Below are 72,089 nucleotides of genomic sequence, written 5' to 3'. Positions count from 1 at the left end.
CCTGGTGATTTCAGTGAGAGATGGCAACAGGGCAGCAAGCTGTGGTGTTGCCTAAGTGCCGCTCCTGGACTGCTGCTTATGTTATTACACTGATAGGAAAATTCTGAACCTGTCTCTCATTTAACACTGCAGAGGGGGGAATCAGATCATGCAACATCCAGCCATGACACACCAGAATTTCCAATATCTGCTGCCTCCATGTGGGACAAAAAACTAAAAGTACTACCATTTCATTGAAATACAATGGTCCATTCTTTCATTCACTAATAACTCAATATATATTGGGCTTAAAATTTACACTATTCCATTTGAAATAGCTCTTTACTCCGCAGTAGAAATAAGAGGTTAAGAAAGAAAATGTGTACATGGGCAAATTTAAGGGTAAAAAATGAGATAGGATGGCTCCTTCACATTAACTTTTAATCTTGCTCAAGTTTCAAGGCACTGAAGATTAAGTAATCAATCCTTGGACTTCACTTCCCCATTCAACCACATGCCTCTCTTTCTCTTCATTTCTGTCTCTGGTTTCCTTTTCTCTCTCAGAATGAGATCTCATTTTCTGTAGATAAATACACAAATATATATATGTATATATATACACACACACACACACAAATATGTATATACCTACATAAGCAAACTTCAAGGAAGACATAATGAAGATGAAAACATTAAAGGGGTATCTTTGGGTGGTATGTTGTGTAACAATGATTTTCCCTGCTCCCCACTGGACATCTACTGTGACATAAAGCGTGGAATGAACCTCAGGCACAGTGCATCAAGATAAAAGTGCCTGAAAACCCAATTGTCTATACAGACAGGTGCAGGATTCACCAAACTCACAAAAATGATTCAAGCCTGCTCAAAACAACTAGAAGCTTACTATGTACTAAGAATGAAATGTTCTGGGTTAAAATAACTGAAATAAACAAGGAAAACAATTTACCTTCAAGTTCCCATTAATTTTTCGTCCACTCCTCTCAGTTCCCTCCCAACTCCATGCAAACCCAGCAGTCACTTCTGAGACTATTAGAGGTGATTCCACACTGGGAGGAGAAAGTCCACACCATTTCACGCTACTCAGGGGAGAGGTGGAACATGAAAGTGGTCGACAGTGCAGGCACTGTGATGGAGAATGCAGACGCTGAGCTTCACTGGGACTGGCTTCCCTCACAAACAGCTCGTCATTCACTATACAAAGACTGGAGGAAAAGTGCACATGTGGACAATTTATGGATGGACCACCTGCACCCTAATCCTGACTGCTCCCACTAACACTCAGCAACCAGATCCCTTCCATACCCTCCTGTGTCTGTAGCCAGGCTCCTTGGCTGGTTCCTCTGCCCCTCACACAGAGCTCACCTTCAGAGAGATTTTCTACCAGCTTCACTCAATGAACAGGCTGATCCCCAACCCAGGGACAACTTCACATTTACCATGAAGAGTAACCCAGTACACAGCAGTACAGGGGTGTACAGTCTGATCCCCATTTTCAGAAGAAGACACTGAGTCACAGACAGATCATGTGACTTGACCAAGGTCACACAGAGAGTGAGCATTGGCTCAAGGAGAGAACCCATGTGCTGATTCCAGAGCCCATGCTACTCCTAACCACTAGGCTAGACTGGTCCTTGGATCTCCCTGCTGGCTTTCCACACTACTGAGTCAGCCTAAGATCTGCATCACCACATGCCCAGGGCCCTGAGCCCAGGCTGGATGGGCCATCCTGCCCACAACATGACTCTCACCTGGAAGAGCTGATGGGAGTAGTGATGAAGGTCCTGGTGAAGGCATGCACACAGCCCTGAGAACTTCCTTCCACTTCAACAACAAACAACAAACAATAAGCAAGAGTACCCCTTAGAGCCCCACGTGTTTACAGGCTCCCACATCATTCCGAGTCGGCGTCTGACTTGACACTCATGCTGAGGGGACAGCTGTTCACTTGGGGAGCCTGGGTGTCAAGAATGGGGAGGGCAACTGTAGGAGATGTCTGCTCCCAGTGACATGTCCCCATGACAACCACTTCACAAGTTCATGGGATGCATTTTTCTCCGTTGCCAAAGAGATGGATATTATGAGGAAACTGTGAGGTTAAGTAGTAGCCCAGGTTCTCAGTGTAAGGATCTGGTATGGCAGCCACCAAACTCCACAGCCTGTGTCCCTAATGCCCAGGGTGGACAGGGCAGACATGGACGCAGTTAAGACCTGGGTTGTCTGTGGGAAGACTGAGGGCTGGCGGGGGTGGGGGGAGGTGAGGGCGGGGAGGGGAAGGGGAGAATCTGGAAGGAAGAGTTCTGGTGGGAGGGAGCCTGACCAGGTGAGAGAGCAATGCGGCATCTAGGGGGAGCGGGCTGCACATACTCACCTTCCTTGAACACCCCACTGACAGAGAAACAGAGCATGGTTTCCTAATAGGCAAGAGACCAAGTACTCAGTCACCCATCAACCTCTTCCCCGCCAGTGGCTTCCTGCCTCCCACTACCAAGGGAGGAGCAGGTACTCACCGTCTGGAAACACATGTCCACCATGAAGGAGCTGAAGTCATGCTGAGTTTTGGGCAATACACAGAGGGCATGCACAATGTCATGTTTTGTGTGTTTCAGCATTTGGACACGCAGGTCTGTGGGGGAGGGGAAGAAAGGGAAGGTCAGGGCAGCCACACCATGGATGCTATGATTGGCCCCCTCACAGCACTTCCCACCTAGCTTTCCCACCACACACTCACTTGGTTCCTTGAGCTCCTCTGTATTCCTGTTGTCCTTGAAGTACAGGTGCATGCTGCTTCTAGGAGACACAGAGGAAGCTTGGGTGGTAGTCTAGCCATCATAGGTGTCAGCAGGAGCTGGCCTGCATCTGCTGGGGAACCACACAGTCTGGGGGAGGAGTCTAGGCTGTGATACTCACAATCCTGAGTCCTTGGGGTGGAATGGAATCGTCAGGAAGAAGCAGGCCTCCTCGTGATAAAAATCCAGGAGTCCCTGGCGATCTCCATAGTCATGAATCAAGTAATACCTGAGGGAAGCAGTGAGTACAATCTGTCTCTCTGGTCTGGAGTTTGGGTGGTCACCCTTTCCTAGACCTCCCCTTGTTCAGATTCCCAGGGGTACTTACTCCTGCAGGAATTGCAAGATTTGACTGTTCACCTGATCAAATCCAAAGAAACTTCCCTGGAATCAAAACAGTCTTCAGGACAAGGGCTGACACACCCTCATGTACCACCTAGGACCCTGCTGGATCCAATGTGCTCACCTTGCACGTTGATAAGAACTTGGGAACTTCAATAGCACACTTAGAACCTGAGAGTGTCTCCTGGCCATCCTGAAGGAGGGAAGAAGAAGTCAGCAGTGCAGTCCAGGTTGTGGTGTTGGATGATCAGGGAAAAGGATGGGCCCAGGGTGGGGTGGGGGTCTGAGGTCAGAGGAGAAAGGGTCCTGGAAATGCCAGTGGCAGGACTACATTTTCAATTATCTTCATGGTTTCCCCAAAGCCTGTGGCGTACAAGGCTGAAGAAGATCCAGAGCTTTTTCAGACTTTCACAGAGAATGGTACACCTCCCTCCCACAGGACATTTAAGGGCCAGGTTCAAAAATAGAATGTGGACAGTTCCTAACATGTTTCAGAGTAGTTTGAGGGCACTGTCGATGCTATTTAGTGGAGTCTGTGATCAAGGAATGCACTTACCAAGCTTAGTAAACTAGGGAACAATTCCAGGATGGCGTTGCCAAAATCAAGACAAAAGAGAAAAGTCAGTGAAACTGTGGAGATGACCCTCCTCATTGGAGCAAGTCACTCACAGCAATCACAGCCCTGTGTGCCCCCCACAGAACCCAGTATCTTAGCATTCCAGGGCCCTGGTCACCACTCCATGGACTGACCTAGAGGGAGACTGTTCCCTCCACTCCTTCCTACCACTCCCTCCTCCATCTCCTTTCTCCTGGATAGCTCCCAGCCAGACTGTCCTGACTCCCTTCTCCAGTGCCACAAGGACCAGCACTTCAAATTCAGTCTGCCAGGCCTGCCTTCTCTCCCTTCCTTCCTTCCTCACGGGCCCACTGAAGGCTATGCAGAGAACAGGGAATGGGGGAAGAGCCCAGTGCTTTGCTATATCACAGGCTGTCTGACACTCTGTCAAGTCAGAACAAACCTCAGGGATGACCAGGTGTTATGTTAGGGAGGTGAGCAAGGTGGGGCTCAGGAGGTAGGGAGAGGGAGTGGAGGGAGGAGGGGAGAGATGAGAGAGAAATAGGGATGCAGAGACAAGGCAGAGAGTGACCTTATGTTGGTTGACTTATCAGGGAAGTTAGTGCACACGGCATTTCTGTCTGCACATATCCCTTCTGGTTCCAGCTGCTGACCCTTGTCCATCTGCCCTTCAGCCTTCACCTGGAATTATGAGTAAAACCCACATCTACCAGATATCCCTTCATTCTTATCCTCCCTTTCCCTACAAATCCACTTCCCCTCATCTGTTACCACCCCATGAACCCTCCTACCTTCCTTTCAAGGGAGGATCTGGGTGCCCCACCTCACCTCAGTGTTGGAGATGTTCAAGTTCTGGGCGTTGGAAGCATTCCTCATAATTGTGGACAGGCCATCCAGCAGGTAGGGTTTCTTGTTGCTCAGGTCCAAGGACAAAAACTATGATGAGGAAAGGGAGTGAGGACCCCAAAGGGAATACCTGAGACATAACTGCCTCTTCTACCTAATCTCTCCCTCCCTCACCATCGGTCCCAACATTGGGCCTAGGTCCTCACCATGGGCCTGATCCCTAGAAGGATGTGCAGGGAAACAACCATGCCATTTCTACAGTTCTGTGTCATTCCAATATCACAGGTCATCAAGTCTCCAGGAAGCCAGGACAAGGGATACAGAGGCTGAGAGGGTCCCAGATGGTATACCTCCAGCACCAACGCCTCCCCATGATATCATCTCTGAGTGCTCTACCCAGACAGACCCTCTACCCTCACCTGCCCTACAATTACTGCTGTAGCCATACAGGGCCAAAGCGGAGTCTCTGGTTGTCAAGAGATTGCTGGCAGGCATCCTATGGTTTGTTCATGGTCAGCTGCAGAGTTAGGGATGGGGTTCAGTGGCTCTGAGTCTGAGGGTAAGCGGAGGGGAGCAGTGGGTCTGGCTGTGAGTGCACAGTTTATGCTTAGTCTGCATTACCTTTATCTGCTCCACCTTTTCAGACGTCAGCACCTTCTGCACAAACTGGGGTGACTCACAGGGTTCAACCAAGATAAATATCTGTAGAGAACACAGGAGGGGCTGGTTAAACTCTAGGAAATCTGTGCATGGGATCAAGCAAGACCATGTCCCTCCCCTGCCCTCTTGTCCCTAGTCAGGCCTGATCACGCCCTTGACACACACCTTTTCATTAACCTCATTGAAAATCTTGCCATTGATATTCTTCAATGCACAGGCAATGTTGGCATTCTCTACAAAGAACTGGGCCTGCATTTTCTCATAGTGAAACTGTAGGGAGAGTGACAGAAGAAACAGAATATGAGACCAGTCCCATTTCCTTTCTGGGCCTGCCACTTACCCCATTTCATCTCATCATCTCCATGTCCTGTATTACTTTGAATGCAATGAAGGGGACACTGCTTTGCTTCTTAATCAAATTCAGCAGCCTCTTCTCATCATATTTTATACCAAAGGGAATCTAGGAACCAGAGAACAAATGGGAAAGAGAATGAATACAAAGAAATCTACGGTTAACGTAAGACCCAACTGTGTCTTGATTTAGGACCTTTTTTTCAGGCTTTAAATCATTTTTAAAGTTAGGACAATATCTGTTATCTTAACTTTTTTTTTTTTTTTTACTAGACATGGATTATCTATATAACTTTCTTTTCATTCAAACACTCTTCCTGACTAAGTCGACTTAATATGTTTCACATGTACTTCCTTTTATTAATTTCCAAGAGATCCATATGAGGTTGACTTGGCCTGTCACTCTGACACGGACCCGAGAGACTCAACCTCTTGCCACACTCAGCTTGAGCCAAACACGTGATCTGGTGTGAAGTGTTCCATCTCCTTGGCAGTAGGTTTCCTCTTTTGCTTTTAGTCAACCTCTCCCATGCTCCTCCTTGCAGGCAATCTATTTCCTTTCTATTGCTTCTCTGAACTCACCCTTAGATGATCTAGGAAGATAGTTCCTAGTAAGAACAAGACAGATTACCAACACCACTGCCCCAGAAAAATTCCCAGCATCTCTACACAAATCCAACCTGACTCTCTCTATCATCTTCTACATATTAGGCCCATTTAGCCAAGATACTCACTGTGATCTTGAACCAGCTCCCCAAGGTCTCATCCTGTCTGTTTGTCCCCATTCTTTTTTCTGGAGGCTTTTGTTTTGTCTCCATGTAAATATGCATTTGGTCTTGTTTCTGAAAACTACTTCTCCAATGATGGGATGGAAGTTCACAGCGAGCACTGTGGGGAAGTGGAGAGAAGAAAGTGGTCCATATAGGCTTGGAAAGTCTTCTCTACATTTTCCCACATGATATCAGAGCTAAAATGATTATTGCTCAAGCATTAACCTCATCAAGTATTCCTCAATCTTCCAGGTTGGATAGAAAAATGACTGGTTTAACTACGAGATTTTGTTGTTCACTGGTTGGTACATGTCAGCCATGGTGACTGGTCACTTACGATCTTGCTTGGTTGTCCGTACAAGCATCACTTTCTTCTGAATCTCTATCTTGCTGCTGCTGGGAAATGACCTGTTCAGACCAATAGGTGTATCTCCTTCGGTAAACACCCCAGCTTGGTGCTCTTCTTTGTAAATGGTTCACTTTATTGGTGTGCTCTAAAATTGACAACAGCATATCAGTGGTCCCAGTACCAGAAGTCCTCAGTAAATATCATGGCCAAAGAAAAATTATCACTGACTTTGTGATAAACAGAAATGCATCTCATGCTAAAAAAAAAAAAAAAAAAAAAAAAAAAAAAAAGGTAGAAGACTTCACTCTGGCTTCACTTTTCAGGAAATGAGAGGTAGGGAGCAGTCACAGCCAAGAGGAAAACAGGCACTGAGGTCTGGATCTAGAGTACAGTCTGTGATGTCAGACTTTGATCTACTTGGTTCAGGCTAAGTGACCTGGGACAAGTGGCATTTCATCCCCAAGTCTCAGTTCTCTGCTCTGCTCTGGGGGGACATTAAAACATACCCTTAAATCTACCATAGTGTGATAGTTCAAAGGTCAAAGGTGATCTGCATCCCTGAAGGAAAAATTAGAGAAATGAATGATAAGTCTGATGAAAAGATCCAGAATGGAGTCTGGAGAGATATAATATGGAGAATATCAAAAGAGAAGTGTAGAGAATTACAGGTGATGCAAGGAGTATACATAATACACAGTTAATGTGAGTGCCAGAGAGGAGGAGAGGAAGACAGTGGAGAAATGGTAGCTGATGAGAACTTGGTCGAAAAGTTTCCAAAAGTAGCAAGATATCAACAGAAGATAACAATATTAATCGGATTAAAAGTATTTTTTAAGGAAAATTTTTTAAAAGAAACTGCATTCATTTCATCATCATGCAACAGTAACTCAGAAAATTTGTAGTCAAAAGATTCATACTAAAAGAAAATTTATGTTATTTTTCAGGCAGAAGAAATAACTTCCCAGGTGGAGTCACATAGATACGGGAAAGAAAGCCTAATGCCGTCTGTGAATGTGTGAGCAACTTGAAATGAGTACTGACTATATAACACAATGATTCTAATTTCTTCTGGGAATTTAAATATAGGGAGAATGAAAACGTGTGACAATATGTTTGGAGGCAGTATACAGAATCAAAGTGTCTCAAGGTCCCATAATTCTCCCAGCAGTTTTAAAGAACTAATTAGCTAATATTAGACTATGAAATAGCAAAAATATCCATTGTAATCTGATGGATAACTACTACAAGAATGGCAAAAGAATGTTTAACAATCTAGCCACATGTGGTAATAATTTCATAGTTATAAAATATTAATCATTTCAAAGGAATTTAGAAGAGGAAAATACATATGTATATATACATTAATATGACATATGTAAACCAAATTACATCTTTTTTTACATTAAAAGATTCAGACTAAATATTACTTAAAAAAAAAAAAAAAAAACCAAAGCAACAAACAGACAAAAGGCTCTTATCAGATGGGAGAAGAAACCTTCCATCAAATACTCTTGAAGAGAGACACATGCAAAATTTAATCATCTAGAAAATTTGAAAATTAAAAATGGCAAAATGTATACCTTTTCCACATGAACCTACAGAAAGCTGGTGTAACCATATTATACCAAAAGAAAATGTAGACTTTAAGAAAAAAAAATTACAAGAGAAAGAGATTTTCTTATGCTAACAGAGGCAATGCTGTAAGAAGATATTAACACAAAATTCTAAATGCATGCCTTAATTCAAAACCAAAATATTGAAAACTAGTACTGACAGAAATAGAGAATGGACAAAACAAAAGTCACAGTGGGAAACTGTAACACAGCTCACCTAGTGACAAATGAAGTGGCAAATTAAAAAAAAAACTAAGCTAGATGGTGAAGATTTTTAAATATGACAAATATACTAACAAATTAATTTAATTAATATAGAACCACCCATATACATAGGAACTCAGATGGAATGTTGCAGAATCAATCATATACTGGAAAAGAAAGCAAGCATCAAGAAGTGTCTATGGACTAATACAATTTACCCTTGCTAGTTAATAGAAGATTCTATTAGAAGATTTCCACCTCTATTATTAATCCAAAGAATGGTAGTTTCTACGAACCCCACCCCTCACCTAGGTTGCCATCCCCCTTCTCCAAGCCCTAAGCTACATGACTCAGTTTTTTTCCTTAAATAGGGGAAAAAATCCATACGATGGGATATTTTCTGTGTGAGATGAAGATGGATGTCCGAGCCCACGTGGCCCATTTCCTCAGAGTACAAATTAATCAGCCTTGGCGCTCTCCCTGTTTTCTCTTTAGGAGGGTCAGCTGGTTGGGGTCCTGTGGGTTGGAATGGGGTAAGGAACCCAGAACTCTTCCTGCTCTGTGACAATCTGAAGAGAAGGTCTCACACAGACTAACTCACCCATGGGATGGCCTGAAAGCAGAGATCTGTCACCACTGTCCTCACAGGCTGCTCTAGAAGGGACTGTGTGGGTCTGGAGCTGGAGGTTTGGAGAATATCAAGGAACGCTGGCAAGCAAGGAGGCAGCAGGCCCCAAACTCTCAGGGTCACGAAAGATGGAGTCCTTACAGGAAGTCCCTTCCCCAAGGGCATAAAGGAGGAGAGCCCTGGGAGTCAGAGGAGACTAAACTTCCTGTAATTACTGCCCTCTGAGTTTGCTACCAGCCTAACATCCAGGGAACTCTTTCCAACAGTACCTCCCCTGCAGAGGAGGCCAACTAGAATCTGGAGGCTTAGGGGATCTTGATACTTACAGCTACAAACACAGAGAACTCTCTATGCCAGATTCTGCATTAGCTACATTACATTGTGTTCCTTCATTCTGCAGACCCAGAGAACTGGGAGGGCCGGCAGTAGGAAACTCTCTGTCCTTGCTAAATTGCATCTGTTCTTTCATGTATTCCTCACAAGGGGACTCTGATACCAGGATCATCGGCTTTCCCAGATTGCTGAGGCTTACTGAGGTGCTGCACTTGTCTAGGGTCATTCAGATGTTACTGGGAGAAACAGGCTGAAACTGAACTCCACGGAATGAAAGATAATTTGTTGAAGCATAGCTTTACTAAATATTTAGTGCAATATAGGGGGTTTTCTGAAGTTTATGCAAAGTACCCAACCATTCTAAAAATAATCAAGTGGCTAAAATTAAATCTAACACATTCCAGAGGATCATATGAAAACAACAATAACAACAAACAAAAAACCTTTAAAGTATAAAGAAAATACCAAACAGAGTTTGATGGGTCAATGTAATGACAGTGGGGGGGGGGGGAGCTAAAACATCCTTTCCTTTAAAAATATATAATCAATGTTGGCAGATATCCCCTAGTGCAGTCATCCCCAACTCCTGGGCCACGGAAAAATACCAGTCCCAGGCCTGCTAAGAACAGGATCTCACAGTAGGAGGTGAGCATAGGACTGTCAAGCAAGCAAGAAAAGGTTCATCTGGACCTCCCCGACACTAGATTTACTGTCTGAACCATCTCCCCCTCTCTTAGAGCCAGAACTATAGCTCTGAAAGCTTCAAGTCAGATGGATTTCTAAAGAGAGAAGGAGGGAGAAGCCTGGGCTCCAATTCATGAACCAGAACTTTCTGGAATTTGTAATATCTTCTGGAATTTTCCAATATTTTCTATTGGAAAATATGGATCTCTATGCCCTTAAAGAGGAAGTCCAGGACTGAGAGAGGTGATGAAAACCCGAACAAGAGGGTGTGAACATCTGAGGTGAAGGAAAATGTAAGGCAGAAATGCATATGAGTACACAGATACAATGTCAAGTCAAAAGATGAAAATTTTGACTTTTTATGAAGCATTATCATATGAATATTTTTATAACATGTAAATATATGAACTTTTCTGTCAGTTAGTTACTAGTTATTTTCAAGTGTTCCTCTCAACAAATTAGCCTAGTTATACAATTTGAAACATTAAAAATATATTCTTAGAAACTCACATGATTCTGTACTTTACATCTACATAATCATTTCACCATGACTCACAGATACCCTAGACATCCAATGTAAAAGGATTGATGCATGTTTTCCTGAAGTGTTTCTCTTCTGGTAAGGTGTGTTTTGTGTATGTGTGTTTTCAGAAGGTGGGGTGGGGTGGGGTGGGGGTGTGATATTTTGTCGTTCATATTGTCGTAATCTTCTAAGTTACTTTTCATTCCAACCCCAAAGAAAGGCAATGCCAAAGAATGCTCAAACTACTGCACAATTGCCCTCATCTCACATGCTAGTAAAGGATGCTTAAAATTCTCCAAGTCAGGCTTCAGCAATACGTGAACCGTGAACTTCCAGATGTTCTGGAACTTCAAGCTGGTTTTAGAAAAGGCAGAGGAACCAGAGATCAAATTGCCAACATTCACTGGATCATCGAAAAAGCAAGAGAGTTCCAGAAAAACGTATACTTCAGCTTTATTGACTATGCCAAAGCCTTTGACTGTGTGGATCACAATAAACTGTGGAAAATTCTGAAAGAGATGGGAATACCAGACCACCTGACCTGCCTCTTGAAAAACCTGTATGCAGGTCAGGAAGAAACAGTTAGAACTGAATATGGAACAACAGACTGGTTCCAAATAGGAAAAGGAGTATGACAAGGTTGTATATCGTCACCCTGCTTATTTAACTTCTATGCAGAGTACATCATGAGAAACACTGGACTGGAGGAAGCACAGGCTGGAATCAAGATTAACAGGAAAAATATCAGTAAACTCAGATATGCAGATGATACCACCCTTATGGCAGAAAGTGAAGAAGAACTAAAGAGCCTCTTGAGGAGAGTGAAAAAGTTGGCTTAAAGCTCAACATTCAGATAACTAAGATCATGGCATCTGGTCCCATCACTTCAAGGGAAATAGATGGGGAAACAGTGGCTGACTTTATTTTTCTGGGCTCCAAAATCACTGCAGATGGCGATTGCAGCCATGAAATTAAAAGACACTTACTCCTTGAAAGGAAAGTTATGACCAACCTAGACAGCATCTTAAAAAGCAGAGATATTACTTTGCCAACAAAGGTCCATCTAGTCAAAGGCTATGGTTTTTCCAGTGGTCATATATGGATGTGAGAGTTGGACTATAAAGAAAGCTGAGCACCAAAGAATTGATTCTTTTGAACTGTGGTGTTGGAGAAGACTCTTGAGAGTCCCTTGGACTGCAAGGAGATCCAACCAGTCCCTCCTAAAGGAGATCAGTCCTGGGTGTTCATTGGAAAGACTGATGCTGAAGCTGAAACTCCAATACTTTGGCCACCTGATGTGAAGAGTCGACTCATTTGAAAAGACTCTGATGCTGGGAAAGATTGAGGGCAGGAGGAGAAGGGGACGACAGAGGATGAGATGGTTGGATGGCATCACTGACTCAATGGATATGGGTTTGTGTGGACTCCGGGAGTTGGTGATGGACAGGGAGGCCTGGCATGCTGTGGTTCATGGGGTCGCAAGGAGTCGGACACAACTGAGCGACTGAACTGAACTGAACTGAAGGTGCAAAAAATAAATTAAAATAAAATTTTCATTTATATAAATATTTATATGCAAATTCATTTTTTTGTTTATTATGACATCTTCAGATTTTCATTTCCTCAGTTAAGGGTTTGGTATCTTTCCAGATCTAGATTGAAAAGCACTTGTTTTTTAGCTGAGTTGAATTAGTTGTAGTCATCTTTTGTCCTTTTCTCTGCTGATTAACAGAAATCCTATTTGTTCTTGCATGTAAGCACAAAATCTGTAATATAATTTGAAATGTAGTCTTCCATCTTTTTAATGTTTAAATTATTTTCTCCTGTGCCACCAAAGAAATTGCTGTAATTTTCATGGATTTTCTAAATTTAAATGTAGTACAGCTATGACTGAAAAAATAAGTAATACATAGAGTTGCAGCAAATACAGGTCCACTGGGAATTCTAGATTCAAACTTTGAAGGCCTCAGAGTAAAATGGAAAAGAACTTTAGATCACATAATATTTGAACACGTGTTTGCTTTTAGGAGAAACCATGTAAAGTGCTTCTGGCACTTAATCTATAAATGATCATTTCCTTCCCTCTCTGGAAGTTAATTTCCTCTGCTTCAACCTAAGCCCCACATAAATCCCTCAGGACACTTCAGTGTCTGGGGCCCTGTATCCAGGGAGTGGATTTCATCTCCATCATCTTCAAGACCAAGACATGGGAGAGAGGGTTATTTGAGTACCCTATCAGCATATCATTGGCACCAGGACAACCAAAACTAGATATGTGACACAAGAAAAGCTTTGAACTCTGTTACAAACTTTATTAGAGCTATTGAAGAGAAGTTAGGAAAAAAGGCTGAAACTCTTCCAAATGAAAATGTCACATATAAAGAAAATCGAATTATTGGCAAATTACTTACAATATATTTTATGCCAGATATTTTATATTATATAATATAAATAAATCTCATTAGTAAAAGTGGGTCACTCATAGTTATGAAAAAAAATTGGATGAGAACCATGAACCACAAATATATAAAGATTAAACAAAACAAGATTACAAAAACAAGTCTATATACAAGTACATATGAGTGCACATATATAAGCATATGTATATATACATAAACATACATCTATAAATATATATGAAAAATACTATATATATATACACTGTGAGCAAAAATTGGAAGAGAAGATATGTAAAAAATATTTGTATAATATTGTACACAGAGAAATATATTTGGGGAACATAAGCTAAATTATCAATAATAAACTTCTTGTGATGAAAAACATTAAAAATATATAAAAATATTTTCTCTGACATATACACATTTCTGCATTTCATTAGTTTTGAAAAGAAATATGTTCATTTTAAATCAGAAAAATAAAAATATATATATATTGTTGTTGTTGTTTAATTGTTCAGTTGTATTCAACGCTTTGTGACCCCATGGACTGCAGCATGCCAGGTTTCTCTGTCCTTCACCATCTCCTGGAGTTTGCTCAAACTCATGTCCATTGAGTCAGTGATGCCATCCAACCATCTCGTTCTTTGTCATCCCCTTTTCCTCCTGCATTCAGTCTTTCCCAGCATCAGGGTCTTTTCCAATGAGTCCACTTTTCCCATCAGGTGGCCAAAGTATTGCAGCTTCAGCTTCAGCATCAGTCCTTCCAATGAACATGTAAGGTTGATTTCCTTTAGCATTGACTGGTTTGATCTCCTTCCTGCGCAAGGGACTCTCAAGAGTCTTCTTCAACACCACAGTTCAAAAGCATCGATTCTTCGTGCTCAGTCTTCTTTACAGTCCAATTTTCACATCCATTCGTGTCTACTGAGAAAACCATAGCTTTGACTAGATGGACCTTTATTGGCAAATAATATCTCTGCTTTTTCATATGCTCTCTAGGTTTGTCATAGCTTTTCCTGCAAGGAACAAGTGTCTTTTACTTCCATGGCTGTAGTCAATGTCTGCAGTGATTTTCCAGCCCAAGAAAATAAAGTTTGTCACTGATGGAGACCCTCCACTTTTTCCTTCTCTGTGGTGTTCACTGCTTGGCTAATTGGGTGGTTAAACACATGATCTTGCCTTCATTTCAAGAGAGTTTATTTAGGAGGAACAGAGCAATGCATGTTCTGAAACTACTTTCAACTCAAGACCTTGGTTAAAGTTCTGGGAATAGGAGTTGCTTCCCAACTGCTGAATACGAGGTTTGTTTAGAGATAGATTCCCTTCTCCTATACATATGTGATTTCCCTGAAGCTGCTCAATTGGGATGGTCATACGGTAGATTCATAAATGACTTCTGAGTCCAACCTATTACCAAAGTCTCTTGGCTAAAAGGTGTCCCCATTCTGATGCTGAGTCACTTTTCTAGGGAAAGGACTGGGGATTTGTATTTATACATATTGTTGTGCAATTGCCAAGTCGTGTACAACTCTGCGACCTCATGGACTGCTGCTGCTGCTAAGTAACTTTGTCGTGTCTGACTCTGTGCGACCCCATAGACAGAAGCCCACCAGGCTCCTCTGTCCCTGGGATTCTCCAGGCAAGAATACTGAAGTGGGTTGCCATGTCCTTCTCCAGCATGCCAAAATTCCCTGTTCTTCACTATCTCCTGGAGTTTGCTCAAACTCCCATCCATTGAGTCAGTGGTGCCATTCAACCATCTCATGCTCTATCACCCCTTACTCCTCCTGTCCTCAGTCATTCCCAGCATCAGGGTCTTTTCCAATGAGTCTGCTTTTCCCATCAGGTGGCCAAAGTATTGAAGCTCCAGCTTCAGCATCAGTCCTTCCAATGAATATGCAGGGTTGATTTCCTTTAGGATGGACTAGTTGGATCTCCTTTCTGTTCAAGGGACTCAAGATTCTCTCCAGCACCACAATTCAAAAGCATCAATTCTTCAGTGCTCAGCTTTCTTTCTTTATTTTTTTCAGCTTTATTTATGATCCAACTCTAACACCCATACATGACTACTGGAAGAACCATAGCTTTGGCTACTCAGGCCTTTGTCTGCAAAATAATGTCTCTGCTTTTTAATACACTGTCTAGGTTTCTCATAGCCTTTCTTCCAAGGAGCATCTTTTAATTTCATGGCTGCAGTCACTGTCTGCAATAATTTTGGAGCCAAAGGGGAAAAAAATCACCACTGTTTCTTCATTTCCTCATCTATGTGCCTTGAAGTGATGGAACTGGATGCCATGATCTTAGGTTTTTGAATGATGAGTTTAAACCAGCATTTTCACTCTCTTCTTTCACCTTCATCAAGAGGTTCTTTAGTTCCTCTTGACTTTCTGCCATTAATGATGCCATCTTCATATCTGAGGTTGTTGATATTTCTCCCATCAGTCTTAATTCCAGTTTGTGATTCATCCAGCCTGGCATTTCACATATGTACTCTGTGTATAAATTAAACAAGCAGTGTGATGATTACAGCCTTGATGTGCTTCTTCCCCAATTTTGAACCAGTAAGTTGTTCCATGTTCAGTTATAACTGTTGCTCTTTATGTGAATACAGATTTCTCAGGAGACAAGTAAGGTGGTCTGGTTTTCTTGTTTCTTTAAGAATTTTCCATATTTTGTTGTGATCCATAAAGTCAAAGACTTTAGTGTAATCAATAAAGTAGAAGTAGGGTGTTTCCTGGTGGCACTAGTGGTAAAGAACCCACCTACCAATGCAGGAGACATAAGAGATGTGGATTTGATTCCTAGGGTGGGAAGATCCCCTGGAGGAAGAAATGTCAACTCACTCCAGTATTCTTGCCTGGAGAATCCCTATGGACAGAGGAGCCTGGCTGGGTACAGTTCACAGGGTTACAAAGAGTCAGACACAACTGAAGGGACTTAGTACAGGTGCTTTTCTGGAATTCCCTTGTTTTTTCTGTGACCCAACAGATGTTGGTAATTTGATCTCTGGTTCCTCTGTCTTTCCTATATCCACTTGTACATCTGAAAGTTCTCAGTTCAGATACTACTGAACCCTAGCTTGATAGATTTGGGGCATGACTTTGCTAGCATGTAAAATGATCTCAATTGTACAGTAGTTTGAACATTCTTTGGCATTGCTCTTCTTTGGGATTGAAATGAGAACTTTTCCAGTCCTGTGGCCACTACTGAGTTTTCCAAACTTGCTGACATATTGATTGCAACACTTTAACAGCATCATCTTTTAGGATTTTAAATAACTCAGCTGGAATCCCATCACTTTCACTAGCTTTTCATAATAATGTTTCCTAAGGCACACTTCACTTCACACTCCAGGATGTCTGGCTCTAGGTCAGTAACCACACCACCATGGCTATCTGATTCATTAAGATCTTTTTTGTATAGTTCTTCTGTGTATTCTTACCACCTCTCCTTAATCGTTTCTGCTTTTGTTAAGTCCTTGCTATTTCCATCTTTTATTGTGCCCATCGTTGCATAAAATGTTCGCTTGGTATCTTCATTTTCCTTAAGACATCTCTAGTCTTTCCCATTCTATTGTTTTCCTGTACTTCTTTGCATTATTCACTTAAGGAGACTTATACAAGACAATTTATTTGTAGAAAAAATGAAACATGCCTTTAGAAAAAAATCATTAAATACCCTTAAAACCCTATTATTCATGGAGAAGGATTCTTAACAGTTGAGAATATATTTGTTTTTGAGACATTTTACTATATACATATAACTGTTCATCTTAGAGCATGGTAATCAGGTAATAGCCTACTTATCATACTATAAAACCATTTTCTCAAAACAGAAAAAGAGACACAAAAGTATGGGACAGACTTCTGGACTCTGTGGGAGAAGGTGAGGGTGGGATGTTCTGAGAGAATAATATTGAAACAAGTATACTATCAAGGGTGAAACGGATTACCAGCCCAGGTTGGATGCATGAGACAGGTGCTGGGGCTGGTGCACTGGGACGACCCAGAGGGATGGGATGGAGAGGGAGGCGGGAGGGGGGATCGGGATGGGGAACTCATGTAAATCCATGGCTGATTCATGTCAATGTATGGCAAAAACCACTACAATATTGTAAAGTAATTAGCCTCCAACTAATAAAAATTAAAAAAAATAAAATAAAATAAAGCCACTTTCTTGAAACAATATCAATCTGGGCTTCCCAGGTGGTACTAGTGGTGAAAGAACCCATCTGACAATGCAGGAGACATAAGAGACAGGGGTTTGATCCCTGGGTTAGGAAAATGCCTTTGAGGAGGTCATGACAACTCACTTCAGTACTCCCTCCTGGAGACTCCCATGGACAGAAGAGCCTGGCGGGCTACAGTTCATAGCATTACAAAGAGTCAGACATGATATGCACCCATGTAATCATAAAAATGGGATTAGAAACACTAATGGCAAATTTAGGTGTGATAATTCTAAGCATTGTTAATTATTATTGCTGACTCCCTCAGTTCCCCACACTGTTGTAAGTGCTAAACCTGTACTTGTTCATTAATCCCTCACTGCAGTCTATGAAGAGGAGCTACTGTTACCTGACTTTAAACAACAGGGAAATCAAGCACATTAAGGGCATGACTGCAGCCATGAAATTAAAAGACGCTCCTTGGAGGAAAAGCGATGACCAACCTAGACAGTGTATTAAAAAGCAGAGACATTACTTTGCTGACAAAGGCCCATCTTGTCAAAGCCATGGTTTTTCCAGTAGTCATGTTCGGATGTGAGAGTTGGACCATAAAGAAAGCTGAGCACCGAAGAACTGATGCTTTCGAATTGTGCTGGAGAGAATCTTGAGAGTCCCTTGAACAGAAAAGATCCAACCAGTCCATCCTAATGGAAATCAACCCTGAATATTCTTTGGAAAGACTGATACTGAAACTGGAGCTCCAATACTTTGGCCACCTGATGGGAAGAGCAGACTCATTGGAAAAGACCCTGATGCTGGGAATGACTGAGGACAGGAAGAGTAGGCCGTGACAGAGGATGAGATGGTTGAATGGCACCACTGACTCAATGGATGTGAGTTTGACCAAACTCCAGGAGATAGTGGAGAACAGGGAATTTTAGCATGCTGCAGTTCATGAGGTCCCAGAGTCATATATGACTTGACAATTACACAACAGCATGTATAAATACCACAGAGAAGGAAATGGCAACCCACTCCAATATTCTTGCCTGGAGAATCCCATGGACAGAGGAGGAACCTGGCAGGATTTTCATAGGGTTACGAGTCAGAGCTGACTTAGTGACTAAACCACCACCATGTATAAATACACATCCCAGCCTTCTATAGAAAAGTGACTTAGCATCAGAATGGGAATACCTTTTAGCCAAGAGACTTAGGTAACAGGGTGGACTCATTCAGGGAAATGAGGTGCATTGAGGACAGGGCTATACAGTCACAGGACTAAACTGTGAACAGATTCTAGGTGGTTGCTGAACCCAACATCTAACTAGTGCACAGTGCTGCTTCTCACATGATAAGACTCATTGTCATCAGGGCACACAACTCTTCAGAAAACCATACACAAATATAAACTCAAAATGGGTTATTGAAGACTTAAACATAAGGCCAGAAAATATAAAAGTCTTAGAAGAACACATAGGCAAAACACTCTGACATATTGCAGTAAGATCCTCTTTGATCCACCTCCTAGAGTAATGGAAATAAAAACAAAAATAAACAAATGAGATCTAACAAAACTTAAAACCTAACCTTTTGCATAGCAAAGCAAACTCTGAATGAGATGAAAAGACAACCCTCAGAATGGGAGATAATAATTTCAAATGAAACAACTGACAATGGATTAATCTCCAAAAATACAAGCAGCACATGCAGCTCAATATCAGACAAGCAAACAACCCAATCAAAAAATAGACAGAAGGCCTAAACAGACACTTCTCCAGATAAGACATACAGATGGGCAATAAACACATGAAAAGATATTCAACATCATTCACTATAGGAGAAATGGAAGTCAATACTACAGTGAGGTATCATCTCACACCAATCAGAATGACCATCATCAAACTGTCTACAAACAATAAAAGCTGGAAAAGGTGTGGAGAAAAGGAAACCCTCTTGTTATGTTGGTGGAAATGAAAATTGATACAGCCATCATGGAAAACAGTGTGGACATTCCTTAAAATACTAGGAATAAAACTACCATTTTTTTTTTTTTTTTTTTTTGTTTAGCAGCTCGGTCATGTCTGACTCTTTGCAACCCCGTGGATAGCAACAAGCCAGGCTTCCCTGTCCTTATGACACAGAAATCCCACTACTGGGCATATAAGCTGTGGAAACAATAAATGAAACAGATAAATCGACCCCAATGTTCAACGCAGAACTATTTACAATAGCTAGGACATGGAAGCAACCTAGATGTCTATTCACAGATGAATGGATAAATAAGTTGTGGTGCATATATGCAATGAAATATTACTCAGCTATAAAAGGAAATGCGTTTGAGTTGGTTCTAATCAGGTGGATGAACCTGGAGCCTATTATGCATTGTGAAGTAAAGCAGGAGGGGAAAGACAAATACTATATATTAATGCATATATATATGAAATCTAGTGGAGAAGGAAATGGCAACACAATCCAGTATTCTTGCCTGGAGAATTGCAGAGACAGAGGAGCCTGGTGGGCTGCCATCTATGGGGTCACACAGAGTTGGATATGACTGAAGCAACTTAGCAGCAGCAGCAGCATGAAATCTAGAAAGATGGTACAGATGAACCTATCCACAGGGCAGATATGGAGATACAGACATAGGGAATAGACTTTCGGACATTGTGGAGGAGGGAAAAAGTGGGAAAATTTGAGAGAGTAACACTGAAACAGATACATTGTCATAAAAAATACATAGCCAGTGGGAATATGCTGTATGACACAGGGAACCAGAACCCCGTGCTCTGTGACAACCCTAGAGGGGTGGGCTGGGGAGGGAGTAGAGAGGGAAGTTTAAGAGGGAGGGTCCATGTATATATATATATATATACACACCTATAAGTGATTCATGCTGATGGATGGCAGAAATCATCACAATATTATAACTATCCTTCAATTAAAAACAAATTTTAAAAAAGAACCCATTTTATTCTTTCTTATGCAGGCATTTATATATTTATTCTTTCTTATGCAGGCATTATATAATCTTACAAACAAAAGGTAAGATTTTATTTTACTTTTTAAACCCTCCTATCATTATAGAGCTTCTCTAGTAGCTTAAAGGGAAAAACATTTGCCTGAAATGCAGGAGACCTGGTTTCAATCCCTCGGTTGGGAAGATCCCCTGGAGAAGGAAATGGCAACTCACTCCAGTATTCTTACCTGGAGAATTCCATGGACAGAGGAGCCTGGCAGCCAAAGTTCATGGGGTCGCAAAGAGTCAGACATGACTAAGCAACACACACAGACACACATACACACATCACTATAGTGGGTTGACTTATGTCCAGAAAAAGACATGTCCAAACCTCACACCCCCAACCTGTGATGAGACCTTATTTGGCAGTATGGTCTGTGGACATGAAACTAAGGATCTTGATTTGAAATCATCCTGGATGTATGGTGGAATCTAAATCCAATGACTAGTGTTCTTATAAGAAAAAGGAGAGAGAGAGAAACCTGTGACCTCACAAGCCCTTTTAGGATTGCTACCTAACTGCCTCCAAGATTAGCCTTTTCCCACAGACCTCAGAGAGGGGAAGGAGGGCTCAGCGCCCTGAAAAGTGCACACCCATGACCCCATAGCAAAGGTCAAACAGAAGTCCCTCTGCTGAGGAGCCTGGCATCCCTGAGGAAGCATTGGTCTTCATGGAGTGGTGCCCTGGGGTCTGCGCACCTCAGCAACCTCAGCCTTAGTGGCCTTAGAGGCTTAGCTGCCCAGAACTAAGGGAGCATCCTTACCTGGTAAGAGGGAGGAATGGAACTTTGCAAGTGCCTTCTGTCCCACTAGAGAGCCTGGTGCCCACCATCTGCTCTACCACAATGGTTGTCAGTGTCTGGTAGCAGTCAAGGTTCATTTGCTTCCTTTCTGGATACTTGTCTTTAACATGGACAAATTCACTGCCTTCTGGAGTCATGCTGTATAACTGGCCCACAGAACCTTTTTACTTAAAAACATTTGATGCTCCCAATCTCAGATGGTGAATACAACTTATTAGCATATTAAAATAGCTGTACCCAAAGACACCATCTCTTCCTTGTTGGAATGCCAGTGCCGGATCTGTGGGGAAATCCTCATTGAGCCTGTGACACTGCCTTGTAACCACATACTCTGTAAAACATGCTTCAAATTGACTGTTGAAAAGACAAATTTGTGCTGTCTGTTCTGTCAACGCTGGATTGCTTTCTGGACTTGGTATCATACCCAAAGAAATTCTCTTGTTAATATGGAACTGTTGGAGATAATTCAAAAACACTATCCAGAGGAATGCAGGCCTAGAGTCTTTGGGCAACAATCAGGGGAAATCATTGATGACTATCAGCCAGTTCGCCTACTAAGTCAACCTGGGGAATTAAGAAGAGAATATGAAGAGGAGAGAAGCAAGGTGGAGTCAGAGTGATGAACCAGTCAGGAAGAAGAAAACAAAGCCAGTGAAGAATACATACAGAGATTCAAAGGGATAGGAGGAAAAGTGACAGGCAGAACAAAAGGCACAGAGAGATGGAGGAACAGTTGAAAAGTGATGAAGAGCTGACAAGAAGGCAAAGCTTTAATACTAGAAATTTCTGTGAGGGAAGAGTCTTGTCTTCCCCCTTGAATTACAAGAAGTCTGATCCCGCCACAACCAAGTAACAAAATAAAGTGAAGAACAAAGAAGCAAACACTAGTACTATTCAGAAGTATTTGTCATCAAAATCTCAACTTGGGTCAACATCACAGTCTGAAGTTGTTCAAGAAGACAGGCAAATTTCCATGTCCAAGGAAACTGACAGCAGTGAAGTGAAGAACCCTACATGGCAAGACACAGAAATTGAGGTATATATGCCAACACTTTCACCTCAAGAAGAAGATGCAGAATCTCCAGTGGAGTCATCTAGGCCTCAGTTATGTGCCAGTGGTGGAGAATGGTACCTTGAAGGAAAAGTCAAAACAAAACAAAGCATTCATGAAAAAGAGTTATGTGTCATAAGTCATGAAGAACCTAAAGCCATAGTTCCCTCTTCTGGAGATGCTATAGTAAAGCCTTTTGGCAATATAGAGTGTGGGTGCACTGTATCAGATATGACACATATACTTAGAAATAACACAGTTGTGATAGAAAATGAAGAGTCTCACTGACTGACCAATAAAGAGATCACCAACACAAAAAACAGGAATCTTTATCTGAAGCAGTTGAGATCCAAGCTGTTCTGTAAAAAGAGGAAAAATATTCCCCAAATTTTCCACAGACCAAGAGTAAACAAGTCAGCTTTACCCAGAAACTGATAGATTTGGAACATCTACTTTTTGAGAGACATGAGCAAGAACAGGATAGGTTGTTCGCATTGCAGCTTCAGAAAGAGGTGGATCAAGAACAAATGAGGCCAACCTGGCAAAAAGGATCCTCAGATGAATATCAGTTATGGACTACTTCTTCAACTCCAGACAAATTACTAAATGGACAGAGGAAGATTGCCAAAGACAGAAACTTCAAAAGACAAACTGATCTAGAGCATCCAAATCATCAGAGAGCCTCAAAAAAGGAAAATTGGCAATTATCTTTTACAAAGTACCAGTTGTAATGTTCAGTTAATGGAAGAAAGATACCAAGTTCTACTACAGATAATTGTACATATAACTCATTCCCTACAGCCTAGTAAGTCAGAGGAGCATTTTTCCAGATATTTCAGAGATACACAAAGTTTTGCTTGAGTAAGGAGTGTGTTTACAATCTAGGAAAGCTGGATTGTGAAGCTCTCTATCATAGATAGAGATATAAATTTTCCAGATATAAATTTTTCATTAGTGCTGCTCTGTGGGCACAATCATTGTCCCTAATTAAAGGACTGTGTGATTACAGGCACAGAGTATACAAATGTGCTTCTGCCAAACCCAGTTGTAAGCTAGAGTGCCACCCTATTACTTTTTTAATAACCATGATGAACTACATTTAAGCTGACAGTCCTTATGGATACAAAAATGCCTTGGCCAACTCCCAAGAAATCTTCATTTCCATGCATTTCCCACCAAAAAGCATATTTTATCACCTTTGAGCACTTTTTTGTCCTGACTAATAATCAAAGCAACAGATGAATGTCCCGAGTAGCTAAGGAATTCAGGCAGCATTTAAAGTCTGTGTTCTTGTACCTTTCTCACTACATTTGCAGAGCACTTCAAATGCATCTTCCACAACACTCATCTAATTTCCATCTCTAGTTTAATTACTTTCAAAATAACATCATTTTCTTTGACTTCAAGTGTTTTAAGATCAACATGAAGTGAGAAAAATCAATATTTTCTGTAAAATTTTAATGTAGTTGACAGAAAGGTAACTAGACCCTTGATGCAAAAAGAGTTAATCTTGGCTTGAGGGTCAGTGGGGTAGATTGAGAATTCGGAAACACTGGAACTGAGGGGATGATCAGACAACTGGGTCTAGGATGGAGTAGCAGGTGCAGTTTGGCAATGTATTCTTTCTTGTCCTTTCTTTGTTAAATGACACATAAAACATTTGGATTTTACTGCTATTCACACCATACTATGTAATCTGTTATTCCAAAACACAAAATGGGAATTTACTGTAGCAGAGTTATGTTGCAGTATCCTATGCTGTAGAACCTGACTAAGTGTTTGTTTATTTCCTTATGTTATCATTTGTATTGATACTGACTTCTATTTCTTTCTATGGACAAAAATAGAAAATATGATACTTGGATTTTTGTTTTGTCTTACCCCATAAGTTAAATCAGAAGGGAGAAATTTCGTTTTGTGAAATTTAACTTAGAGACTATTAATCTTTTGTTTCATTAGTATGAAGCACTTTGAGCAAACAACAGTTTTAACAGAATTTCTGCTGATATCTAGTTTCCCAAACTTCTTACATAATAACACAAGTAAAACGTCTGAGAGTTAATAATTCTAGCTTAAGTTTCTCAAAGCTTTTGTACATTATTAATATTTTTGCCTCCAAATTTTGTAACTGAAATTTTGCAATCTTTGCATACTTGATGATGTCTAGTTCATTATTGGAGAAGGCAATGGCACCCCACTCCACTACTCTTGCCTGGAAAATCCCATGGACGGAGGAGCCTGGTAGGCTGCAGTCCATGGGGTCGCTAAGAGTCGGACACGACTGAGGGACTTCACTTTCACTTTTCACTTTCATGCATTGGAGAAGGAAATGGCAACCCACTCCAGTGTTCTTGCCTGGAGAATCCCAGGGACAGCAGAGCCTGGTGGGCTGCCATCTATGGGGTCGCACAGAGTTGGACACGACTGAAACAACTTAGCAGCAGCAACAGCAGCAGCAATTCATTATTAATTGGGTAATTATGGATAGAATTCTGATGCTAATATAACATTTACTTTCCCTTTTCATAAATGATTGTCCCCTTAGTGAGGTGCTGAAATGAAGCGTTGTTGAAAATTAACCAAATTTGTATAAAGGAAACTAAAATCTATGTTTCATCAAACCAATATTTTTTAATTTATTTAATTTATTTTTTATTCAAGGATAAATGCTTTACAGAACTTTGTTGTTTTCTGTCAAACCTCAACATGAATCAACATGAATCCTTCCCGATTTTGAACCTCCCTCCCATCTCCCCTCCCATTCTACCCCTCTAGGTTGATTCGGAGCCCCTGTTTGAATTTCCTGAGCCATACTGCAAATTCCTGTTGGCTATCTATTTTGCATATGGTAATGTAAGTTTCCATGCTACTCTTTCCAATCATCTCACCCTCTCCTCCCCTCTCTCCATTTCCATAAGTCTATTCTCTATGTCTGTTTCTCGATTGCTGCCCTGTCAATAAATTCTTCAGAACCATTTTTCTAGACTCCATATCTGTGCATTAGAATATAATATTTATCTTTCTCTTTCTGACTCACTTCACTCTGTGTAATAGGTTCTAAGTTCATCCAACTAAAGAGAACTGACTCAAATGTGTTCCTTTTTATGGCTGGGTAATATTCCATTGTGTATATATACCACACCTTCTTTATCCACTCATCTGTCAATGGACATCTAGGTTGCTTCCATGTTCTAGCTATTGCAAATAGTGCTGCAAAGAATGATGGGATACATGTGTCTCTTTCAACTTTTGATTTCCTCAGAGTATATGCCTAGGGGTGGGATTGCTGCGTCAGCTATTTATTCCTAACTTTTTAAGGAATCTCCATACCATCTTCCATAGTGGCTGTATCAATTTACATTCCACCAACAGTGCAAGGGTTCCCTTTTCTCCACACCCTCTCCAGGATTTATTGTTTGTAGAATTTTTGAGGAGGGTCAGTCTGACTGGTGTGAGGTGAAATCTCATTGTAGTTTTGATTTGCATTTCTCTAATAATGAGCGATGTTGAGCATCTTTTCATGTGTTTGTTAGCTATCTATACATCTTCTTTGGAGAAATGTCTGTTTAGGTCTTTTCCCCACTTCTTGATTGGGTTGTTTGTTTTTCTGGTATTGAGTTGTATGAGCCGCTTGTATATTTTGGAAATTACTCCTTTGTAAGTTGTTTCATTTGCTATTATTTTCACCCATTCTGAGGGTTGTCTTTTCACCTTGCTTATAGTTTCCTTTGCTGTGCAAAAGCTTTTAAGTTTTATCAGGTCCCACTTGTTTACTTTTGTTTTTATTTCTGTTTTTCTAGGAGATGGGTCTTAGAGGATCTTGCTTTGATTTATGTCATCAAGTGTTCTGCCTATGTTTTCCTCTAAGAGTTTTATAGTTTATTGTCTCACGTTTAGGTCTTTCATCCATTTTGAGTTTATCTTTGTGTATGGTGTTAGGAAATGTTCTAATTTCATTCTTATACATGTAGCTGTCCAGTTTTCCCAGCAACATTTATTGAAGAGGCTGTCTTTGCCCCATTGTATATTCTTGCCTCCTTTGTCAAAAGTAAGGTATCCATAAGTGCAGGGGTTTATTTCTGGGCTTTCTATCTTGTTCCATTGGTTTGTATTTCTGTTTTAGTGCCAGTACCATACTGTCTTGATGACTGTAGCTTTGTAGTATAATCTGAATTCAGGAAGGTTGATTCCTTCAGCTCCATTCTTCTTTCTCAAGATTGCTTCAGCTATTCAGGATCTTTTGAGTTTCCATATGTATTGTGAAATTTTTTGTTCTAGCTCTGTGAAAAATGCCATTGGTAATTTGATAGGGATCACATTGAATCTGTAGATTACTCTTGGTAGTATAGTCATTTTCACAATATTGATTCTCCTTACCCAGAAACATGGAATATCTCTCCGTCTGTTTATGTCCTCTGATTTCTTTCATCAGTGTCTTATAATTTTCTGTATACAGTTCTTTTGCCCCCTTAGGTAAGTTTATCACTAGATATTTACTTCTTTTTGTTGCAATGGTGAATGGGATTTGTTCTTTAATTTCCCTTTCTGAATTTTTATTGTTAGTATATAGAAATGCAAGTGATTTCTGTGTATTTATTTTGTATCCTGCAACTTTGCTAAATTCACTGATTAGCTCTAGTAATTTTCTGATTCTATCTTTAGGGTTTTCTATGTACAGTATCATGTCATCTGCAAACAGTGAGAGTTTTACTTCGTTTCCAATCTGGATTCCTTTTATTTCTTTTTCTTCTCTGATTGCTGTAGCTAGGACTTCCACAACTATATTGAATAATAGTGATGAAAATGGACATCCTTGCCTTGTTCCTGATCTTAGGGGCAATGCTTTCAGTTTCTCACCATTGAGAATAATGTTTGCCATAGGCTTATCATATATGGCCTTTACTATGTTGAGGTAGATTCCTTCTATGCCCATTTTTTGAAGGGTTTTAATCATAAATGGGTGCTGAATTTTGTCAAAGGCTTTTGCTACACCTATTGAGGTTATCATATGGCTTTTATCTTTCAGTTTGTTAATATAGTGTATCACATTGAGTGATTTGTGTATATTGAAGAATCCTTGCATCCTTGGAATAAACCCAACTAGATCATGGTGTATGAGCTTGTTGATGTGTTGTTGAATTCTGTTTGATAAAAATTTTTTGAGGATTTTGCATCTATGTTCATCAGTGATATTGCCCTGTAGTTTTCATTTTTTGTGTTATCTTTGTCTAGTTTGGGTATCCGGGTGATGGTGGCCTTGTAGAATGAGTTTGGAAGTATTCCTTCCTCTGCGATTTTTTGAAAGAGTTTTAGAAAGATAGGCATTAACTCATCTCTAAATGTTTGATGTTTGAGAGAATTCTCCTGTGAAGTCATCTGGTCCTGGGCTTTTGTTTTTTGGGAGATGTTTGATCACAGCTTCAATTTCAGTGGGGTTGTTCATAATTTCTATTTCTTTCTTGTTCAGTCTTGGAAGACTGAACTTTTCTAAGAATCTGTCCATTTTTTCCAGGTTATCTATTTTATTGCCATATAGTTGATCATAATCGTCTCTTATAGTCCTTTGTATTTCTGCATTGTCTGTTGTAACCTCTCCTTTTTCATTTCTAATTTTGTTGATTTGATTCTTCTCTCTTTATTTCTTGATGAATCTGGCTAAAAGTTTGTCAATTTTTTTTATCTTCTCAAAGAACTAGCTTTTAGCTTTATTAATCTTTACTATTGATACTTTCATTTCTTTTCATTTATTTCTGCTCAGATCTTTATGATTTTTTTCCTTCTACTAACTTTGGGGTTTTGTTGTTGTTGTTCTTCTTCTTCTTTCTCCAGTTGTTTTAGGTGTAAAGTTAGACTGTCTATTTGATGTTTTTCTTGTTTCTTGAGGCAGGATTGTATTGCTATAAACTTCCCTCTTAGGACTGATTTTGCTGCATCCCATAAGTTTTGAGTTATCGTGTTTTATTGTCATTTGTTTCTAGACATTTTTTTATTTCCCTTTTGATTTCTTCAGTAACCTTTTGGTTATTTAGAAATGTGTTGTTAAATCTCCATGTGTTTGTGTTTCTTGCAGTTTTTTTTCTTATAATTGATATCTAGTATCATAGCACTGTGGTCAGAGCAGATGCTTGATATGATCTTGATATGATTTCAATTTCCTTAAATTTACTGAGGTTTGATTTGTGACCCAAGATGTGGTCTATCCTGGAGAATGTTCCATGTGCACTTGAGAAGAAGATGTATTCTTCTGCATTTGGATGGAATGTCCTAAAGATATCAATGAGATCCATCTCCTCTAATGTGTCATTTAAGACTTGTGTTTCCTGGGGGGTAGTCCTAAGATGGTGGAGGAATAGGACAGGTAGACCACTTTCTCCCTGACAAATTCATTGAAAGATCACTTGAACGCTGAGCAAATTTCACAAAACAGCTTCTGAACACTGGCAGAGGACACCAGGCACCCAGAAAGGCAGCCCATTCTCTATGAAAGGAGGTAGGACAAAGTAGAAAAGATAAACAGAGAGACAAAAGAGTTGGGGACAGAGACCCGTCCTGGGGAGGGAGTCGTGAAGGAGGAGAAGTTTCCAAACATCAGGAAACCCTCTCACCAGCAGGTCTGTGGGGAGTTTTGGAATCACAGAGGGCAACATAACCTGGAGGGGAAAAAAACCCACAAATTACACACCTAACTGCAATCCCAGCAGAGAAGTAGCCCAGACGCTCATGACCACCAGCAGCGAGCAGGGGCTGAATAGGGAGGCACAGGCTACACCTGAATGCCCTGAGGACAATCTGAGAGACCTAAGGTGAGAGAGCAACACAAACTGTGGGATAGCCAGAGAGAGAGAGAGTGAAAGAACTTTCCTGTGAAAAGCTCTAACCTAAGGCACTGCAAGGCCCACTTATAAAGCAGAGAAAAGCTAGCAGGCTGTGGACCAGCCCATGCCTCCCGCTGACAGCCAGAGCCAAAAGGCAAGGGGCAATCTTGGTCCCAGAGATGGCATCCTCCACCAAACTGTGAGAAGGCTCGCAGTTACTAATTAAGTCTTCTGGGGATCCTGGATGGTTGACATCCGCCAGGATTGTTGCAGCCAGAGATCCACCCCCCAGAGGAGACACACAGCACACCTGAGACAGTACTCTCTCTGCACACCCAGGAAACCGAGGGACTCGGACAGGGGAGGGAATAAGACACACCACCCAGCTGCAAGAGCGCACTCATCAAGCACCTGGTTGCCTGAGAGACTCGGACCTGGGAAGGGCACAAAACGCAGGCCCAACCGAGTCTGTGCCTTTGTGGAATACCTGAGAACGTGCACTTGAGCAGCTTAGACCTGGGAAGCGCACGCAACCCAGGGCCCACTTTAGACCGTTCCCCTGCAGAGCAACCTGGAGCCTGAGCAGTGTAGACCGTGAAAGTTCACACACGATGAGCGGGGTCAAACCCAGTGTGGCCCAGACACTGGGAGCACTCCCCACACATGCCAGTGATACTTGCTTGCAGTGTTCCTCCCTCCCCACAACACAACTGAACAAGTTAGCCTAAATAAGAGACCATCTTTGCCCGTTGTGTCAGGGCTGAAATCAGACACTGAAGAGACTTGCAAATAGATTAAGCCAAAATAAACAAAGAGGAGGGAACCGCTTTGGAAGTGACAGGTGCAACAGATTAAAACCCTGTAGTTAGCACTGACTACTTTGGAAGGGGCCTATAGACCTTGAGAAGAAGTATAAGTTGGAACAAGGAACTATCTGGAACTGAATTGACCCCACACTGCCCTCAAAAGCTCCAGAGAAATTCCTAGATATATTTTACTGTTATCATTTTCAAGCTTTAAATTTTTTTTTATTTTTAAGATCTTTAGTGCTCCTTTAATTCTCATTTTTATAACCTACTATTACCGTGCCAAAAAAAGACCTTGTTTTTAAAGCAAATTTCATATATATATATATACTTTAATAATTTTTGTGATTTTGTTTTGCTTCTTTAATATAGCATTTTTGAGAGTCTAACTTCTACTCTAGATTTTTAATCTTTGCTTTTTGGTATTTGTTATCAATTTTGTACCTTTAAGAATCCAATCTTCAGTACCCATTTTTACTTGGGAGTGTGATTACTGACTTGATTGCTCTCTCCCCTTTTCAACTCTCCTTTCTCTCCCCCAGGTCAGCTCTATCTCCTCCCTCCCTGTTCTCTTCTCTACCCAACTCTGTGAATCTCTTTGAGTGTTCCACGCTGTGGAGAACACTTAGTGAACTGATTACTGGCTAGATTTGTATCTCTCCTTTTGACTCCCCCTCTTCTCCTCCTGGTCACCTCTATCTCCTTCCTCCCTCTTCTCTTCTCTTCTCTGTATAACTTCGTGAACCTCTCTGGGTGTTCCAGACTGTGGAGAGCACATAGGGTATCGATTACTGGCTAGATTGCTCTCTCCTCTTTTGATTCCCCCTCTTCTCTTCTCCATGTAACTCAGTGAACTTCTCTGCGTGTCCTTCACTGTGGAGAATCTTTTCATGATTAACCTAGATGTTTTATCATCTGTGCTGTATGGATGGAGAAGTCTTGAGGCTACTGTAAGAATAAGACTGAAAGCCAGAGGCAGGAGGCTAAAATGCCAAACTTGAGAACACCAGAAAACTCCTGACTCCAGGGAACATTAATCGACAAGAGCTCATCCAAAAACCTCCATACCTACACTGAAACCAAGCTCTACCCAAGAGCCAACAAGTTCCAGAGCAAGACATACCATGCTAATTCTCCAACAACACAGGAACATAGCTTTGAGCATTAAAAGACAGGCTGCCCAAAGTCACACCAAACCCATAGACACTTCAAAACTCACTACTGGACAATTCATCACACTCCAGAGAGAAGAGATCCCACTTCACCCACCAGAACACCAATACAAGCTCCCCTAACCAGGAAACCTTGGCAAGCCCCTTGTCTAACCCAACCCACAGTGAGCAAGCTCCACAATAAGGATGAACCACAAACTTCCAGCCTAAAGAAAGGCCACCCCAAACACAGAAATCTAAATAAAATGAAAAGGCAGAGAAAGATTCAGCAGGAAAAGGAACATGAAAAATGCCTACCAAACCAAACAAAAGAGGAGGAGATAGGGAATCTACCTGAAAAAGAATTCAGAACAATGATAGTAAAGATGATCCAAAATCTTGAAAATAAATGGAGTTACAGATAAACAGACTAGAGACAAGGATTGAGAAGATGCAAGAAATGTTTAACAAGGACCTAGAAGAAATAAAAAAGAGTCAATCAATAGTGAATAATGCAATAACTGAGATCAAGAACACTCTGGAGAGAACCAACAGTAGAATAACTGAGGCAGAAGATAGGATAAGTGAGTTGGAAGACAGAATGCTGGAAATAAATGAAGCAGAGAAGAAAAAAAGAATTAAGAGAAATGAGGACAACCTCAGATACCTCTGATACAATGTCATATGCCCCATCTTTCAAATCATAGGCATCCCAGAAGAAGAAGACAAAAAGAAAGGCCTTGAGAAAACACTTAAGGAGGTAATACATGTAAATGTCCCTAAAATGGGGAGAAAATAGTCACCCAAGTCCAAGAAACCCAGAGAGTCCCAAACAGGATAAATCCAAGGAGAAACACCCCATGACACATATTAATCAAAATAATGAAGATCAAACACAAAGGGCAAATATTAAAAGCAGCAAGGGAAAAGCAACAAATAACACACAAGGGGATTCCCATAAGGATAACAGCTGATCCTTCGATAGAAACTCTTCAGGCCAGAAAGGAATGGCAGGACATACTTAAAGTGATGAAAGAGAAAAATCTACAGCCAAGATTACTGTACCCAGCAAGGATTTCATTCAAATATGAAGGAGAAATCAAAAGCTTTACAGACAAGCAAAAACTGAGAGAATTCAGCACCATCAAACCAGCTCTTCAACAAATGCTAAAGGATATTCTCTAGACAGGAAACACAAAGGGGTGTATAAATGCGAAACCAAAACAACAAAGTAAATGGCAACAGGACCACACCTATTAATAATTACCTTAAATGTAAATGGGTCGAATGCCCCAACCAAAAGACAAAGACTGACTGAATGGATAGAAAAACAAGACCCCTATATATGCTGTCTACAGGAGACCCACCTCAAAACAAACGACACAGACAGATTGAAAGTGAACGGCCAGAAAAAGATATTTCACGCAAATGGAGACCAAAAGAAAGCAGGAATATCAATACTCATATCAGATAAAATAGAGGCCATGAAAAGAGACAAAGAAGGACACTACATAATGATCAAAGGATCAATCCAAGAAGATATAACAATTATAAATATATATGCACCCAATATAGGAGAACCACAATATATAAGGCAAATGCTAACAAGTATGAAAGGGGAAGTTAACAGTAACACAATAAGAGTGGGAGACATTAATACCCCACTCACACCTATGGATAGATCAACCAAGCAGAAAATTAGCAAGGAAACACAAGCCTTAAATGATACAGTGGACCAGCTAGACCTAATTGATATCTATAGAATATTTCACCCAAAAACAATGAATTTCACCTTTTTTTCAAGTGCACACGGAACATTCTCCAGGATAGATCACATCCTGGGCCATAAATCTAGCCTTGGTACATTCAAAAAAATTGAAATCATTTCAAGCATCTTATCTGATCACAGTGTGGTAAGATTAGATGTCAACTACAGGAAAAAAAAAAACGATTAAAAATACAAACATATGGAAGTTAAACAACACACTTCTGAATAACCAGCAAATCACAAAAGAAATCAAAATATGCATAGAAACGAATGAAAATGAAAACACGACAACCCAAAACCTATGTAATTCAATAAAAGCAGTGCTAAGGGACATAGCAAAACAAGCTTACCTCAGGAAACAACAGAAAAACCAAATGAATAACCTAACTCTACACCTAAAGCAACTAGAAAAAGAAATGAAGAACCCCGGGGTTAGTAGAAGGAAAGAAATCTTAAAAATTAGGGCAGAAATAAATGCAAAAGAAGCAAAGAGACCATAGCAAAAATCAACAAAGCTAAAAGCTTGTTCTTTGAGAAGATAAATAAAATTGACAAACCATTAGCCAGACTCATCAACAGAAAGAGGGAGAAGAATCAAATCAACAAAATTAGAAATGAAAATGGAGAAATCGCAACAGACAGCACAGAAATACAAAGGATCATAAGAGACTACTATCAGCAACCATATGCAAATAAAATGGACAACTTGGAAGAAATGGACAAATTCTTAGAAAAGTATAACTTTCTAAGACTGAACCAGGAAGAAATAGAAAATCTCAACAGACCCATCACCAGCACAGAAATCGAAACTGTAATCAGAAATCTTCCAACAAACAGAAGCCCAGGACCAGACGGCTTCACAGCTGAATTCTACCAAAAATTTAGAGAAAAGCTAACACCAGTCCTACTCAAACTCTTCCAGAAAACTGCAGAGGAAGGAAAACGTCCAAACTCATTCTATGAGGCCACCATCATGCTAATACCAAAACCAGACAAAGACGCCATTAAAAAAAAAAAAACTATAGGCCAATAAGGATGCAAAAATCCTTAACAAAATTCTGGAAAACCGAATTCAACATATTTAAAAGATCATACATCATGACCAAGTGGGCTATTTCAGGGATGCAAGGATTCTTCAACATTTGCAAATCAATCAATGTGATACACCACATTAACAAATTGAAAGATAAAAACCTTATGATCATCTGAATAGATTCAGAGAAAGCCTTTGACAAAATTCAACATTTATGATTAAAAAAAAAAAAAGCTCCAGAAAGCAGAAATAGAAGCAACATACCTCAACATAATAAAATTCATATATGACAAACCCACAGCAAACATTATCCTCAATGGTGAAAAATTGAAAGCATTTCCCCTAAAGTCAGGAACAAGACAAGGGTGCCCACTGTCACCACTACTATTCAGTATAGTTTTGGAACTTTTAGCAACAGAAATGAGAGAAGAAAAAGAAATAAAATAAATCCAGATTGGAAAAGAACAAGTAAAACTCTCACTGTTTGCAGATGACATGATCCTCTACATAAAAAACCCTAAGGGCACCATCAGAAAATTACTAGAGCTAATCAATGAATATAGTAAAATTGCAGGGTATAAAATTAAGACACAGAAATCCCTTGCATTCCTCTACACTAAGAATGAAGAAACAGAAAGAGAAATTAAGAAAACAATAGCATTCACCGTTGCAACAAAAAAAATAAAATACTTAGGAATAAATCTACCTAAAGAAATGAAAGACTTATATATAGAAAACTATAAAACACTGATGAGAGAAATCAAAGATGACACAAATAGATGGAGAAATATACTTGTTCATGGATGGGAAGAATCAATATAGTGAAAACGAGTATACTACCCAAAGCAATCTGTAGATTCAATGCAATCCCTGTCAAGCTACCAACGGTATTTTTCACAGAACTAGAACAAATAACTTCACAATTTGCATGGAAATACAAAAAACCTCGAATAGCCAAAGTAATCTTGAGAAAGAAGAATGGAACTGGAAGAATCAACCTGCCTGGCTTCAGACTATACTACAAAGCTACAGTCATCAAGACAGTATGGTACTGGCACAAAGACAGAAATATAGATCAATGGAACAAAATAAAAAGCTCAGCGATAAATCCATGCATCTGTGGACATCTTACCTTTGACAAAAGAGGCAAGAATATACAATGGAGAAAAAAACAATCTCTTTAACAAGTGGTGCTGGGAAAACTGGTCAACCATATGGAAAAGAATGAAACTAGAAAACTTTCTAACACCATACAAAAAATACACTCACTGTGGATTAAATATTTAAATTTAAGAACAGAAACTATAAAACTCCTAGAGGAAAACATAGGCAAAACACTCTCTGACATATATCTCAGCAAGATCCTCTATGACCCACCTCCCAGAATATTGGAAATAAAAGCAAAACTAAACAAATGGGATCTAATGAAACTTAAAAGCTTTTGCACAACAAAGGAAACAATAAGCAAGGTGAAAAGACAGCCCTCAGATTGGGAGAAAATAATAGCAAATGAGGAAACAGACAAAGGATTAATCTCAAAAATATACAAGCAACTCCTACAGCTCAATTCCAGAAAAATAAATGACCCAATCAAAAAATGGGCCAAAGAACTAAACAGACATTTCTCCAAAGAAGACATACAGATGGCTAACAAACACATGATAAGATGCTCAATATCACTCATTATCAGAGAAATGCAAATCAAAACCACAATGAGGTACCATCTCATGGGGATCAGAATGGCCACTATCCAAAAGTCTACAAACAACAAATGCTGGAGAGGGTGTGGAGAAAAGGGAACCCTCTTACACTGTTGGTGGGAATGCAAACTAGTACAGCCACTATGGAGAACAGTGTGGAGATTCCTTAAAAAACTGAAAATAGAACTTCCATACGACCCAGCAAAACCACTGCTGGGCATACACACCAAAGAAAACAGAATTGAAAGAGACATGTGTACACCAGTGTTCACTGAAGCACTGTTTACAATAGCTAGGACATCGAAGCAACCTATATGTCCATTGGCAGATGAATGGATAAGAAAGCAGTCATACATATACACAATGAAATATTAAAAAGAATGCATCTGAATCAGTTCTAATGAGGTGGATGAAACTGGAGCCTATCATACAGAGTGAAGTAAGTCAGAAAGAAAAACACCAATACAGTGTATTAACACACACATATATATATGGAATTTAGAAAGATGGTAACAATGACCCTATATGCGAGGCAGCAAAAGAGACATAGGTGTAAAGAACAGACTGTTGGACTCTGTGGGAGAAGGCGAGGGTGGGATGATTTGAGAGAATAGCATTGAAACGTGTATTTTATCATATGTGAAATAGATCGCCAGTCCAGGTTCAATGCATGAGACAGGGAGCTCAGTACTGCTGCACTGGGATGACCCTGAGGGATGGGATGGGGAGGGATGTGGGAGGAGTTTCAGGATGGGGGACACATGTACACCCATGGCTGATTCATGTCAATGTATGGCAAAAACCACTACAGTATTGTAAAGTAATTAGCCTCCAACTAATAAAAGTAATTGGGAAAAAAATAATTGATTCTCACAACCTCATGCTATTTGGAAATTTAGGGTTTCTTATATCACCCATTGTGAATGTGTGGATGAGATTTAACAGTGCAGAAACGCACAGTTCAGGATTCATGTGACTATTTGCACTGGTATCTGAATGTCCTTTTTGAGTACAGCAACTGTCTTCTGAGAGTCCTAGAATCTACCCAGCCTGGTTGACATACGAAAATCTACGGTGAGAGTGTCAGTGTATGTGTGCATGTGCTTGTGTCTGCATGCACTTACAACCACATTTCCTTCTGTTTCTTTCAACCACTCCACGACCTTGCTACTCCTTTGTCTTCCCTCCCTAAACCCAGGCTGAGAGATGAAGGTAGGGAATTATCAGAATGGCAATACTTATAACCAAATCTTATCATTATCCTTAACTATGTCCTGAATATAATTTGCTTGTTACTGTGGTACAAAAGATGAGGTCAACACATGTTAAACAGCTTTCCTTGGGTAAAATTTTCAGGCAATAAAGTTCACACATTTTAAGAGTACAGTGTGATGATTTTTAGTAAATGCAAGCAAGCATCACTATAAGTGAATTTTAGACATTTCCATTGTCCCCAAAATCCCATAATCTTTGAAAAGAGTAAATTCCCATAACCATATTTTGTCCCAGGCAAGCACTGAATTTTTTCTGTCACTGAATTGCCTGTTTTGAATACTCCCTACAAATTGAGCCATATACTATTTGATCTTTTATGTTTGAATTGTTCACCATGCATAATGGTTTCACGGATAATATATGCTGTCCATGTATTACTGCTTTATTTTCTTGTTGTTGTTCAGGTGCTCAGATATGTCTGACTCTTTGTGACCCCACAGACTGCAGCACACCAGGCTTACCTACCTTCACCATCTCCCATCACTTGCTCAAACTCATGTCTGTTGAATCAGTTATACCATCCAACCATCTTGTCCTCTGTCATCCCCTGCTCCTCTTGCCTTCAATCTTTCCCAGCATCAGGGCCTTTTCTAATTAGTCAACCCTTCACATCAGGTTGCAAAGTGTTGGAGCTTCAGCCTCAGCATCAATACCTCCAATGAATAATCAGGATTGATTTCCTTTAGGATTCACTGATTTGATCTCCTTGCAGTGCAAGGAACTCTCAAAGGTCTTTTCCAAAGTTCAAAAGCATCAATTCTTTGGCACTCAGCCTTCATTATGGTCTAACTCTCACATCCATACATGACTACTGGAAGAACCATACCTCTGACAAGATGAACCTTTGTCAGCAATGTTTCTGCTTTTTAATATGCTGTGTAGGTTTGTCATAACTTCTCTTCCAAGGAGCAGTCATCTTTTAATTTCATGGCTGCAGTCTCCACCTGCAGTAATTTTGGAGCCCAAGACTATAAAATCTATCACTGTTTCCATTTTTTCCCCATCTATTTGCCATAAAGTGATGGGACCAGATGCCATTATCTTCATTTTTTGAATGTTGAATTTTAAGCCATTTTTTTAACTCTCCTCTTTCACCTTCACCAAGAAGCTCTTTAGTTTTTCTTTGCTTTCTGCCATTAGTGTGGTGTCATCTGCATATCTGAGGTTATTGATATTTCTCCCAGCAATCTAATTCCAGTTTGTGATCCATCCAGCCCAGCATTTCACATGATATACTCTGCAGATAAGTTAAATAAACAGAGTGATAGTAAGCAGTCTTGATGTACTCCTTTCCCAATTTGGAACCAGTCCATTGTTCCATGTCTGATTCTAACTGTTGCTTCTTGACCTGCATACAGGTTTCCCAAGTGGCAAGTAAGATGGTCTGGTATTCCTATCTCTTTTAAAATTTTCCACAGACTTGTGATCCATACAGTCAAAGGCTTTAGAGTAATCAAGGAAGCATAAGTAGTGTTTTTCTGGAATTCCCTTGCTTTTACTTTCTTTTTTTTTCTAATTTTTTTATTAGTTGGAGGCTAATTACTTCACAATATTTCAGTGGATTTTGTCATACATTGACATGAATCAGCCATAGAGTTACACGTATTCCCCATCCCGATCCCCCCTCCCCCATCCCTCTCTACCTGACTCCTGTGGGTCCTCCCAGTGCACCAGGCCCGAGCATTTGTCTCATGCATCCCACCTGGGCTGGTGATCTGTTTCATCATAGATAATATACATGCTGTTCTTTCAAAACATCCCACCCTCACCTTCTCCCACAGAGTTCAAAAGTCTGTTCTGTACCTCTGTGTCTCTTTTTCTGTTTTGCATATAGGGTTATCATTACCATCTTTCTAAATTACATATATATGTGTTAGTATGCTGTAATGTTCTTTATCTTTCTGGCTTACTTCACTTTGTATAATGAGCTCCAGTTTAATCCATCTCATTAGAACTGATTCAAATGAATTCTTTTTAATGGCTGAGTAATATTCCATGGTGTATATGTACCACAGCTTCCTTATCCATTCATCTGCTGATGGGCATCTAGGTTGCTTCCATGTCCTGGCTATTATAAACAGTGCTGCAATGAACATTGGGATGCACGTGTCTCTTTCAGATCTGGTTTCCTCAGTGTGTATGCCCAGAAGTGGTATTGCTGGGTCATATGGCAGTTCTATTTCCAGTTTTTTAAGAAATCTCCACACTGTTCTCCATAGTGGCTGTACTAGTTTGCATTCCCACCAACAGTGTAAGAGGGTTCCCTTTTCTCCACACCCTCTCCAACATTTATTGCTTGTAGACTTTTGGATAGCAGCCATCCCGACTGGTGTGTAATGGTACCTCATTGTGGTTTTGATTTGCATTTCTCTGATAATGAGTGATGTTGAGCATCTTTTCATGTGTTTGTTAGCCATCTGTATGTCTTCTTTGGAGAAATGTCTGTTTAGTTCTTTGGCCCATTTTTTGATTGGGTCATTTACTTTTCTGGAATTGAGCTGTAGGAGTTGCTTGTATATTTTTGAGATTAATCCTTTGTCTGTTGCTTCATTTGCTATTATTTTCTCCCAATCTGAGGGCTGTCTTTTCACCTTACTTATAGTTTCCTTTGTAGTGCAGAAGCTTTTAAGTTTCATTAGGTCCCATTTGTTTAGTTTTGCTTTTATTTCCAATATTCTGGGAGGTGGGTCATAGAGGATCTTGCTGAGATTTATGTCAGAGAGTGTTTTGCCTATGTTCTCCTCTAGGAGTTTTATAGTTTCTGGTCTTACATTTAGATCTTTAATCCATTTTGAGTTTATTTTTGTGTATGGTGTTAGAAAGTTTTCTAGTTTCATTCTTTTCCATATGGTGGACCAGTTTTCCCAGCACCACTTGTTAAAGAGGTTGTCTTTTTTCCCTTGTATATCCTTGCCTCCTTTGTCAAAGATAAGGTGTCCATAGGATTTATCTCTGGGCTTTCTATTCTGTTCCATTGATCTATATTTCTGTCTTTGTGCCAGTACCATACTGTCTTGATGACTGTGGCTTTGTAGTAGAGTCTGAAGTCAGGGAGGGTGATTCCTCCAGTTCCATTCTTCTTTCTCAAGATTACTTTGGCTATTCGAGGGTTTTTGTATTTCCATACAAATTGTGAAATTATTTGTTCTAGTTCTGTGAAAAATACCGTTGGTAGCTTGATAGGGATTGCATTGAATCTATAGATTGCTTTGGGTAGAATAGTCATTTTGACAATATTGATTCTTCCAATCCATGAACACGGTATGTTTCTCCATCTGTTTGTGTCCTCTTTGATTTCTTTCATCAGTGTTTTATAGTTTTCTATGTATAGGTCTTTTGTTTCTTTAGGTAGATATACTCCTAAGTATTTTATTCTTTTTGTTGCAGTGGTGAATGGTATTATTTTCTTAATTTCTCTTTCTGTTTTTTCATTGCTAGTATATAGGAATGCAAGGGATTTCTGTGTGTCAATTTTATATCCTGCAACTTTACTATATTCATTGATTAGCTCTAGCAATTTTCTGGAAAAGTCTTTAGGGTTTTCTATGTAGAGGATCATGTCATCTGCAAACAGCGAGAGTTTCACTTCTTCTTTTCCTATCTAGGAATTCCCTTGTTTTTTCTATGATCCAACAGATGTTTGCCAAGTTGATCTCTGGTTCCTCTGCCAAACCAGACTGTACATCTGGAAGTTCTTGGTTCTCATACTGTTGAAGCCCAGCTTGAAGGATTTTGAGCATTACCTTGCTAGCATGTGAAATGAGTGCAGTTGTGCAGTAGTTGGAATATTCTTTGGCATTGCCTTTCTTCGGAAACTAACCTTTTCCAGTCCTGTGGTCATATTTGATGGCATATTGAGGACAGCACTTTAACGGCATCATCTTTTAGGACATTAAATAGCTCAGCTGAAATTCCATCACCTCCACTTGCTTTGTAGTAATGCTTTCTATGGTCCACTTGACTTCACACTTCAAGATGTCTGGCTCTGGGTGAGGGACTACATTATTGTTGTTTTCCCAATCATTAAGATCTTTTTTGTACAGCAAGCACCTTCTTTGTGCAACCCAAAATAATCTATACACATGGCCAACACTAGTAATACAAAATTAGACCACATTCAAAACTGAGGCATCCATAAAATGAAAAAAAGTCTTGTGTGTTAGTGTGGATACAGGAAAACACACTCCTTGCAGTCACTGTCTTTTTTGACCAGGTTGTGGCTGTCAGATTTTAGTTCTGCAGAAATGGGAAGTGCAAAAAAGCAATATGTAAATGATAGTGTAGATGAATATTAAATTTGGGGTTAGCTTGTCTTAGCAGTGATGTGTTGTGATACACCTCACTGAGCTGATGAAAGGAGTTGAGGCAACAAAGGAGAAGAAAAGCCTGAGTGCTGTCACCGAAGATGCAGAGATGGAACAAACCAGAGTGTGGGGAGAGCTAACAGGTGGACAGAGTGCTCTGGTTAGGAATGCGACTCCAGGAGGCCGGTAGGACCTCACTGGTAGATGGAGTCCACTTTCATTCGTTTCTATCTGACTCGATGGAGTCCCATGGAGTCAGATAGAAACTAATGAGGGTGTATGGTTTCCAGATGGTGTGCGGGATCCCTTAGTCATGAATCCTCCCCCTTTATGTCTGCTTCCTACTTTAAGGAGGTTCAGGGAACTGAATATCAGCACAACTTCCCTACCGTCAATGGACTTGGTCCTTCTCTGCCCCATGGACCAGTGACAGACATGTGGGGCACTTTACTCGTTACCATTGTTGTGCCATTTCAGTGTATAAAGGGGCTGTGTAGTGTCCATGGAGGCAAATATGGTCCTTCCCCAGTCAGTCCTACACCCATATGGCCTCAGTCCCCTGGAGTGCCCTATCAGTTACCTCTGAGCCTTATCTGCTCACCTGGGAGCCCCCACTTTTCACTCCAATCAGAGTGGACTCCCCATCTCCTCCCTCCTAATCCACCCCCTCATAAATCTTGCCCACTGTCCCAGGCCCAGCTCTTCTTTCAGGAGTCTCTGATGACTCCAGTGACCATCAAAACTGTTTTGTCTATTCAGGTTCTTTTCTTGTTCAAATTTTAGAATTGTTTGATTTGGTTCTATGATAAATGTCATTGTCATTTTGAAAGAGGATGATTTGAATCTGTAGATAGTTTTGGTATTATGGTCATTTTAACAAAATTAAGATTTTCAATCCATAAGATGGAATATCTTTCCATTTGTGGTTTTTTTTTTTTTTTCATTTTCTTTCACTAATGTCTTACTGTTTGCACTATAGAGGTGTTTCACCTCATGTGTTAAATCTGTTTCTAGGTATTTTATTCTTCTTTATGCAATCGTAATTATATTGGGCACCTTTTCATATACATGTTGACCATTTGTATATAATCTTTGGGAAAATGTCTCTTTAGTTCATTTGCCAACTTTCAATCAGATTTTTCTACATTGAGTTGTATGATTTCCTTATATATTTTGAAAATTAATTCCATATTATATATACAGTTTACAAAGATTTTCTCCAATTCCATAGGTTACTTTTTTATTTGGTTGACTGTTTCTTTTGTTGTGCAAGATGTTTCATTTCATGGTCCATTTATTGATTTCTGCTCTTGTTACTTGTACTTTTATAATATATCCAAAAATTATTGCCACGACCAATGCCAAGGAGTTTTTTCTTATATTTTCATCTGGGAGTTTTATGGTCTCAGGAAATAGCAAAAGAACTAGAAACAGAAAAGGGGCTTGAATATGTGAATGCATTTTTTGAAATCTCATGATAAAACTTTAACCCCGAGGAGCTGTTTCTTATGAGAGTGAAGAAAGTGGTTTCTTAAAAGGAATCTGCCCCTGGTGGAGATGCTGTAAAGATTGCTGAAATGACAATAAGGGATTTAGAATATTCCATAAACTTAGTTGATGAAACAGTGGCAGGCTTTGAGAGAATAGACTCCAGTTTTGAAAGAAATTCTGCAGTGAGTAAAATGCTATCAAACAACATAGCATGCTATGGAGAAATCATTTCTGAGAAAGAAGAGTCAATTGGTACAGCAAACTTTATTGTTGTTTCATTTAAAGAAATTACCACAGCCACCCCAACCTTCAACAACCACCACCCTAATCAGTCAGCAGCCATCAAAAACCACACATGACCTTCCACCAGCCAAAAGATCATGGCTCGCTGAACTTTCAGATATTTGTTAGCAAGTTTCAGCAATCAAGTATTTTTAATTAAGATATATACTTTGTTTTTTAGACAATGCATTGTACACTTAACAGTCTACAGTACAATATAAGACATGGAGAACCAAAAAATTTATGTTATTCACTTTGTTGCAATATGGGCTTTCTTGCAGTGGTATGCAATCAACTCACAATATTTCCAACATATATTTGTATCTATAATTGAGGCAAGGCTGAGTTAATTGGTAGGACGAGTAAAGTTTAGGTTCAGAAGACATGGGTCCCAGTCTGGAACCAGCCAATGAATAGGAACATGATGTGAGGCAGTGTGGGCCATTAAAGTAGGTCCCAAACCTCAGGTTTCCCCATCCAGGAAGTGAGCACTCTCTCCCTCCTATGGTCTTTGTCAGGATTTATTGAAATCACAAGACAGTAAAGGTCACCCAGAGGCTTTAGTCTCAGTCAGGTCTGGCTGAGGCTCAGCTTCATCACCTATAAGGAATCAATCACAACGTGGAGTTTGTAGTTATGTCAAAAGGATTAAATGTTATACATAGATTAAAAGATAAGCCAGTGTCATTTTATGCACATAATTAATGAGAATATAAAAATGGTGATAGCTCATCAGAGGTTAATGGAATATTTTTCTTCTTCTTTATTTGTTTTATTATTTTCATTTAAAGTTAAAGTTTCATTTAAGTTCATTTAAATATTTTGAAACATATTTAAGAGTATTCCACAAAGCAAATTATTCAAAAATTTTAAGACTTGCAATTCTACCTCTGGAAGATTCATTTGGTCTTTGTCATGCAAGACCACATCTCCTAAAAATGAAGACTGTCATTACTGTGCTCACATGGGCTCTTTTAGAGAAGGAGCAATAATCCCCAGCTGCCACAGGTTCTCATAAATACAGACTCTGGTTGTTGTCGGAGGACTACACTTTGCTGAAGTGTCCGGTGTCCCCGGCATCTGCCTTCAAAGTGGAAGAGTGAATTTTATGTGAATCTTCAGAGAAGATACTTGAAAACTTCAGCATCTGAAGTCCACTGTATGATGCTACAGCCTATGAAAACTTGTGAGCTCACAGCCTTTGGTCCCCTTTCACATGCAAAGTGTGTCTGGAGATGGCAAATGTGGTGGAGTCACTATATAACTGAAAAAAATGAAAAAGTGAAAGTTAGTTGCACAGTCTTGTCCGACTCTGCGATTCCATGGACTGCAGCCTGCCCCACTCCTCTGTCCATGAAATTCTCCAGGCAAGAGTACTGGAGTGGGTTGCCATTGCCTTCTCCAGAGGATCTTCCCAACCCAGGGATCAAACCCAAGTCTCCCACATTGCAGGCAGATTCTTTACCACCTGAACCACAAGAGAAGCCCACTATATGCCTAGTGGTAATCACACCAGTAGGGTGTGTCTGGGACTTCTCACATGAAGTGACCTTTAAGCTGAGATCTGAGGCTAAGGAGGTTTTAGCCAGCAGAAGAAGAAAGGATGGAGATGAGCCAAATATAACAGGAAGGAAATACTCTGTAACCTGGTTCATCCCTTTGGAAAATCCAGAGTGGAAATCTCTTACCCAGCAGTCTATCACTCAGGGAAATACCTTGTGAACCTTAACAGGATAGCTGTAGAGAGATGTACATGAACCCCTTCTGACTTCCTTGCTCCCACCTCAGGCATATACTAAGCAGCAGTCCTCTAAGAAGAGTTATGTTATTACTGTGATTTCTATCTGGGAAACCACAAGGAAGAAGAAAATCGTTAGGTAAAGCAATTTCAACATGAATTTATTTTATATGTTCTTCCACCACTCACAATTCAAAGCAACTTTTAAAACATTTTTCATTCCTTTTCCCAAATAACATTTTTCACTGGATAAAATTCAAAAACTGGAGGTCTGTGCCACCTTGTGAACACATCTGGAATAAAAGCCTTAGAAGGAGGAAAAGAGGAAGGTGCCCATCACCAGAAAATATCTGATAGGGTTTGTGGTAAATGAAGCAGTAAGGGTGAGTCAGAGTCCATGTACATTAAATCTAGCAGCATAACTTTTCTAAAGCCCCTCCCTCCCAACTGTGACTGAAAACCAATAAATGTGATATTGAAAGACAAGGGTAATGTGAAAGAATATACAGATTCATATATAAATACAGTTAAGTCACATATATTATTTTTTGCAATGAAATTCACAACTAGCTGTATACTGTAATGTTATAAAATTTTAATTATTTACTTTTCTGATTTCAAATTAATATCTTTGTTTTCAAAACTAATGAAATGCAGGAATGTGTATATGATAGAAAAAATATTTTTTTAATTTTTTTATCTTTTTCCATAACAAGAAGTATATTCTTGACCATTTAGTTTATGTTCCCCAGATACATTTCTCTGTGTACCATATTATATAAGTAAATTGACATGAACATCTTTTCTTCCAAATTTTGCTCACAGTATGTATATATAGTATGTTCCACATGTATATATGCATGTTTATGTATATATGCATATATAAATATATGTACACGCATATCAGTTCAGTTCAGTTGTGTTCAACTCTTTGTGACCCCATGGACTGCAGTACGCCAGGCTTCCCTGTCTGTCACCAACTCCTGGAGCTTACTCAAACTCATGGCCATCAAGTTGGTGATGTCATCCAACCATCTCGTCCTCTGTCATCCCCTTCTTCTCCTGCCTTCACACTTTCCCAGCATTGTACATGCATATATACTTGCATATATAATTGTTTTTGTATTTGTTTGATCTTTATATGTTGTGAATCACAGTTCTCATTCAAAAGTTTTGAGAGACTTTAAATGACCCTCTTTACTTATCAGATTTATTTATATTATATAATGCTAAACTTTTGGTCTAAAATATGTTCTAAATATTTTACAAATAATTCGATTTCTTTTATATGTGATATTTTGGGGGGGAGAGACTTGGACTTTTTCCTAACTTCCCTTCAATTGCTCTAATTAAATTTGTAACAGAGCTCTAAGCTTTTCCTGTGTCACATATCTAGTTTTGGTTTTCCTGGTGTCAATGCCATGTTGATAGGGTCCTAAGACAACCCTCTCCCCCATGTCTTGGTCTTGAAGATGATGCAGGTGAAATGCACTCCCTGGATATAGGGCCCCAGGGATTGAAATGTCCTGAGGGATTTGTGTGGGGCTCAGGTTGAAGCAGAGGAAATTAGACTCCACAGCGGGAAGGAAATGATCATTTATGGAGTTAATTATATTAGGCCAGATGCACTTTACGTAGTTTCTTCTATAAGAAAAAACATATTCAAGTATTTTCCCCATTATTCAACAATGGAGATTGTGGTCTAAAGTTCTTTTCCATTTTGCCCTGAGGTGCTCAAGTCTTTGAACCTAGAATTCCCAGTGGATTAGTATTTTATGCAACCCTATGCATTACTCATTTTTTCAGTCATGCATGCTAAGTTGCTTCAGTCATGTCCAACTCTTTGTGACCCCATGAACTGTAGCCCTCCAGGCTCCTCTGTCCATGGGACTCTCCAGGCAAGAATACTGGAGTGGGTTGCCATGCCCTCCTCCAAGGGATCTTTCCAACCTGTGTCTCTTATGTCTCCTGTACTGGCAAGCAGGTACTTTACCACTTGTGTCACCTGGGAAGCCCTTTTTAATCATAGCTATGCTATTTTTACATTTAAAAAATCCACAAAAATTAAAGTAATTTCTTTGCTGTCAAAAAAAAAACTTAAAATATTGAAAAGTTGGGAGACAACATTTCAAACAAAATTACAGATTTTCTGCTCATATGCAAGAGCAAACAGGATTTCTGATAATCAATAGAGAAAAGACAAAAAATAACCACAAACAATTCAATTTATCTAAAACACTAGATGCTTCTTCAGTAATCATTTGGAAAGATGCCATATCATTAACTGAAGAAATGAAAATCTAAAGATGTCATAATAAATGAAAAGCTACTTTGCATACATTTACTTATGTAACTTAATTTTTTATTTTATTTATTTATTTTTGTACCTTGCTGCATGTCTGATCTTAGTTCCCCAACCAGGGATCAAACCAGTGCCCACTGCATTGGGAGTGCAGTCTTAACCACTGGACCATCAGGGAAGTCCCTGTAATTGAAAATTAAAAACAATATTATATCTAGAACTACAAACCTACACAAATGCTTTAACATAGGTATACACATTACCAAAAGAGAAACACATCTGGAAAATGTGCACTAATCATTTTACATTGGATATCTTGGGTATGTGTGAGTCATGATAAGGTGATTGTATAAATGGAAATTTAAGAATAATTTTATTTTCTTAGTATATATTTTTAATGTTTGAGATTTTGTGATTAGGTTAAATTTGCTCATAGGAATAATTGAAAATAACTGACATGTTATAAAAATGTTCACATGATATTTCATAAAAAGTCAAAATTTTCAACTTTTGACTTGACAATGTATCTGTGTATTCATATGCATTTGCGTCTTACATTTCCCTCACCTCAGATGTTCACACAGTCATATGAAGATTTGCTTCACCTCTCAGGGGTTGGACTTCTTTCAGAGCCCAGAGAACTGGAAAGGGAAGAAGATAATAAAAATTCCAGAAAATTCTGGCTCATGGACTGGAACCCAGGCTTCTCCCTCCTTCCATCTTTAGAAAACCTCTGATTTGAGACTTTCAGATCTATAGTTCTGGCTCTAAGGGAGGGGATGTTTGAGAGTAAAACGAGCAATGGGGAGCTGTGGGGAGCAGCAGATGAACCTTCCCTTACTCACTCCCCCCTCAACTCACCCTCTGCTGTACAGTCCAGTTCCCAATAGGAGTTAGGGACCCCTGCACTAGGGGATATCTGGCTACATTGACTACATTTTTTTTTAAGTAAAGACTACTTTTTTTTTTCTACTGTCATTGCAGTAACCTACCAAGCTCTATTTGTATTTACTTTATATTTTCAAGGTTTTTTGTTGCTATTGTTTTGGTTTGATCTCTCTGGAATAGGTTAGAGTTAATTCTAGACATTTGATTATTTTTAGAATGGTCGGGTACTTTGCATAAACTTCAGAAAAACTCCTATACTGCACCAAATATTTAGTAAAGCTATGCTTCAAGAAGTTATCTTCCATTCCATGGAGCTCAATTCCGGCCTGTTTCTCCCAGTAGCATCTGAATGACCCTAGACAAGTGTAGCACCTCAGTAAGCCTCGGCAACCTTGGAAAGTTGATGATTTTGGTATCAAAGTCCCCTTGTGAGGAACACAGGGAAGAACAGATGCAATGTAGCAAGGACAAAGCGTTTCCTACTGCTGGTCCTCCAAGTTCTCTGGGTCTGCAGAATGAAGGAACACAGTGTAATGTAGCTGATGCAGAGTCTGGCACAGAGAGTTCTATGTGTTTGTAGCCAGAAGTATCAAGATTCCTAAGCCTCCTGATTCTAACTGGCCTCCTCTGCAGGGGAGGCACTGTTGGAAAGAGTTCCCTGGATGTTAGGCTGGTAGCAAACTCAGAGGGCAGTAATTACAGGAAGTTTAGTCTCCTCTAGCCCCCAAGACTCTCCTCCTCTATGCCTTTGGGGAAAGGACTTCCTGTTAGGACGCCATCTTGTTTATGTGGCTGTGACGAAGTGGTGTGGGGCTTGCATTCTTCTACCTCAGCAGCCTTCCTTAATATTCTACAAACTTCCAGCTCCAGACCCACAGATTCTCTTCCAGGGCAGCCTGTGAGGACAGTGGTGACAGATCTCTGCCTTCAGGCCACCCTATGGGTGAGTGGTCTGCACGAGACCCCCAAAGCACAGATCCCCCCAAAGCAGGAAGGGTTCTGGGTTCCCTCCCCCACCCCAAACCACAGGACCCCCAACCAGTTGACTGTCCTTTAGGGAAAGGGGGGAGAGAGCCCAGACTGACTATTTTCCAGTCTCTTGAGGAAATGGGCCAAGTGGGCTCTGACACACCCATCTCAATTCCACGTGGTAAACCTCCCCTCTAATGAAAATGGCCGTTGCTGACTTGAGATTTTCCCTGGCTAAGGAAAAGGCGTGAGTCATGTTATCTTCTCAGGTCTAGGGTTTGGGGAGTGGCGCGGGTCACCTAGGTGGAGGGTAGGGTTATATAAACTATTATTCTTTGGATTTATACTAGAGGTGGAGGAGGGGCAGAAAACCAACCATTACTAATGGATTTTACATTAACTAGTCAGGGTAAATCGTATTAGTCCATAGAAGATTCTTGAGGCTTTATTGCTTGTCATGTGATCTCTTCTGGAATGTTCCATGAGCATTTATGTGCATTGTTAAATAAATTTAAGTCATATTTTAAAATCCTCTCCCCTCTAGCTGAGATTTTGTCTGCCATTTTATGTGTGACTCAGTGATATGTGTTAAAATTTCCCACTGTGACTGTGGATTTGTCCATTATTTATTTCTGTCAGTTTTTGCTTTGTATACTGGCTTTAAGATGCATACAAATTTAGAATTTGTATTACTATCTTCTTATTGCATTGAACCTGTTATTGTAAAGAAATTTCCCTTTAAAGTGTAGCTTTTACTGATATAGTTTTAGCAGTTTTCTGAGGTTAATGTGGAAAAGGTGTACATTTTGCCATTTTTTATATTCTAATTTTCCTGATAATTAAATTTTGCATGTGTCTCTTGCATGTATTTGATGAGAGGTTTCTTGTCCAGTCTGATAAAATGTCTATTTGGAGTATTTACCCTGAATCTTTTAATATAAATAGATATAATTTGGTTTATGTATATCCTATTACTCTATATTTATTTTTACCTCTTCTAAGTTCCTTTCCCTTTCCTTTCCTTTGATATGGTTGATGTTTTATAACTGTTAAATAATTACTTCACATAGCTATCTAGTTAAACTTTCTTTTGCTATTCTTGTAGTGTTCACTCTTCAGATTACAATGGACATGTTTGCATTTTCACAGTCTAATATTAGTTAATTAGTTCTTTAAAACTGCTCAGAGAATTATGGGGACCATGAGACAACTTTGATTCTCTAAACTGTCTCCAAATTTATTGTCACACATTATCATTATCTGTATATTTAAATCCCCAGAGGAAATGTCAATTGTGTTCTATAGCTAATACTCATTTAAATTTGCCTATATATTAACAATGCCATTAGTCTTTCTTTATAGTGTTTGATCCTTTGAACTTTGATTCTTGAACCATCACACCATGGTAGATTTAAGAGCATGTTTTATTGTCCTCCTAGAGCAGAACAGAGAAGTGAGACTTGGGGATGAAAAGCCTCTTGTCCAAGGTCACCTAGCCTGAATCAAGTACAGCAGGGTCTAACATCACAATACTACACTCTATATCCAGACCCTTTCCTCAGTGTCTGTTTTCTTCTTGGCTGTGACTGCTCCCTACCTCTCATTTCCTGAAAACTGGAGCCGCAGTGAGGTCTCTTAATTTATTTTTAGCATTGTGATACGTTTCTGTTCAGATTATAAAGTCAATGATATTTCTTCAGTAGCCATGATATTTACTGAGGACTTCTTCTTGTACTGTGACCATTGACCTGTTGTTGTCAATTTTAGAGCACACTGATAAAGTGAACCTTTTACAAAGAAGAGCATGAAGCTGGGATATTTACCAAAGGCAATACAAATATTGGTCTGAACAGGTCACTTCCCAGCAGCACCAAGGTAGACATTCAGAAGCAGGTGATGTTCATATGGACAACCAAGCAAGACAGTAAGTGACCAGTCAGCATGACTGACATGTACCAACCAGTGAAAACCAAAACCTTGTAGTTAAACATGTCATTCTTTTCTCCAACCTGGCAGAGTGAAAAATGATGGGATGAGGTTAATGTTTGAGTATTCTTCACTGTAGCTCTGATATCATTTGGGAAAATGTAGAGAAGACTTTCCAAGCCTATATGGACCACTTTCTTCTCTCCACTTCCCCACAGTGCTCCATATGCCATTCCACTCCATCGTCAGAGAAGTAGTTTTCAGAAACAAGACCAAATGCATGTTAACTTGGAGACAAAGCAAAAGCCTCCAGAGAGAAGAATGGAGAGAAACAGACAGGAGCAAACCTTTGGGAGCTGGTTCAAGATCATAGTGAGTATCCTGGCTAAATGGACCTAATGTGTAGAAATGACTGAGAGTCATGTTGGACTTGTGTAGAGATGCTGAGAACTTTTCTGGGACAGTGGAGTTTGTAATCCATCTTGTTTTTACTAGGAGGTATCTTCTTAGATCATCTAAGGATGAGTTCAGAGAAGCAACAGAAAAGAAACAGACTGGCTGCAAGGAGGAACATGGGAGAGCTTGTCTAAAAGCAAAGGGGGAAACTACTGCCAGGGAGATGGAGCACTTCACACCAGATCACGTGTTTGGTTCTAGCTGGGTGTAGGAGGAGGTTGAGTCTCTGGCGTCCATGTCAGAGGGACAGGCGAGGAGTATCTCATGTGGAACTTTATTAAAGGAAGTACCTGTGAAACATACTAACTTGATTTTTTCAGGAAAAGTATTTGAACGAAAAAGAAACAAGGGGTACCTAGAAAATCCATGTCTGGTGCCAAAGTCAGTGATAACAGATATTGTCCTATTTTCAAAAATGATTTAAAGCCTGATAAAAGGTCCTAAAGCAAGACACAATTGGGTCTTACCTTAACCTTGGATTCTATTGTATCAGGTTTGTTTCCCATTTGTTCTTTGGCTCATAGATTCCCTTTGGTATAAAATATGATGAGAAGTGACTGCTTAATTTGATTCTGAGGCAGTGCAGTGTGCCCTTCATTCCTGTCAAATTAAGAGAGGGCATGGAGGCGATGAAAGGAAAAGGGGTAGGTGGCAGGCACAGAGAATTCGCTCTGGTCTCATATTCTGTTTCTCTTGTCACTCTCCCTACAGTTTCACTATGAGAAAATTCAAGCCCAGTTCTTTGTAGAGAATGTCAGTATTGCCTATGCATTGAAGAATGTCAATGGCAAGATTTTCAGTGAGGATAATGGAAGAGTGTGTGTCAGGGGCTGACTAGGGACAAGAGGGCAGGGGAGGGGCATGGTCTTGCTTGATCCCATGCACAGATTTCCTGGAGCTTACCCAGCCCCTCTTGTGTTCTCTACAGATACCTATCTTTGTTGAACCCTGTGACACACCCCAGTCTGTGCAGAAGGCGCTGAAGTCTGAAAAGGTGGGGCAGATAAAGGTAATGCAGACTCAGCACAAGCTGTGCACTCATACCCAGATAGTCCTCTTCCCCCACTCACCCTTAGACTCAGAGCCACTGAACCACATCCCTAACTCTGCAGCTGACCATGAACAAACCATAGGATGCCTGCCAGCAATCTCTTGACAACCAGAGACTCCGCTTTGACTCTGGTATGGCTACAGCAGTAATTGTAGGGGAGGTGAGGGTAGAGGGTCTGTCTGGGTAGAGCACTCAGAGATATCATGGGGAGGGGTTGGTGCTGAAAGTACACCAGCTGGGACCCTCTCAGCCTGTCTCCCTCATCCTGGCTCCCTGGAGACTTGATGACCTGTCATACTGGAATGACATGGAACTGTAGAAATGGCATCACTGCTTCCCTGCACATCCATCTAGTCATCATGCCCAACTTGAGGACCTAGACCCAATGTTGGGGCTAATGGTGAGGGTGGTCAGGTAGATCAGGTAGAAAAAGCAGATTTGTCTCAGTTATCCCCTTTGGGATCCTCACTCTCTTTCTCATCATAGCTTTTGTCCTTGAACCTGAGCAACAAGAAGTCCTACCTGGTGCATGGCCTGTCCACCATTATGGAGAATACTTCCACCAAAAACTTGAACCTCTCCAACACTGAGGTGAGGTGGGACACCCAGATCCTCCTTTGAAAGAAACATGGGAGGGCTCATGGGGTGACAGATGAGCGGAAGTGGATTCGTAGGGAAATGAAGGGTGTGGGTGCAGAGCCATCTGGTCCATGTGGGTATTCTCCATAATTCCAGGTGAAGGCTGCAGGGGAGATGGACAGTGGTCAGCAGCTGGAACCAGAAGGGATGTGTGCAGATAGAAATACTGTGTACACCACCTTCCGTGATAAGTCAAACAGCATGAGGTCTTCCTCTGCCTTGTCTCTACACCCTATGTCTCACCTCACCTCTCCTCTCACTCCATCTTCATCTCCTTCCATCTCCCTCCCTACCTCCTAAGCCCCACCTCAATCACCTCCCTGTCACAGCATCCTGGGCCTGAGGACATCCTTGAGGTGTGTCCTGACTTTTTGAAAAAGTACTGAACCCCCAGTGAGGCAGCAAAGTACCAGGCTCTCCCCCCACATCCTCTTCTCTCCACAGCCTTCACTGGGCCCTGGAGGAATGAAGGAAGGGAGAGAAGTGGGGGGAAGACGGCCTGCAGACTGGATATGAAGTGCTGGCCCTTGTGGAACCGAAAAAGGGAGTCAGAACAGTCTGGCTGGGAGCTACCCAGGGAAGGAGATGGAAGAGGGAGTGGTAGGAAGGAATGGAATAAACAGTCTTCCTCTGAGTCAGTCCATGGATTTGTGACCTGGGTGAGATGACCTCAGAGCCCTGGAATGCTAGGATACTGGGCTCTGTGGGGGGCACACAGGGCTGTGATGCTGTAAGTTACTTGCTCCAATGAGGAAGGTCATGTCTACAGTTTCACTGACTTCTCTTTTGTCTTGATTTTGACAGCACCATCCTGGAATTGATCCCCAGGTTACTAAGCTTGGTAAGTGCATTCCTTGATCACAGACTCCTCTAAATAGCATTGACAGTGCCCACAAACTACTCTGAAACCTATTAGGACCTGTTCAAGTTCCATTTTTGAACCTGACCATTAAATGTCCTGGAGGAGGTGGGTGTACCATTCTCTGTGGGAATCTGAAAAGGCTCTGGATCTTCTTCAGCCATGTTTGCCACAGGCTTCAGGTAAACCATGGAGATGACTGAAAATGTAGTCCTAACACTGGCATTTCCAGGACTCTTTTTCCCCTGACCTCTGGCCCCACCCAACCCTGGGCCCATCCTTTTCCCTGATCATCCAGCACCACATCCTGGACTGCACTGCTGACTTCCTCTTCCCTCCCCCAGGATGGCCAGGAGATACCCTCAGGGTCTAAGTGTGCTATTGAAGCCCCCAAGTGCTTACCAATGTGCAAGGTAAGCACAGAGGATCCAGCAGGGTTCTAGGTGGTATGTGAGGAGGTGTCAACCCTGTCCTGAGGACTGTTTTAATTCTAGGGAAGCTTATTTGGATCTGAAGAGTTGAAGAGTCTAATTCTGCAATTCCTGCAGCAGTAAGTACTCCTGACAATCTGAGCAAGGGGAGGGCTAGGACAGGGGAGGCCACCAAAGCTCCAGACCACACAGATAGACTGTCTTCACTGCTTCCCCTCAGGTATTACTTGATCCATGACTATGGGGACCTCCAGGGACTCCTGGGTGCTTATCATGAGGAGGCCTGCTTCTCCCTGACCATTCCATTCCAACCTAAGGACCCAGTCCTGTGATTATCACAGCCCAGACTCCTTTCTCAGGCTGTGTGGTTCCCCAGCAGATGCAGGCCAGCTCCTTCTGACAACTATACTGGCCGGACCACCACCCACTGTTCCTCTGTGTCTCCTAGAAGCAGCATGTGTGCATACTTCTTGGACAACAGGAATATGAAGATGCTCAAGGACCCAAATAAGTGTGTGGTGGGAAGACTGGGCTGGAAAAGGTGGTAAGGGGGCCAGTCATAGGGTCCATGGCATGGCAGACCTGACCTTTGCTTTCTTCTCCTCCACAGACCTGCATATCCAACATGGCATTGTGCATGCCCTCTGTGCATTGCCCAAAACTTAGCATGACTTCAGTCCCTTCGTGGTGGACATGTGTTTCCAGACGGTGAGCACCTGCTCCTCCCTTGGTGGTGGGGGGTGGGCAGGAAGCCACATCGTAGGGAAGATGTTTAGGGGTGGCTGAGTAACTGGGTTCTTCTCTCTCAGGAAAAGATGCTCTGCTTCTCTGTCAACGGGGTGTTCAAGGAAGGTATGTGTAGATCCCTCCCCCCATCATGGATCCCCTCCACCAGAACCCTTCCAGTTTCCTTCCAGTCCACTCCTCTCCACTCCCCTTTCCTCTCCTCCCCTCCCCTCCAGCCCTCAAGTCTTCCCTCAGTCTTCCCACAGTTCAGGTTTGAACTGCGTCTGTGTCTGTGCTTTCCAGCCTGGGCATTGGTGACATAGGATGTCAAGTTTGGTGGCTCCCGTCCCAGATCCTTACATTGAGAACTTGGGCCATTATAGCTTCCTCATTTGCAAAATGGAGTCATAATGTCCACCTCTTGGGCAGGTTTGAAAAATGCATCACATGAACTTGTGAAGCTGTTGTCATGGGGACATGTCATTGGGAGCAGATGGCCCCTACAGTTGCCCTCCCCATTCCCAACACCCTGGCTTCCCAAGTGAACAACTGTCCCCTCAGCCTAAATGTCAAGTCAGACCCTGACTGGGGAATGACATGGGAGCCTGTAAATTATGTAGGGGCTGTAAGGGGTACTCTTACTGTTTGTTGTTGAAGTGGAAGGAAGGTCTCCTGGCTGTGTGTGCGCCTTCACCAGGACCTTCATTGCTACCCCTACCAGCTCTTCCAGGTAAGAGCCGTGTTGTGAGCAGAAATCCCCATCCAGCCTGGGCTCAGGGTCCTGGGCATGTGGATGCAGACCTTAGGCTTACTCAATATTGTGGAAAGCCAGCAGGGAGAGCCAAGGAGCAGTCTAACCTAGTGGTTAGGAGGAGCATGGACTCTGGAATTGGCATATAGGCTCTCTCCTTGACTCAGGACTCACTCTCTGTGTGACCCTGGTCAAGTCACATGATCTGTCTGTGACTCAGTGTCGTCTTCTGAAAATGGGGATCAGGCTGCACACTCTTCTGCTGTAGTGTACTGGGCTATTGTTCAGGGTAATTATAAAGCTGTCCCTGGGTTGGGGATCAGCCTATCCACTGAGTGAAGCTGGTAGACAATCTCTCCAAAGGTGGGCTCTATGCAAGGGGCAGAGGAACCAGTCAAGAAGCCTGGGGACAGACACAGGAGTGGGATGGAAGGAATCTGGCTGCTGATTGGCAGTGGGAGCAGTCAAGACTGGGGGTGTGGGTGGTCCATCCATCAGTTGTCTAAATATGCATTTTCCCCCCAGTCTTTGTATAGTGAATGACAAGCTGTTTGTGAGTGAAGCCAGTCCCAGTGAGGCTCAGCATCTCCATTCTCCATCCCAGTACCTACACTCACCTCCAGTTCCACACAGACCCTCTCCCAGGAGTAGCAGGAAATGGTGCAGGCTTTCTTCATCCCATCTGGGATGAAACTGGAGTAGCCTCAGAAGTAAGTGCTATGTGTGCATGGGGAACAGAAAGGAGCTGGCAGGAGTAGAGTTAATAAGTGGATCTTGCAAGATAACAGTTTTTGCTTGTTTACTCATTAATACCCTGCACATGTTATTCTCAATACATATTAATTTACCTAGTTGTTTTGAACAGGTGTGCGTTACTTTTCTGAACTCCATGAACCTTATTCCTTTATTGACAGACATTTAGTTTTCAGGAAATTTTCCCATTACACACTGAGCTCACTCTGCTGCATATGTCACAGTAAACATGGAAGCTGCTTCTGACCCATAGTTTAGGAAATGACACTGTATAGTCAGTGTATCCACTTTGTTCCTAATAGATATTACCTGTTCTTCCTCCATCTCAGGTGCCATTCTGGCAACCACTGAGATTAATACAGGTGCCATTCAGGTTCTCCCATGGTGAGGTCTGGGAATTCAGGCCAAGAGGCCAGGTGGTCAGCAAATGAGACTCAGGCCTCCTGGTTCTGTTCATTTTCCAACTCTCTCCCTTCATTTCCCCCAGGCCTAGCACAAGATCCTAGAGCAAGCCATCACACAAACTGATCTAGGATCCTGAGAACAGTCTTGACAAGAAACCCTTGCGTTTCATCATCTTCATCCTCATGATCTTTGTTGTATTTTACATCCCATCTGAGTATATCCCTGTGACTGAGCCGTAGGTCTGCTTGGAGCTGGGAAGTCAACACTTAACTGACAATCATCCACCCAAAAGGCTAGTTTTTCTGTGTATTTGTCCCAATCAGGTGATCTTCCTAACCCAGGGATCGAACCAACATCTTTTGTATCTCCTGCACTGGTAGGCATTCTTTACCATTGAGCCATCAGAGAAGCCTTCTAAATGGATTATAATCTGCTTATCTGGAATATTTTGGGTTGACCAAAATGCTCATTTGGGTTTTACCATAAGATGTTAGGGAAAAGTCCAAACAAACTGTTTGGGCAAGCCAGTATTTAAAGCAACTGAATGTGTGAAAATTGAGTTTGGTGCTGGCTGGCTTTTTGGCTGATGTGTTCCAGCTTGTTGTGAAGACATAAAGAGAGACCATCTTTGGCCCCATCATATAACAATGTCTGTGTTGGAAAATAAATGGGTGTGTCTTTTCCAAGTATGAGTGTGTTCATAGGAATATGCTTGTGTGATTAAATGTTTGTGCAAGTTCATGTATATAAGTGAACAGGTGATAATGCACAGGGATATTAGCATGCTTGTATGTGTAAGTGAAAATGTAAGCATGCTTATTTGTCTCATATATTTTCTGCCCATGCCATGTGCCTCATGGCACTTAGTTTCTGGACCCAGGGCCACAGCAGTGAACGTGTGGCGTATTAACTACCGGACTGCCAGGGAATTTCTATATGATATTTTAAAAGCACATCTAACCCTAAAACAACAAATCTTTGAACAGTTCAGATCCACATAAATGCAGATTTGTTCAATACCAAGTACTACACAATATGTATTAGTTGTGAGGTAAAATCCTGGATTCACAGGAACCTGATATTCAAAGAGTAAACCATATCTTACATATATTTAAGTGCACATAGAGGGTCAGTACCCCTAACCCCTGCATCACACAAAGGTCAATGACATTAGTATATTTGAATGAATGAATTTGTGAGAGTGTATATGCCGGGGTCCAGCCCCAGCAGGATCCAGGGGTACCCTCAGGATGAACGGTGTTGGCGAGTGAGAGAGAGAGAAAGAGAGAGACCAGACTGGGGTGTGTGCAGCACTGTCTGGCCTGCGCTTTATTTTTCACCGTAGCTTTTATACCCTAAGTTAGTACATTTCTAAGAGGAAGATAAGCACACAGAGTTAATTTAACATTACATCAGCTTGTCCTTCACGAAACCAGGTGTTCTCTGCATACTTTTTTGTTTATGAGAGTCTTTTTCCACAGATTTTTTGTACATTATATTCTGACCTTGAGCTTAGCAGAAAACAGAAAAGTGGCAGCCTCATGGAACAGCAGGTTGCAACATAGTAGAAATACAATCCTGTTAACACAAAGGTCAGTCTTTTTGCAGAAGTTCTCAGCTAAATTTATCTAAAAAGTTTTACCACACAAAGACTCTGCGGCTCTGGTGAGGCAGCCTCTGTTTAGCACTCCTGGTTAAAATTAACAATTATCTTATTGTTTTTTTTTTCATTTATTTTTATTAGTTGGAGGCTAAATACTTCACAACATTGCAGTGGGATTTGTCATGCATTGACATGAATCAGTCATGGAGTTACATGTATTACTCATCCCAATCCCCCCTCCCACCTCCCTCTCCACCCGATTCCTCTGGGTCTTCCCAGTGCACCAGGCCCGAGCACTTGTCTCATGCATCCCACCTGGGTTGGTGATCTGTTTCACTATAGATAATATTCATGCTGTTCTCTCAAAACATCCTACCCTCGCCTTCTCCCACAGAGTCCAAAAGTCTGTTCTGTACATCTGTGTCTCTTTTTCTGTTTTGCATATAGGGTTAGCATTACCATCTTTCTAAATCCCATATATATGTGTTAGTATGCTGTAATGATCTTTATCTTTCTGGCTTACTTCACTCTGTATAATGGGATCCAGTTTCATCCATCTCATTAGAACTGACTCAAATGAATTCTTTTTAATGGCTGAGTAATATTCCATGGTGTATATGTACCACAGCTTCCTTATCCATTCATCTGCTGATGGGCATCTAGGTTGCTTCCATGTCCTGACTATTATAAACAGTGCTGCAATGAACATTGGGGTGCACGTGTCTCTTTCAGATCTGGTTTCCTCAGTGTTTATGCCCAGAAGTGGGATTGCTGGGTCATATGGCAGTTCTATTTCCAGTTTTTTAAGAAATCTCCACACTGTTCTCCATAGTGGCTGTACTAGTTTGCATTCCCACCAACAGTGTAAGAGGGTTCCCTTTTCTCCACACCCTCTCCAGCATTTATTGCTTGTAGACTTTTGGATAGCAGCCGTTCTGACTGGCGTGTATGGTACCTCATTGTGGTTTTGATTTGCATTTCTCTGATAATGAGTGATGTTGAGCATCTTTTCATGTGTTTGTTAGCCATCTGTATGTCTTCTTTGGAGAAATGTCTGTTTAGTTCTTTGGCCCATTTTTTGATTGGGTCATTTATTTTTCTGGAATTGAACTGTAGGAGTTGCTTGTATATTTTTGAGATTAATCCTTTGTCTGTTGCTTCATTTGCTATTATTTTCTCCCAATCTGAGGGCTGTGTTTTCACCTTGCTTATCGTTTCCTTTGTTATGCAAAAGCTTTTAAGTTTCATTAGGTCCCATTTGTTTATTTTTCCTTTTATTTCCAATATTCTGGGAGGTGGGTCATAGAGGATCCTGCTGTGATTCATGTCGGAGAGTGTTTTGCCTATGTTCTCCTCTAGGAGTTTTATAGTTTCTGGTCTTACATTTAGATCTTTAATCCATTTTGAGTTTATTTTTGTGTATGATGTTAGAAAGTGTTCTAGTTTCATTCTTTTCCAAGTGGTTGACCAGTTTTCCCAGCACCACTTGTTAAAGAGGTTGTCTTTTTTCCATGGTATATCCTTGCCTCCTTTGTCTTCAACAATTATCTTATTGTTTTTATACTAGGGCTAAACTCTTATTTTTCTAAATCCTTAACTATAACCACTTTTAGAATAATATTTTTGTGTTCTGTAATAGGGCTTGCTCACCCCCCGAAGGGCTCTGTGCCTATTAAGGCCTTTTTTATGGTTAATCTCTATGTATAATATCTTTTGGCCTTCAGACCTGTTGACATTTTATGGCTTGCACCTGTTATAACTTTAAGCCACTTCAGTAGCCGACCCTGTCTTTCTTGTAGTTAATCTATTTTCTTTCTATTAGGCATCATCTCTATGGGAACTAGATAGGATTGCATTTTTACAGAACAGAAACGCAAATAATTGCAGAAACAGCAGATATAGCACAAAACAGGCTCTTAGTCTAAAAGTCAACTACCTGCAAGAAGTCACCAGCTAATCTCTATCTGAAGTATTTTCTATCATGCACATTTGTGGCTATTTTATTTGTGGAGCCTTTCTCACCCCGCAGAGGGACCTATGCTTAATGGTTTCTTTTGTTAGCGTACTGTGCTTAGGATGCTTAGAACAATCATGAGCATTCTTTGCAATAGGAGCACAGATATGCCAAACAAGCCAGAGTGCCAGCAAAAGGGTTTGAATTGAAGCATTTCCTTCATCTTTGGCCCCTTCATAGGGTACCAGCATCTAGGAGATTTATTAATTAGGGTTTTAAGTTGGTCCTCATTCAGTGAAAGAGGAGCAGGAGAGCTCTCGGCAGGCAACACAAGAATCTGCAGCAGGGCGAACAAGAACAACAGCAGAAAAGGGGGGAGGATACAGGGTGGGGTAGAGGCCGGGGTCAACCTGGAGGGTCCCTTGTGTCCTGAACGGCCTTGCGTGTCAGGTCTTCTCCTCATGACCTTGTCATGGGTGGGATCTCCCACAGTGGCTCCTGGTATGCATATGAGTAAATGTGTGAGCTTCTTTGTGCATGTGAACACATTCCTACTTCTGAGCATGTTAATGTATATGTGAGTGAGTATGAATTTAGAACGTAAGCATGACAATGATTGAATTTCCCAGCACATTCACGTGAATGTATTGGTAGTTACTGTGAGTGAATAAGGGTATGAGCATGTCTGTGCAAGTGAATGTGATCTTGTACATGTATATAAGCACATGTGAGAGTGACCATGGGTGCCTATTCAAATAAGAGTTTGCATATGTAAAGTGAATGGGACTTTTCCTATGGATGACTGAATTTGTGACCATGGACATGAATGTTAGCATATTCGTGTGTATGTGAATGAATATGTGTGTGAGCGTGTGAAAGAGTATATTTCTGTGAGCTAATGTGCAAGTGTGTGCATGTGAGTATATTAGAGCATCTTTATGTGTGTGTGTGTGTGTGTAAATGTGTGAACTTCATGTTAAGTATGACCATATTCATCTGTAAGCGTATGAGTATGATGTTCTTTGTGAATATGTTGGACCTGGGGAAATGTATGAATATGTGATCAGGAACATATAGAAGTGTGTGTGTGTGTGTGTGTGTGTGTGAATGTGAGCAGGTTTGAGGGAATGCACGTATAAGCATGCATTTTATTGAGTGAGTGTGTTCAGTTCAGTTGCTCAGTTGTGTCTGACTATTTGTGACCCCATGGACTGCAGCACACTAGGCCTCCCGATCCATCACCAACTCCTGGAGTTTACTCAAACTCATGTCCATTGAGTTGGTGATGCCATCCAACCGTCTCACCCTCTGTCGTCCCCTTATCCTCCAGCCTTTAGTCGTTTGCAGCATCAGGGTCATTTCAAGTGAGTCAGTTCTTAAGCATGTCAGTAGGCATATGAGGTCAGAGGGAGGGAGCATGGACCAAGGTCAAAGTCTGGGGATTGTCACATGTAGATAATACACATTATCTCTGAGGCACTTCACCAGTGTCTTTCAGATTCTGATCTGTTTACACCTGATACCTTAGTTGGGAGAGGGTGGGATACATTATCCGTTTTTTGTCATGCAGATCTGGGACATATGAGAAAAAGGTAGTCTCTGGATTGATTTGGCTGAGCCTTCACCTAAGGCTTGGCCACCCTGCTTATGTTGTCAGCCTGCTTATTTAACTTACGTACAGAGTATAAGCCTTTAAGCAGCTGCTGTTCACAACACTGGCTTCCAGGTCTCTGGCCCAGAGGGAAGAAGCTGTGCAAGCTTCACCGTGCCACCTCCTCCTCTTCTCACTGCCCCTTCCTTCTCAAAGAACATTAAAGGTGCTAACTGAACCTGAATGGGACAAAGTTGTTAAGGAATCTGCTTGTGAACTTGTTGGGGAAGAGGAAAAATGGGTTAGTCTGAGATACTACTTCACCTTTGACACAAAGACTCAATTCAGTCTGGTGTGAACATGCACAGGGAGACCTAGGAGTCCCCAAACTCTGAGGCCATTGAACCAAATTTCCCAAAGTCCTGCATGAAGAGAGAGAGAGGTAGGAGGAGAGGTGACTCTCACGGGCAAAGTGCCACTGCCTGGATCCTTCTTGCCACTGATTACCTCACAGACCAGGGGATGGGCTTGGGCTCAACTTGCCTGTGGAGTATGCACTGGTTTGAATGGGTTTCAAGGACTGTTGACATGAAACTACCACTTATCTTGGCAGTGCTTTCTTTCCCATTCTCACTGTTCTTCTTTATCCTCATCCCTCATCCTCTCTCTCCTGATGACTATACTCATCTGTGTCCAGTGTCAGCTCTCATTCTCCTGCTGCCTCTCTCTTCCGTTAAATGCAGTTCACAATGTAACTCAGTAATGCTCACTCCTTGAATCCTAGAGTCTCACTCTTTCACATTCAAGTTGCAAATATCTTCTCAGGTCCTCTTTTATCCCAGCGTGACACCTCAGCAACTTTAACCTTGCCCCTGCAGTACTTACAGGTCCCTGGCAGATGCCACCATCCTCTTCTCCTGCTCTCTGGGGCTGAGCGCCCTTCCTCTCCAGATGATGCTGCAGTTGTAGGCCAGGCAGAGAACCTACGCCCTAGGATACCTGTACCAGAGTGTTCATGTTTGTTCTCTGCTTTCCCAAACCCTGATACACACTCCATTCATATGTACTGCCCCACCTACTGGCCTCCCCCTCCCCACCACACACACACACGACAGCCTGAGACTTAGTGCCAGCTGTGCTCTGTTCTGTCTAAACAAAGTCTAAAGTTGTTCTTGCATTCCCTTCTTCATCCAGTTAAGTTCAGTTGCTCAGTCATGTCCAACTCTTTGTGACCCTATGAACTGCAGCACACCAGGCCTCCCTGTCCATCACCAACTCCTGGAGTTTACTCAAACTCATGTCCATTGAGTCAGTGATGCCATCCAACCATCTCATCCTCTGTCGTCCCCTTCTCCTCCTACATTCAATCTTTCCCAGCATCAGGGTCTTTTCAAATGTGTCAGCTCTTTGCATCAGGTGGACAAAGTATTGGAGTTTCAGCTTCAGCATCAGTCCTTCCAGTGAACATCCAGGACTAATCTCCTTTAGGATGGACTGGTTGGATCTCCTTGCAGTCCAAGGGACTCTCAAGAGTCTTTTCCAACACCACCGTTCAAAAGCATCAGTTCTTCGGTGCTCAGCTTTCTTTATAGTCCAACTCTCACATCCATACATGACTACTGGAAAAACCATAGCTTTGACTAGATGGACCTTTGTTGGCAAAGTAATGCCTCTGCTTTTTAATAAGCTGTGTAGGTTTGTCATAGTTTTTCTTCCAAGGAGCAAGCGTCTTTTAATTTCATGGCTGCAGTCACCATATGCAGTGATTTTGGAACCCCCAAAAATAAAGTCTCTCACTGTTTCCACTGTTTCCCCATCTATTTGCCATGAAGTGATGGGCCAGATGCCATGATCTTAGTTTTCTGAATGTTGAGTTTTAAGCCAACTTTTTCACTCTCCTTTTTCACTTTCATCAAGAGACTCTTTAGTTCTTCGCTTTTTGCCATAAGGGTGGTGTCATCTGCATATCTGAGGTTATTGATATTTCTCCCGGCAACCTTGTGCTTCTTCCAGCCCAGTGTTCCTCATGATGTAATCTGCATATAAGTTAAATAATCAGGGTGACAATATAAGCAGGGTGGCCAAGCCTTGGGTGAAGGCTTGGCCAAATCAATCCAGGGACCACCTTTTTCTCATATGTCCCAGATCTGCATGACAAAAAAAGGATAATGTATCCCACCCTCTCCCAACTAAGGTATCAGGTGTAAACAGATCAGAATCTGAAAGACACTGGTGAAGTGCCTCAGAGATAATGTGTATTATCTACATGTGACAATCCCCAGACTTTGACCTTGGTCCATGCTCCCTCCCTCTGACCCTAGATGCCTACTGACATGCTATCTTGCTTAAAACAATGAGAAAATGTGCTTACTGTTTTTAAATTGCTGCTGTTAGCTTTTGCTGAAATACAGGAGAACATGAGGTAGCAAATCATGAGGTAGCAACTCCCATGACATCTAAGACTCCCATGAGGGAGCAAATCTCCTGACACCCACTAGTGCTTGGCCCAACTGACCCAAAAGTTATCATGCAAGGGGAGTTGTCTGTCCTCCAACACCTGAATTCTCGTACACCCAGTCCTCTGGCCCTCAGTCTCCTCCCTAGGGGCCCCACCTAGAAGCACTGTCCTTATAAGGTAAGGTATAGGAAGGATCTTGCTCTCTGCCTTCTCCATGTCAGCATCCCAGCCCCTAGGTACACACTCACCCTGGAACTTGTGCCCCACACCTTATCCCCTCACATTCTGGAGGGAACAATGGAACAAAAGGAAAGCAACAGTCACCTGATTCACCTCCAAAACTCAGGGCCCATGGCAGTGACCTTGGTTTTCAAGGAAGCTCCCAGGGCAAACATGTTACCCTCACTGGTTTAAACATAGGTACCAAATCCTCACAGTTGTGTGCTCTTTAGGGTAGAGTCCCTGGAAATTCAGAAGACCTCTATTCCACCTCCACAGATGTAGAGTATTAGCATTCATTAACATTATAGATTTCATATGTAGTTCAACGTGTGTGTGTGTGTGGGGGGGGTGTATGCTAAGTTCCTTCAGTCATGTCTGAGTCTGCAACTCCATGGACTGTAGCCCACCAGGTTGGTCTGTTTATGCGATTCTCCAAGCAAAAAACTGGAGTGGGTTGCCATGCCCTCCTCAAGGGAATTCTCCCAATCCAGGATTGAACCTGCCTCTCTTATATCTCTTGCATTGGTAGGAGGGTTCTTTACCACCAGCACCATCTGGGAATCCTTTGTTCAACCTTCTATGCAACCTCTATTCAATATACCCTTTCTTTGCCATTGATTTATGGTTCCGGGTGGGCCCTGGGCAAGAGAATACTACTCCTATTCTGTGGAGTCAAGGTGGGTTTCCTGTCACATCGAGCTGTGTGGTCTAGCTACCTGCCCTTTCCAAGGGGAAGACTCAGAGTGAATACAGATATAAACAGACTCATTAGCATCATGGTGGCTTGTGTTTATGTTTCTTCATCATTTTTCATGTCTGATCTAGAAATCTCAATGCTAGGCTAGTTTGGATTTTATTTGACAGCTAATGTGATTACAAGTTCTTGACATAATCAGGCTTGACTTGTAAAGATCATGCTGACTGCAGTGTGTTGAACAGACTAGAGGGACCAACAGTAATATCCGGGAGTAAAGAAGTTGGGTCATTGTTGCAGTAATTTAGGAGGAAGATGTTCAAGGACTGCCCTGGAGGTGGCTTATGATCAATGCAAAGGTGAATATAGAGATGGGATGTTTTCTGGAGGTTGAACCAACAGGCAAGCAGCTGGGTCTGGGTAGATGAAGTAGACAAGACAGAGATCATGTGCTCAGTTTCTAACAAACTCAATAGAGTAAGAAGCCAGGATACAAGAGCCCTCCCCACAGAGCCTGACTAATGGAGCAGAAAATTTTATCTTGAGCAGCATAGCGCCCTTGGCCTGCATGTGGGTAGTGCTCCTGCAGTCACACCAGTGTGTGTGCTTCAGGTGTAGCTCCTTCTTGAGGGAGTGTAGAGAGAGCAGAAGGCCTCTGGCATGTGAAGCCAGCGAAGTGGGAGAAATTCCAGGATCAGAACAAAAAGCCTGATGGTTAGAAGCCTGGAAGTAACCCACTGCTCATCTCTGCAAGTCAGGAAGTTGGGATCTCAAGAGGAAAAAGTGTAGAGCCTGAGGGAGTACCACTGGTAAGTTTACATGGTGGGGCTGGTTTGCTGTGTTTCAGCTCTATTCAAGTTAACACAAAAGTGTCAAGTGTCATGACTTCCCTGGTGGTCCACTAGTTGAGTCTGTACTCCCTATATAGGGTGCCTAGGTTTGACCCCTGGTCAGGCAACTAGATTCCAAATGCCACAACTAAGAGTTCGCATGCCTCAATTAAAGGTCCCACATGCCCCAAATAAAGATCCCACATGCCACAACCAAATAAAAAAATCTCACATGCTGCAACTAAACAACTAAAGACCCGCATGCTAAAACTAAAAGATCCCACCTACCACAATGAAAAAAACCCTTGTGCTCTAGCTAAAGTTCTTGCATGTGGCAATGAAGATCCCACATGCCACAACTAAGCCCAACATAGCCAAATAAACTAAACAAATACTTAAATATACAAAGATTCATTTAAAAACCTTCATCTGGCTACAAATGAACATATCTATGAAACAAAAACAGATTACAGGCACAGAGAACAAACTTTGGTTACTGAGGCTGAGTTGGTGGGAGGTTGTAGGAGAGGAATGGATTAGGTGTTTGGGACTAGCAGATACAAACTGTTATACACAGAATGGATAAACAAGGTCCTACTGTATAGCACAGGGAACTATATTCACTATCCTGTGGTAAACCATGTGGTATGACAAAAACCACTACAATATTGTAAAGTAATTAGCCTCCAACTAATAAAAATAAATGGAAAAAAAGAGTTGTCACCATTCAAAAAAAAAAGAGAGAGAATGTCTAAATATGTAAAACTGAGTCACTATGCTGTGCACCTGAAACTAACACTCTATCATCTATACTTCATTTAAAAAAAAAAAAAAAACCTCAAGTGTGTAAAAGCGCCTTACCTCCAATACATGGACTCAGATGTACACTATGTGATGTCAGCACCCTGTCTGAAACCTTCAAAACCATTCTCATAGTTTTTGCTGAAACAGACAAGTCACTGGTCATCAGTGTCACATTATTTCCCATACAACAAACAACAGAGAAGACCCCAGCTGTCACCTTTCCGAGGCTGTGCCTTCTCCAGCACACATGTAGACACACAGTAGTAAGTGTACACATTCTTTCCCCAGCTCCCTTCTCTCCCTATGGTGAGTGAGCCAGAAGAATGTGGTGAGGAAGCCTCCTCTTCTTCTTCCCCAGCTTTTATCCAGACAATGGGGTACAAACACTGGGTCCATGCCGTCAAGCAGGATGAGGGGTTGGGGTAGAGGGGGCAGGCATTCTGGCAAGTGGAGAGGAGGGGAGGTAGGCAGCGGGCAGCCCACAGAAAAAAAGGATTAGTTCAATCCCCTAAAGAGCCCCATCTTGGAATCAGCATGGACACAGCTCTCCATGTTGGTGGGGATCCAAACAGGGGCAGCTGATTGCCCCGGAAAAAGCAATCTTCCACTTTCAGTGCCCTCCTGAGCTGAGCTACCCAGTCTACATTCTCCAGCACTAAGTCACATTTTCCCACTTAAGCTGGGACTGTCATTTTGTCATTACATCTACATCAACCTTGATCTGGTATACAACTCTTTTTAGGGCTAGCAAATGACTTGACACTGAGAGAGTCATCTGGCCATCGAGCAACAAAATCATTTCAGATTCTTAGACCTCAAGAGTGTCATCTCAAAGACATTCATCTGGAAGCAAGCATATCTCTTGTTAATCACATGCTTTCAGACTGGAGGCATCCTGGATGAGGACAGGCAAGTACCCAGTCTGAGCCCTGCAGAGAGTTGGCCTTTCCAAAGCTTTCTGACATGCTCACCCAAGATACCTGAGACCTTCAGCAGGGATAATTCCTCCCAAAGGGCATGCAAATAGGAACAGTCCTGAGCATCACTGTGATCCTATAGTACTTTCAGACGATGGCAAAGCCCTCCAATGTGCTTGTGTCTGTTCACACTATATTCTATAAGGTCAATACAAGTAATGAATTAGTGACTACTAAAACATTGCTCCCAAAGGAAATAAAGGGTTAGGTTCCTGTGAGCCTCTGGTCACAACATTTTCATCAATCAATCAATCAATTTATTAACTTGTTTTATAGCTGTTTCTATCTAAAGATACAATTTAATCCAATTAGAAACCCAGAATTTGTAAAATCATTTATATTAACAAAGTGATAAAACCTTCCAACGAATGACTCTAGAATCTGTCCAAGTCTAAATCAATGGACACTTCCATTAGTGTCTCCAGAGGTTCCTTCATTGTTGAGGAATTAGTAACCTCTGCTATGCCCCAGTGGCATCTCTGACCACCCAATGACATTTAAAAGTTACTCACAGGCCACTGATGCAAGAAACTACCCTTCTTGGCCCTGTACTACATACGTATATAGTGGCAACTGTCAGCTACATATTGGGCCATCCTCAAAATAGAGGTACTCAGAGACCCTGAGCCAGTGAATCCTATTCTCTCAAAATGGGTATGTTGAAACCCTAACCCCCAATGTGACTGTATTTGGAGATACTGCCTTTAAGGTGTAACTAAGATTAAATGAAGTCATAAGTATGCAGCTGTAATCCAACTGGAGGGCATTCTTTTTTTTTTTTTTTTTTTTTTTTTTTTTTTTTTTTTTTAAATATTATTTTATTAGTTGGAGGCCAATCACTTTACAACATTTCAGTGGGTTTTGTCATACATTGACATGAATCAGCCATATAGTTACACGTATTCCCCATCCCGATCCCCCCTCCCTATATGCAAAACAGAAAAAGAGACACAGAAGTACAGAACAGACTTTTGAACTCTGGGGGAGAACGTGAGGGTGGGATGTTTTGAAAGAACAGCATGTATACTATCTATGGTGAAACGGACCACCAGCCCAGGTGGGATACATGAGTCAGGTGCTCGGGCCTGGTGCACTGGAGGGCATTCTTATAAGAAGAGGAAGAGATCCCACAGAGCTCTCGCTCTCTCCCCACACTAAACAAAGTAAATACTATGTGAGGACACAGTAATAAGACAGCTGTCGGCCAAAGACAAAGGTCTTACCAGAGTATAAATTATTTTACCAAATTCTAGATTTCCAATTGGATTAAACTGTGGGCCTTTGTAACAACTTAAATTCTTTCCTCCCTCTGTATTCAAATTTTCTGACTTCTTTCTCTTGGATCCTTTTTGCTTCTTTGTCACTGGATATACCTTGTGTGTTTGTAATAGGGGAGGTGTCACTGCTGGAGACCTGGTGGAATACAGAGCAGAGAGCAGGGGGTGAGCAGGCTAACCACGAGGTGGGACGGGGAGCTTGTTCTTCCACAAAGACTCACCTCTCAGGTGAGAACACCTTGGAAAGGGAAGCCGGGAAAGTGGGAATTGATCAGGGGCACCAAGCCTGAGAGTGGCGAGAAGAGAACCAGCCCAGCAGCTCAACTCCACGAAGCACGCTGTGAACCAATCCCTTGGCTTCTAAGAGCAACGGGTCTGACGCACATCCAGCTGCCAGATAAGGAGGAGGAAGCCTGGTGCACAACTGGCTACGTCCACCCTGATGCCATAGCGAGGTTAGCAAATCCTGCAGATGCCAAGATTCATTCAAAAAGATGCTGGATCCTTCCTCTTATCATGGCTTAGGCACCACCAAGCTCATTCTGGTCCTTGCAGTCATTGCTGGCTCAGCTTCAACTCGAGCTCCCTGGAAGCTGGAGAGAGGGGTCAGGGGGTTGGGGGCCTGGGGCACCTCGCCCTGCACCTACCTTCTGTAAGAACACAAAACCTGCTTTATGCTTAAAACAGCTTATGCCCAAGAATTGTCTTTGTGTGGTGAAAGGAGTCATTTGACTGCCCAAGTTGAATTATGAAAGATCTGGACACCTTTGAGAGATCAGGAGATAGCTGACTGGAGGTCACATCCAGACCCTTGGGCTTCCAGTAAACCACAGTGCTTCTCCTCTGGAAGGGGTGGAAGAGGGTCAGTCAGTGCATGTTATGATAGGACTCTGGTGCCTCATCAGGAAAGAAACTGGGCTCTCAGACTGCCCCCCTCCCTTAGCTAAGGGAGGCAAAGGTGAAGTGAGGGTTCTTGGCTGCCATCATAGAACGGGAAAAGAAGGCAAAGGTCAGTGCATCAGATCTTCAGGGCAATTGGCCCCTGGAGATGAGGCCACTCTAATGCTCCAGCGTTTTGGCCCCGACATGTAGAGGAAAAAGCCTGACATTTTTGTTTCTGTTCTTGTTTAGTCACTAAGTCATGTCAACTGGGTTTGGGAATGTGAGGTAGACAAGACTCAGTTTTTAGCAAACTCAATAGAGTGAGAAGCCAGGGTGTAGTGAATGTGTGCTCAAGAGCCTTCACCACAGAGTGTGCAAGATAGAGCAGAAAAGTCTATCTTGAGCAGCATAGTGCCCTCTGGCCTGCACACCTATTTCTGTGGGTAGTTCTCCTTCAGTCACACCAGGAAGTGTACTTCAGGTGTTGGTCCTTCTCAAGGGAGTATAGAAAGAGCAGAGGCCTCTGGCCTGGGAGGCCAGAGAAGTATGAGAAATTGCAGGATCAGAGTGAAAAGTCTAGAGGTTGGGAACCTGGGAGTACCCAATTGCAGGTCTCTGCAAGTCAGGAAATTGCAATCTCGGGAGGCAAAATGTAGAGCTTGGGGAATGCCACTGGTAAGTATACATGGTAGGGCTTGTTTACTGTGTTTCAGCTCTGTTCAACTTAATACAAAAGTCTCAACAAAAAAGATCTCATATGCTGCAACAAAAATATCCTGCATGCCTCAACTAAACAGAACTCGCATGACCCAATTTAAAGACCCCCCATGCCACAATTAAGATCTCACATACATCAAGATCCCACATGCCACAACAAAAATCCTGCATTCCATAACTAAAAGATGCCCCATTCCATTATCTAAACAACTGAAGATCCCACACAGTGCAACAAAGATTCCTCATACTGCAGCAAATACTCTGCATACCACAAATAATGGATCCTGTATGTCACAACAAAATGATCCCACAAGCTGCAACAATGATCCCACGTCACAACTAAAGATCCCACATGCCCCAACTGAAAGATCCTGCATGCTGTGAGTAAACAACTAAAGATCCCACATGCTACAACAAAAGATCCTACACACCACTACAAAGATCCCACGTACCACAACTAGAGGATCTTGCATGCTGAAACTAAAGATCATACATGCTGCAAAACAGATCACCATGCCACAACTATAGATCCCACATGGTGCATCAAACATCCCCCGTGCTGCAACTGAAGACCCATATGCTGAACAAAGGTCCTGCATACCACAACTAAAAGATCCCTTGTGCTTTAACTAAAGTTCTTGCATGTGTCAATGAAGATCCCACGTGCCACAATGAAGACCAACATAACCAAATAAATTAAACAAATATTTAACAATTCAATATAAAAAAAGATTCATTTATAAACCTTCACCTGGCTACAAATGAACATATCTATGAAACAAAAACAGATTACAGATCACAGAGAACAGACTTCTTGATACCAAGGTGGAGGTAGGGGAAGGTTGTAAGAAAGGAATGGATTGGGATTTGGGGACTAGCAGATGCAAACTATGATACACAGAATGGATAAACAACAAGGTCCTATTGTATAGCACAGGGAACTATATTCAATATCCTGTGGTAAACCATAATGGAAAAGAATATAAAAAGAAGATGTCTAAATATGTATAACCGAGTCACTATGTTGTGTACCTGAAACTAATATAACACTGCTATACTTCAATAAAAAGAAAAACCCTCGAGTGTGTAGAAGCGGCTTACCTCCAACATATGGATTCAGATGGACACAATGTGCTGTCAGCACCCTGTCCAAAACCTTCACAACCGTTTTCATTTGCATAGTTGCTGAAACAAAGAAGTCCCTGGTCATCAGTAAATGTCACATTATTTCCCAGAGAACAAACAACAGAGAACACCCCAGCTGTCACCTTTCCAAGGTCATGCCTTCTATGGCACACATGTAGATGTATCTAGTCATATCTGTACATATTCTTTACCCCATCCCATTCTATCCCCACGGTGAGCCCGCCAGAAGCATATGGTGAGGAAGCCTCCTCATCCTTCTCCCCAGCTTTTATCCAGAGGACTGGGTCCATGTAAACAGGCAGAATG

At 41.4% G+C, this 72,089-nt stretch overlaps 1 protein-coding gene and 2 pseudogenes across 1 annotated transcript; 2 read left to right on the top strand and 1 right to left on the bottom strand.

Moving 5' to 3' along the window:
• Positions 1-451: 451 nt before the first annotated feature.
• Positions 452-9,103, bottom strand: LOC136153877 (nuclear RNA export factor 3-like). The gene is made up of 18 exons (XM_065916000.1): positions 9,100-9,103; positions 6,670-6,826; positions 6,297-6,450; positions 5,588-5,671; positions 5,377-5,481; positions 5,173-5,253; positions 4,534-4,641; positions 4,277-4,386; positions 3,685-3,721; positions 3,253-3,321; positions 3,115-3,170; positions 2,908-3,015; positions 2,729-2,787; positions 2,508-2,623; positions 2,369-2,411; positions 1,749-1,821; positions 947-1,202; positions 452-559 (listed from the first exon to the last, which is right to left on the bottom strand). The coding sequence occupies exons 1-18, from the start codon at positions 9,101-9,103 to the stop codon at positions 452-454; spliced, it is 1,728 nt and encodes a 575-aa protein (XP_065772072.1).
• Positions 9,104-18,120: 9,017 nt separating this feature from the next.
• On the top strand, positions 18,121-23,029 carry LOC136153875 (E3 ubiquitin-protein ligase RNF168 pseudogene; annotated as a pseudogene).
• Positions 23,030-28,829: 5,800 nt separating this feature from the next.
• On the top strand, positions 28,830-57,253 carry LOC136153874 (nuclear RNA export factor 3-like; annotated as a pseudogene).
• Positions 57,254-72,089: the final 14,836 nt, after the last annotated feature.

This window comes from Muntiacus reevesi, chromosome X, assembly GCF_963930625.1.
Source record: "Muntiacus reevesi chromosome X, mMunRee1.1, whole genome shotgun sequence".
Lineage (NCBI taxonomy): Eukaryota > Metazoa > Chordata > Mammalia > Artiodactyla > Cervidae > Muntiacus > Muntiacus reevesi.
This window is presented reverse-complemented; position numbering and strand designations above follow the sequence as displayed.

Bases quoted from the DNA above. Each gene is read 5' to 3' on its own strand.
- LOC136153877 (XM_065916000.1), bottom strand. The intron at 4,387-4,533 runs GTGAGGTGGGGC...TCATAATTCCAG, and splicing joins TGAACATCTCCAACACTGAG to GTGAAGGCTGAAGGGCAGAT. The intron at 3,722-4,276 runs GTCACTCTCTGC...TGATTTTGGCAA, and splicing joins GATAAGTCAACCAACATAAG to CGCCATCCTGGAATTGTTCC.